The sequence below is a fragment of the Lathyrus oleraceus genome, chromosome 7 (genome assembly GCF_024323335.1).
Source record: "Lathyrus oleraceus cultivar Zhongwan6 chromosome 7, CAAS_Psat_ZW6_1.0, whole genome shotgun sequence".
Taxonomy (NCBI): domain Eukaryota; kingdom Viridiplantae; phylum Streptophyta; class Magnoliopsida; order Fabales; family Fabaceae; genus Lathyrus; species Lathyrus oleraceus.
In genome coordinates, this window is record NC_066585.1 from 265641075 (window position 1) to 265713163 (window position 72089).

Genomic DNA, 72089 nt, shown 5'->3' on the forward strand with positions numbered 1-72089 from the left:
CATTGGCCATTTATGGAAAGAAAGGGATGACGATGAAAGGGAGGGGAAAAGAATACATCAATCAAATCCAAATGATCAAATATGGATCAAACCAACATCAATCAACACCAAACAGAAAATAAATGAAGGTTACAAGTCAACAAGTCAATAATAATTTTTTGGTATTTTTGATTTAAAGTATAATGCAAATAAAAAATAAACAAAAAAAGGTCAAACCTCAGATTCAATTCAAATCAACTTCAACAAATCCAATTAAATTCTCATAGGTTCAACATAGTCAAACAAGCTTTGACTAATTTTTTCACCAATTTTGGAAATTAGAAACTATTTAAAAACAATTAAAAATACTAAAAAATAACACAATATGAATTAAAAACTCAAATAAATCTCAAATCAAATAAGAAATTGATGAGACTATTTTTCGTTGACTTATCATGATCCATAGGTGTTAGGAAAATATTTTTGGATTTTTCATAAGTCAGAAAGTATTTTAAAATGAATTAAAACTATTAAAAACCAAATAATTCACAAAAAATATTAAATGAAGTCACAAAAATAATTAAAAATCAAAATATGAAACTAGATTTTTCAAGAAATATTTTGGAGTTGGTCTCATATTTTTATGACTTCAAATAATTTTTTTTTATGAATTTTTGAAAATAAAAGGAATTAACTGAAATTAAAAGAAAATTGAATAACTAGAAAAATCCAGCGCCACATGATGGATTCATTAATTGACGTGGCAAGGCTGGATGGCTCAGATCATGGAGAACACGGTGCAACCAAGTCAAGCGCGCAACATTTTGTATTAAAATAAGTAAACACAATGGAGGATCCAAATTAGAATGTGGAAACATAATCCAAAGGCCATGAAGGTGTACACGTGGTGATGGTGGTGGAAACCACCATCTTCTCCGGTGGAACAATAACCTCCGGCCACCAGTTGCAGAGAAAAAAAACTTAACAAAAATGGAAAGTAAGGATATGAAATTGAAGCTCGTGTGATGGAGATCAACACTATATACATGGATCTTCCTCACTCTTCCTATATTGAGAGAAACGTGAAGTGGAAGATCATGGTGTACCAACTGTAAGTGCACGAAATGGAAAATTGAAACCACCATTGGCTTGCCTCAAGTGAGAGGACTTCAGAAAACCACACAAACACAAGGATACTACATTGAAATAAGAGTTCTAGATCCAAAAAGTTTGAAGGTATACCTATGAATTGAAGCTCTTTAGGCCACGAAACCTTCAAGATCTTGACTCCTCTTTACTCTAGGGATGCAGTGGAGATAATAGGCTAAGGAATTAAGCTTTGAAAATCAACTAATGATGTTGAATTTCAAGCTCGAAAGTGAGAAAAATTTATGGAAAATTCCTTTGGTATGGCTATGGTTTCAATGCTGCAGCGTTTTAGATCTCCAAAAGGTTGATGAATGAATGAGAAGGAGTGTTTATTTATAGCTGAAATTGGTTGTGCATCATGCTTCCCTCGTGTGCATGGCATTTGAAATTGGATATGCATGGGCATGTACAGACGTGCGGAAGGCCCAATGATGGGTGCAAAAGCTTGCTGAGTTCATATGGAATGGATTTGGATGTGCAATTTGGAGGGAACTGGCTTGCATACACAAATTTCATCATGAAATACCAAAATGCACATAAATGAAGAGCTCTTCGAAACTCACCAATGGTAAGTCCAAAAAAGTAATGTCAGTAATGGTTGGAAAGCCCTTGAAATAAGGAACAAAAGTCATGTTGGGTAAAAATTCATTTGGCATTTGGAAATTAATGAAAACTGGCTGTGAAAGTTTAGGTACAAAACATGTTTAAGTCACCTTTGAAAATTTTCACCAAAAGTAAGCCTAATCAAACCCCTTTTTGTTCATGATGCAAACTTCAAATGGAAAAAACTCCAACATCAACGTTGTAGGTATTTTCAAAGTGATCAATTTATACTCAAATTTTGCATCATTTGGATTTTCTATGACAAAGTTATAGGCATTTTAAGTTGGGTACTTTTTCAAATTCAATGAATTAGGTCCAAGATTACCTGTAATGTTTTGTATTATCACATGTATTTATTTTAGAATTATGAAATTTTGTACAATATAATATTTGAATTATACATCTCAAGATTTCCAATACATTTGGTCTCACCTCAAAATCATAAAAATTAAGGAAGTTATGTCCATGGTAAGTTGACCCAAAATTAGGGTTTCAGTCAAAATGACCTATAATGTTTTGAAATGAATGATGACCTTCCAAGTTTCAAATGGATTTTTGATGAACATGAAAGTTGTTCATATGGTTATTAAGAACATTTTTCTCTTGGGGTAATCTTCATTTGCAAAACACATCAAACGGTACATCTCAGTGGACCTCAATTTAGTCAGATGACTTGACTGGTCAACTTTTCAAGGCCAAACTTCCAATCTTGATGAATAAATGATTGAGGGGACTCACATAGGATAATATATGCATAAAATAATGAATTAAATAACTTCCTCTGATTAAATTTGATCATAGGTTGAGGTTGCTTCATGAGCAAGGCACAGTTAAGGCATAGTGGAATTAGGGTTTCCTTGGGAAACAATCTTCAAGCCCTTTGGGTTATCTTGATAAAATTGGAAAATTGAGATACTTGGGAGACATATATGATGATTAGTAGATTTATGGACCATTGTCATGCTTTTCCTCATCTTTATCTGGCCATTTCAACGGGCTTAGGAATCTCCTAGGAGCATTGGAGCACATGATCACTTGAGCTTCAAAACAAAAAGAGTTAGTGAAATATTTTTGTGCTTTTGGTTAGTAATAAAAATAAGAAAAGCAATAATATACAATACAAGCATGCTTGATGGTCTCAAAAAACTCACACAAGTCCCAACCCTATGGTTAAGGAGCCAAACATGCTATGATCCTTGAGGCAATGCACTTGTGCAATAACATGATGCCATGAGGGATATTAGGTTCAAAATTAGGGTCTTATAGTAAGACCTCAATTTTGATCCTAAGATCCCTCATGCAATTTCATCATAATCATTAGCATTGGGATCATACCTTGGCATCCTCCTTAACCCTCTTTCATTGGGTTTGTTTTGGGAGAGATCACCAAGCACTTTGTGATTATATCATACTTGTATTTTATCATTTCACTAACCAAAATACCAAAAATATGTCTTTGTATTTGTCTAACTCTTTTGTAGGTAGGGCATGATCTCATTGATTCATCAAGATCACATCTAGGGTTTGAGACCCTCATGAACAAAGAGCACAACCAAGAATTGATTCAAGAATGGTTATGAGCATCATCTATGAGTCCCAAAGTTCTCTACATGTTATATTGATCAAGTTTGCTTCAAGAGTTTGAGGGTGATTTGCCTTGGAAACTCTAGTTTGACTAGGTATCTTGAGTAACTTCTTCAACAAGCTATCTCACCAATTGATCAAATTTATCAAGGGACACATCAAATTTCATCATCTTATACATATATGACCTACCATGATCCAATAAAGTTAAGAGAATTGTAAATTATCAAGTTGGTTGATGGTGGTTGGCCAGATGAATTCATCTAATCAAAACTGGGTCTCCCTAGACCCTATCTCCTACAATTTTCACCATATGAAAATGATTCCAAGAGCAACCTTACACTAAATGACATTATAAACAACTTTCATGTTGAGACCTAGAGCTAGTTTTGCTTGGAAAATCATTTTCTGTGTTGAAACATTATAGGTTATTTTGTCTAAACCCTAATTTGAAAGTCAACTTCCCAAGGTCATAACTTGCTCAATTTTTAGGAGATGAAATATTTCAAAGTTGCACAATGAAATTCAATGTGTCTACTTAAACTTTGATGTTTGTAGTGGGAGCTAATTCAACTTTTTTGAACATGTGATATGAGGCTACATTATAGGTCACTTTTGACCTATACCATTGATCAAGTGATTTTTCCAAACTTCAAAAATGCATAACTCTATCATTTCAAATCCAAATGACATGAAATTAGTGACCATTTTTAAGATCTTTGAGAGAGATACAAAATTTATGAAGGCACTTTTCTCATTTGAAGCTCCCATAAAAAGTTAAGGAAGGTGGAATATTGAGACATATGGCTTGCCACTTAGAAAATGTTTGATATGTCAAATTTTTCCAAACTTCCACCTAAAATTTCTCCAAGTTCCAAGCTCCAAATTAAAAAGTGTTCAACATCAAACTTGTTCCTCTTGATCTCACCTTTCCAAAGAGCTCAAATTCATTCATTTTGAACTTGAAATGCATAGGTTGCGCATGGCTTAAACAGACTGATATCATTTGGCATGGATCCAACTTCAAGTGACAATGTTCAATTGCCTTGCATTCCAAGCTTGCTTCCACACATTTGATCATTCATTTTGGACTTCAAACTATCATTTCATGGGCCTATGTGCCCCCATGCACCATGCTATCATCATTTTCTAGATTTGGAAGGTTGAAAAGAGTGTGGAAATATCACATGGATTTGGCTATATAAACAGCTGCATTTGCACATAATTAACATACACATCGCGCCAACTTTGAATCCCCAATGAAAACCCTTCACTCTCATAGGATAACCCTGATAAATTCATTTGAACTTGAGCTTGAATCTCCACTGTTTTGGAATTCAATTCTCCAGGAATCCATTGCTTCTAAACATTTCCATTACTCTCCTGCAAGCAAGTGAAGTGAAGCCAAGCACAATTCAGATCAAGATCTAGCAAGTTCAGACCTCCATTGAAGGTAATTTGCAGAAATTTTAAACTCTTCGATTCTCCCAATTTACTACTCAATTCCATTGATTCTTGAGTTGTCTGAAGTCCTACAAATGTAGGCAAGAAGATTGAGTTGCTTTGAGGCCAAATCGAAGCAACTCAGATCATGAACCTCATTTTTCAATTCCACATATCTCTTAATATATTTGGAATTAGAGGAATTGGAGGTGATATTCGTGCTCAGTGATGTTTTTTCTTTAAGATCATGTCCCTGTTTTGAATTTTGGTGATGGTTCATGTTGACCAGTCCGGTGGAGCTCATCGGAGAAGACAACCGGAGCTCAGGCTCCGGTGATGATGTGTCTTGAGTCTGAGCCACTTGATCCAAGTCCCAAGTTCTAATCTTAATTGTTCCTTGTGATTACTCCTTTTGCCACGCAGTTGACTCAAGTGTACATGGAACACGTGTTTTGGATCATCAGATCTGCCACCTCAATTAATGAGGGAGATCTGATGGTCCACGTATTTTTGGATTTTCTGAATTTCATTTTAATTCCATTTTCTTCAATAATTAATAATAAATTTAATATTAATCAAAAAAATATGGGACTTTCACCAAAAAAAATTCAAATATTTTTCTCTTTCATATTCTGAATTAAAATTATTTTTTGGATCATTATTAATATTTTTCATGAATTAATTGATTTTGCATTTGTTTTTAACTGTTTAAAAATATTTTTAAATGTCCAAAAATTATGAAAAAAAAATTCCAAGGTCCTTTGACCTTGTTTGACTTATGATAAATCTCATGGCCATTTATTTGGTGTTTTGATGAGATTTTAAGATTTGAACAAAACATATTTGAATTTAATGCATTATTTTATTATTTTTAATTGAATAAATGTCATTTTAATTGTGTTGACCATTTGTATTGACTTAATTGAGTTTCTTATTTGTTGTTGGGCCTTAGTCAAGGTTGATTTGACTTTGTCAAGTTAATATTATTGGATTTAGAGGATTGATGGAATGTACATTCCATCTCTCAAAATGAATGAATAATATTAATTTGGTAAAAGTCTTCCTTTGACCAATTTGTGATCTTATTCATCCCTTTCCCTCTTCATCTAAATCCCCTTCTTCATCCATTCATTTCCAATTGGCCAATGACATCTCAAAGTCCTAATGCCAGTTGATTGAAAGATTAACATGAGTATGGATGAGATTAGGCCACACCTTTTGCATATTTTTTGTGTGTGGTATGTTTAATGAGCATAGTTCATAATACTATGTCTCCAACATGCATTAACACCAAAAGTCTACTGCCCGACCTCAAATAGTTGTGACTTCTATATAAGTCCAATTACGATTGCGTAACATATCGCTAAACTTGTGACATAAAAGGCATAAGCATTCTAGTTAGTGAGATTGTAAGTGTCCCCTCTTCCATGGTATTGTGTGGAAACTTGGCCTTCTTTCCTTCCTTTGGAAGATGTTTTGGTTCAAGGATCCATGCTTTTGGCAAGTGGGTTGAGTATTCTTCAAAGAATGTCTTGAAATCAAAAGCAAAATAAAACTAATTACTAACTTACTAATTATTAACTTTTACTTTCATGCTTTTACTTTTAATGCAATTTACTTTTAGTATTCTATTATCATTTGTCATTATACATATCATTCTAATTGTTTATGTTAATGTAATTTTCACTTTGTCCATTTGGACCATATTGTGGGATATACTTTGTTTTTGTGTTGCTTTGTTTGTTTGCTTGGTCTTTGGCCATTAATGTACATAATAACAACAAAAACCCTAAAATACTTTTGAGTGGACTGTTGGTTTGATCTTGCCCAATTGGACTTAGAATTTAGGGAACACTCCTTTGCTAATGGACTTGGCCAATGCCAATTTGTTGAAGAACCAAGTACTTGCCATTTGAAATTCATCTGATACTTCATTCATGATCTCTCCAGTTCATCTACAACATTGATCACTATTAAGCCGTTATGTTAAACTTGTAACTTGTGGAATTTGTCTGCTACATAGGCTATTTTGAAGAAGATCATGAAGTGGATAAGCTTGGATGAGGCCATCTTTATTTGATGCCTGTGATCTTCAAGTTTGATATAATTGTGCATTTGTGTGTTGCTTGATTCTAAAAGTCCAAGGGAAATCTGGGTTTCTATTGACATACTTGTCTATTGGATTGCTCTCATTTGGTCAAATCTTTTCAACTTTAAACTTTTAAATTTTTGTGCATGGGGTAGTCTCTTCATCTTCTCCTCAGTTCTTTAATTTAAAAAAATCCCTCCCTTCATTTTCAAAACCTTCTTTGTGTGAACTACTTTTGTTCTAAACTTTGACCACCTTTTGCAAAAAGATAGAAACTTTGGCCTCATGCAATTACATTTTCAAACTTATTCCCTTAAATCAAACTTGTAAATAAACTTAATTATACTTGACTTAAACTTTCAAAAAGCCAAAAAGAACTAACTCATTCAAATCATTTTAGGCCTTTGTGCCTTTCAAACTTAAATTTGTTAAAACCAACATACTCATTTTAAAATTTATAGCACGAACTACGAGGTTTTGATCCCTCATTTTTATGTTGGTACGTAGGCACAAGACCGAAGGTCTTGTCAAACACAAAAATATAACTAATGAATTCTTTTCTCATCCCCCCATTCTATTTGTTTGAAAACATCACTTTGTACAAAATACATATGTACACAAAAAGGGCTCCCTAGGAGTACCTCGGACACTTTGGGTGCTAACACCTTCCCTCTGTGTAACCAACCCCCTTACCTGTGATCTCTGACTTTTATTAGTTTTTATTTGAAAACTTCTTACTCTTTGGGTTTTGTTCGTACTTTTTTCCCTTTTCCCTTGGAAATAATAAAAGCGCGGTGGCGACTCTTATTAATTGATCTCTAGCTTGTCAATAGCTTGATGATCATGAATTTCCCGCTACAATAATGAAGCGAATGCAATAAGTAGTGGGAGGCAGAGGAGGCCCCAGATCAGAAGGAATCAACCATCCCGTCAACATCAATATCAAGTATCTTCAGTTATCCCTGTGTTTTCAAATCAACAATCAACACCAACTCAACAACCACAACATCAATAACAACAACCGCAACAACGAACAAACACCTACAACAACAACAATACCAACAACAATCATCATCAACAAAACTTTGAGAGGAAGAAGGTCTCTTTCGACCTGATTCATATGTATTATGTATAATTATACCCGTCTTTGGTTCTCAAGAACCTAATCCAACCCAGAAACCCGTCGCAGATTCCAAAACCACTTCCATGGTGGTACAAGCTTGAGCTCTGTTGTGCTTTTCATCAAGGAGCACCCAGACATGATATCAAGAACTGTTATCCGCTCAAGTATGAGGTTCAAAAGATGATGAAGAGTGGAATGGTGTCCTTCGAGGACCGTGCGCCGAATGTGAAAGCAAATTCATTGCCTGCTCATAGGAACTCTTCTGTGAATATGGTGGATGGTTGTCCTGGCGAGTTTAAGGTTTTTGATGTGCACTTTATTCGGAGGTCCTTAGTGCAGATGCATAAGGATATTTATTTGGTGAGTGATTGTGAACATGACCATGACAGTTGTGTTATCTGTAGTATTAACCCGAGGGGTTGTGAAATTGTGAAAAGGGACATCCAGCGACTAATGGATGAAGGCATTATTCAAATTGTTCAATCCCATCATGTAGATGACGATGTAAATGTCATAGTTCTCATTTTCAAGTAGCCAGAGAGATTGGTAATCCAGTACGGCAGCAACAACAGTAACAATGTCAGCAATAGATCAGTATCGTCGTTGGTTATACGGTTAGCAGGTCTAGTTCCGTATTCATCTGATAAAGTTGTGTCAAACCAGTATAATGCTACAATGTTGAAAGATGGTCAAGAGGTCCCGTTACCTACGACTAGCTCTGTGATGAGCATTGTCGATGTTACCAAGGTGACCCGTAGTGACCGTATGTTTGGGTTGGTGTTCCCAAAGGATAAGGAAGAATCAGTTGTGAGTAAGAAGGTGGAAGTGCCTGTTGTAGATCCAGTTGGTGTTTCAAAAGGTAAGTCTGGTGAATCCAGCGATTTGAAGGCTAATGATGATGATGAGGTACTTCGGTTAATCAAGAGAAGTGAGTTCAATATGGTGGAGCGGCTGCTCCAAACCCCCTCAAAAATCTCAGTGTTGTCTCTGCTCATGAATTCTGAAGCGCACAGAGAAGCACTGCAGAGAGTTTTGGAACAAGCATTTGTAGAACATGATGTTATAGTGGATCAATTCGATCATATCATGGATAACATCACTTCATGCAATAATCTCAGCTTATGTGATGAAGAACTCCCTAAGGAGGGTAGGAACCATAGTCTGGCTTTGCACATTTCTATGAATTGCAAAGAGGATGCTTTGTCTAATGTGCGTGTTGACACCGGGTCATCGCTGAATGTGCTGCCGAAGTCAACTCTGTCAAAGTTGTCATATCAAGGAGCGCCTATGAGGTATAGTGGAGTAACCGTCAAAGCTTTTGACGGTTCGCGCTTAATAGTGATAGGTGAAGTGGACCTTCCAGTAAAGATAGGTCCGAGTGATTTCCAAATTACTTTTCAAGTAATGGATATCCATCCGGCCTACAGTTGCTTGTTGGGAAGGCCATGGATCCATGAGGCAAGAGTTGTTACCTCCACATTGCACTAGAGACTCAAATTTGTGAAGAATGGAAAGCTTGTGATTGTTGGTGGAGAGAAGGCGATGTTAGTTAGCCACCTGTCATCTTTCTCTTATGTTGAAGCTGAGGATGAAGTTGGAACTCCGTTCCAAGCCTTATCTATTGCTGCTGAAAAGAGAGTTGGGGAACCTATGTCCTCGTTGAAAGATGCTAAGAAGATTGTGGAAGAAGGCAACGTCGATCAGTGAGGGCGCATGGTAGAGGTCTCCGACAACAAAGGCAGAACCGGTTTGGGGTTCCAGAAAGGTTCATCAACTGTAAGGACTGAAGATATGCAACTTAGCTTCCGTAGCGGAGGGTTCGTTCATGACAATGAACAACACTTAGCTGTTGTGCTAGAGGATGACGAAGGGGAAGACTGCACCAATTTTGTGACACATGGAAAGGCTTGCAACAATTGGAATGTTGTTGATATTTCTGTTATTTTGCATCGATCTAAGTAATTGCTTTTATATGTTTTTAAAATCCTTCTCCTATATCTAAGGGAGAAGTGAACATTGTTTGGGCATTTTCAAATTGATCATTAATAAAATTAATTTTATTCATCCACATTTATGATGTTCTGTTTGTACTTTTTATTTTATTTTGAAAATGGTAATCACAAAAAAACATAAGTAAACAATATAATTGTCCATCTGCATAATATTTGGTCACAAATCCACTTCTCTAAAATCAAAATATCAAATCATTATGCAGGTTGGTTCCTAACCCCATTGAATATAATGATCCTTCTCCTTCTCCAAATTTTAAATTCCATGTGTTTGAAGCCGAGGAGGAAAGTGATGTAGAAGTGAGTGATGAATTATCTCGTCTTCTTGAGCAAGATGAAAAGACCATTCACGTTCGGAGAGCAGATTGAGTTAGTCAACTTGGGTTCCGAGGATGATGTGAAGAAAGTCAAGATTGGGTCTCGACTGTGTCCAGATGTCAAGAAGAGGTTGATTGATCTTCTTTGAGAGTATTCAGATGTGTTTGCTTGGTCCTATCAAGACATGCCTGGTTTGGATTCTGATATTGTGGAGTATAGATTTCCGTTGAAGTCAGAATGCCCGCCAGTCAAGCCGAAGTTGAGAAGAACGTATCCTAATATGGTTGTAAAGATCAAAGAGGAAGTACGGAAACAAAATGATGTCGGTTTCCTTGTGACCGTTGAGTATCCGCAATAAGTGGCCAATATTGTGCATCTGCCAAAGAAATATGGAAAAGTCCGCATGTGTGTTGATTATAGAGATTTGAATAAAGCCAGTCTGAAAGATGATTTCCCTCTGCCACACATTGATATGTTGGTAGATAATACTGCTAAATTCAAAGTATTTCCGTTTATGGATGGATTTTCCGGATATAATCAGATCAAGATGGCACCCGAAGATATGGAGAAGACCATATTCATTACACCTTGGGGAACATTCTGTTATAGAGTGATGCCTTTCGGTTTAAAGAATGCTGGTGCAACTTACCAAAGAGCAATTACTACTATTTTTCATTATATGATGCATAAAGAGATTGAAGTATATGTCGATGACATGATTGCTAAATCAATTGATGAAGAGGAACATGTTGAGCATTTGTTGAAACTATTCCAGTATTTAAGGAAATATAAACTCTACTTGAATCCCAATAAGTGTACTTTTGGTGTTCGTTCTGGTAAGTTGTTGGGCTTTATTTTCAGCGAGAAGGGTATTGAAGTTGATCCTGCCAAGGTCAAAAAAATACAAGAGATGCATGCACCCAAAACTGAGAAGCAAGTCAGAGGTTTTCTCGGCCTCTTGAATTATACCACTTGGTTGATATCCAAAATGGATCCAATTAAGTATATATTTAAGAAGCCTGCTCTAACTGGGAGGATTGCCCATTGGTAGATGTTTTTATCAAAGTATGATATCAAATACCGATCTCAGAAAGCGATCAAAGGTAGTATCTTGGCTGACCATTTGGCTCACCAACCAATTGAAGATTACCAGTCAGTGCAGTATGATTTTCCTGATGAAGAGATCTTGTACTTGAAAGATTTTGATGAACCATTGCTTGAAGAAGGGCCAGAACCTGGTTCTCGTTGGGGCATGGTATTTGATCGAGCTGTTAATCAATATGGAAATGGCATTGGAGCAGTGATCATTACTCCTCAAGGCATGCATCTACCATTTACAGCTATATTGACTTTCAAATGTACGAACAACATGGCAGAATATGAAGCTTGCATTATGGGGCTTGAAGAGGCCATGAATCTCAGAATCAAGTATCTAGATGTCTTTGGAGATTCAACTTTGGTTGTAAATCAGATCAAAGGTGAATGGGAGACAAATCAACCTGGTTTAATACCATATAGAGATTATGCGAGGAGGATTTCAACTTTTTATCAAAGGTTGAGTTCCATCATATCCCTCGACATGAGAACCGGATGGCAGATGCTCTTGCAACGTTGGCGTCAATGATTGTAGTAAAGTATTGGAATGAAGTTCCCAATTTGTCTATGATGCGTCTTGATAGGCCAGCTCATGTGTTTGCTATGGAAGAGATCAAAGACGAGAAACCGTGGTATTACGACATCAAATGTTTCCTCCAAAGTCAGGTTTACCCGTCTGGGGCATCTTTGAAAGATAAGAAAACTTTAAGAAGATTAGCCGATAATTTCTACTTGAATAGTGATATACTGTACAAGAGAAACTTTGACATGGTTTTGCTCAGATGCGTGGTTAGACACGAAGCAGACATGTTGATGACTGAAGTGCATAAAGGTTCCTTTGGTACTCATTCCAATGGACATGCGATGGCGAAGAAGATGTTGCGAGTAGGTTACTATTGGTTGACAATGGAATCTGACTGTTGCAAGTTTATGAAGAAGTGCCATAAGTGTCAAATATATGCTGATAAGATTCATGTTCCTCTGACACTATTGAATGTTATTTCTTCCCCATGGCCCTTCTCCATGTGAGGAATTGATATGATTGGGATGATTGAGCCCAAAGCTTCGAATGGACATCGTTCCATTCTGGTGGCAATTGACTACTTCACCAAATGGGTTGAAGCGGCATCATATGCGAATGTAACTAAGTAATTTGTTGTAAGGTTTATCAAGAATCAAATCATATGCTGATATGGTGTGCCAAGTAAGATCATTACTAATAATGGATCGAACTTGAATAACAATATGGTGGAAGCTCTTTGCAAATACTTTAAGATTGCACATCATAATTCTTCTTCCTACAGACCCAAGATGAATGGGGCTGTTGAAGCTGCGAATAAGAACATTAACAAGATTATTCAGAAGATGGTTGTCACGTATAAGGATTGGCATGAGATGCTCCCGTTTACTTTGCATGGGTATCATACATCCTTCCGCACTTCAACAGGGGCAACCCCTTTCTCTCTTGTATATGGTATGGAAGCAGTGCTCCATGTAGAGGTTGAGATTCCTTTATTAAGCGTGCTCATGGAAACCAAGTTGACTGGGGCTGAATGGTGTCCGACTAGGTTTGACCAGTTGAATTTAATCGAAGAGAAGAGATTGACTGCCATGTGTCATGGTCAGTTATATCAGCAGAGAATGAAGAAAGCTTTTGATAAGAAGGTCAGAACTCGTGTGTTCAGAGAAGGTGACCTTGTGCTCAAAAAGATCTTGTCGTTCAAACCAGATTCTAGAGGAAAATGGACTCCTAACTTTGAAGGCCCATATGTTAAAAGAGCCTTTTCAAACGGTGATTTGATTGTTACAACTATGGATGGTGAAGAGTTCACTCGTCCTATGAACGCAGATGCAGTCAAGAAATACTTCGCCTAAAAAGAAAAGAGCAGCTCGCTAAGTTAAAACCTGAAAGGGCGGCTTATGTAAAAAGGAGCGTCTCGGTGGATTGAAAACCCGAAAGGCGATCCAGGCAAAAATTAGAGACATAAAAATAGAAAAAAAGAATCCCGATAAGTTGAGTACCCTACCTTGGGGAAACATATGCAAAAATTAGGGATTATGGCAAGTAACTGGGGTCTACTGACCGCCAAGTTTTGGAAAGACTTTGTTGAGCACAAGGGTTGACGTCGATTCATCATCCCAGCAGAGGTCAAGAGCACAGTGGATATCAAGAGTTGGTAGAAGGATTAAGGATCATTTGTATTCAATGTAACCCTTTTCCATGTAAATTACCATTTTCAACTTTGTAAAAATCTATGGAGTCTTATCATTTACATACTACCATCCCATTAAATAAAGTTGAGCTTTTGTCCAATTGTTTCTACTATTATTTACTTCAGCCAATAGTTTAAATTTTGTTATGATCATTTTGGAAATTTAAAATTTTTAATCTAAATATTTTTCTTAAAACATATAAAAACAAGAAATTTTTCAAAGCAATTAAAAGGAAGTATCAAAAGCACTTCAAATAGCAGCAAGTCCTTAAGTGTTAAGCATCAGAGGTTCTCCAAGCAGTTAACCCTTCGGGTATCCCTAGTTGTTTGTGTTGATCCGGGTCCCCTACGAAGTGTTTGTTCCCTAGCGGAGTTCCGATTCTTTTCCCCAGCTAAGTTGGTTGATTCAGTACCTTGCGGCGTGTTATTTCCCCGACAGTGTTTTTGTATTCCCCAACGGAGTTCACGTTTCTTCAGCAAGGTTGATCTTCAGCAGAGTAAGATGTTTCCCCTAGTAGATTGCATTGGTTTCCCCACCAGTCGCCATCTGACTCGCTCCTAGTCAGAGTTTCCTCCTGGTTTCTGAGCAGGTGTTTTGTGTTTATCTTCTGTATGGTTGTCTCCCATTTAATATGGCTTTGACCTAAAATTCCCTGTAGACTCAATAACTTCGCCTCTCCTCAGCAGATCTCCTCCCTCGGCTAGATTTGAGCCTTTGGTTTGATTGATTTCTCTATTCTCCAGCCGTTTGTCTCCCTTTTTTTTGTGGATTGACCGAGGATGGTACCGATGATTCAAATTCTTTGTGACACCTTTGTATCCTTTGTGATCGTTTTGTCAGCATAATCATCATATATACATATACATATACATTCATATAATTTCATAATTGCATATTTGCATCATCATATCTGATTAACTTGTTGGTTTGAGATTCTCATTCTCTGTATGGCGGTGCTTTATCCCTATACAAAGTTCGGTGTGTGTCCTCCCTCAATTGTAGAGTGTCAGCCCCTTAGGCAGAAAGACTTTAACCTTTCTCCTCTTCCCCACTGAGTTGTTTCCTCGTGGATTATTATTACTTCAGTTTCTTTTCTAGTTAATTATATGGATGGAATCACTCTCCTTGAGTTATGTCCTCAATGGGTTGAGTCTTGATTGGTTGTTTCTTTCTAGCTCCTACCTAGATATATGATTTGAGTCTCCTAAGAGCTTATTACCCAGTAACTGGTAATATTCTTCTTAGTTTGCAGTTTGTTACTTCTTGCTTAATACCCGGCAAAAGTATCCCACTTTTCCTAGCAGTGAAGTCCCCGGTGGATTCATTTTTTCTGATTCCCCAGGAAGTATATCCTTGATATGTTCACCCTAACTGGTGACGGATGTCTTTCTCTCCCCTGCCTGAGTTTATCCTTGATATGTTCATCCTAACCGATGATGGATATTCTCACCTTTGGTGTTCTACCCAGTAAAAAGGTAGTTGTAATCCCTATTATGTTCCTCAGAGAGTTAACCCTTGATATGTTCATCCTAATCGATGATGGGTTTTCGTCTCTTTGTGGTATTCTACCCAGTAACCGGTAGTTGTAAACCCTACTTTTTGTTGCAGAGTCTATCCTTGATATGTTCATCCTAATCGGTGACGGATTTTCTCTTCATTGGTATTCTATCCAGTAACTGATAGATGTAATTCCTATTCCCCCCCCCCCTCTCAGAGTCTATCCTTGATATGTTCATCTTAACTGGTGACAGATTTTCTCTTCGATGGTCGTTTATCCATCATTCGATAGGTGTAATTCCTACTTTTTGTTCATTTGGTTTATCCTTGATATGATCATCTTAACCGATGACGGGTATCCTCCTTGACAATCCCAGGAAAGTCTATCCTTGATATGTTCATCTTAACCGATGAAGGATCTTCTTCCCTGTTGAGTTTATCCTTGATATGTTCATCTTAATCGATGACGGATATTCTCACCTTTGGTCTTCTTCCCGGTAACTGGTAGTTGTAAATCCTATTTTTTCCCTGTTGTGGTATTCTTACCCAGTAACCGGTAATGAATACTCCCTCCTGGCTTTTCTCAGCGAGTCATCCTTGATATGTTCATCCTAACCGATGACGTATGTCCTCTCTGTCAAATCTATATTATCTTCTCACCCAGTAACAGGTAGTATATAATAGATTTCTGCTCCTCCTGTGTTGAAATTTATTTCTTCCCTAGTTGAGTTGAGTGTGCGTTTCCTTAGTGAAATGGCTTCCCCTGCATGATTCAAGTATTTCAGTTTTATCCTGACTTACTCGTATCCCCTACAGATGTTGTTGTTCCCCGGCTGAGTCTTTTCCATGTTTGTATGAAATTCCTCTAGTTCCCCAGCAGTTTTAAGTCGTAGCCTGGCCTATGCATAATTCCTTTTTCACTATAGTCTCTGTCTCCCCAGTGGGTTTTCCTTACGGAATACATTATACTCCTACGGACTTTCGGTCTCTCTAATTTCTTTTCTTTTGTGGCAATTTTTCCCCCACAAAGAATTTAATGTTGCATTCATATCATATGCATCATGAGGTCTCTTAGGGACCAAAATTTGTTTCTATATGTTGTTATTTAAGCCCATTCTACTGAGTCGACATGAAAATTTTAGCCTTCGCCTCCTCAGTTAGAATGTCCTTAAATAGGGGCAGCCGTAAGACCCCAATTTTGACCCTAAGATCCCTCATGCAATTTCATCATAAGCATTAGCATTGGGATCATACCTTGACATCCTCCTTACCCATTTATCTTTCATTGGGTTTGTTTGGGGAGAGATCACCAAGCACTATGTGATTATATCATACTTGTATATTATCATGTTTCACTAACCAAAATACTAAAAATATGTCTTTGCATTTGCCTAACTCTTTTCTAGGTAGGGCATGATCCCCATTGATCTACCAAGTTCATATCTAGGGTTTGAGACGCTCATGATAAAGAGAACAACCATGAATTCATCCAAGAATGGTTATGAGCACCATATATGATTTCCATTGCTTCCTACATGTTATATTGATCAATTTTTCTTCAAGAGCTTGAAGGTGATTTGCCTTGGAAACCCTAGTTTGGCTGGGTATCTTGAGTAACTTCTCCAATAAGCTATCTTACCAATTGATCAAATTTCTCAAGGGAAACTTCAAAATTTATCATATTATGCATATATGATCTACCATGAGCCAAGAAAGTCCAAATAATTGAAGGTTAGCAAGTTGTTTGATGGTGGTTGGCCAGATGAATTCATCTGATCAAAACTGGGTCTCCCTAGACCCTATCTCATACACTTTTCACCATATGACAAATTTTCTAAGAGCAACTTTACTCTAAATGACATTACAAATAACTTTCATGTTGGGACCTAGAGCTAGTTTTGCTTGTAAAATCATTTTCTATGTTGAAACATTATAGGTCATTTTGTCTAAACTCTAATTTGAAAGTCAACTTACCAAGGCCATAACTTTCTCAATTTTTATGATATGAAAAATTTCCAAGTTGCACAATCAAATTCAGGATGTCTACTTCAACTTTGATGTTTGGAGTGAGAGCTAATTCAACTCTTCTGAGCATGTGATATGAGGTTACATTATAGGTCACTTTTGACCTATACCATTGAACAAGTGATTTTTCCAAACTTCAAAAATGCATAACTTTATCATTCCAAACCCAAATTACATGAAATTGGATACCATTTTTAAGGTCTTTTAAATAGATACAACTTTGATGAAGACACTTTTCTCATTTGAAGCTTACATAAAAAGTTAAGTAAGGTGGAATATTTAGGTATATGGCTTAACACTTAGAAAAAATTTCAACATGTTGAAATTTCAAAACTTCCACCTCAAAATTCTACATGTTCCAAGCTCCAAATAAAAAGGTGTTGAACATCAAACTTGTTCCCCTTGATCCAAGCTTTTCAAAGAACCCAAATTCATGCATTTTGGATGAGGTTTGCTAGGTTTGTGTATGGCTTTAACAGGGCTGCATCATTGGAAAGAATCAATTGCACAAATTTCAGTTCATAGTGCCTTGCCATTCAAGCTTCATTCAACCTCAATTGGAATCATTTGTGACCATTTTGCATTGCATCATGGGCTTGTACATGCCCATGCACTCGTGCCATCAACATTGCTAATTTTGGACAGATTTTTGAAGTGTGCAAATATCATTCATTCATGCTATAAATACATGACCTCTGTGCTCATTTGAATCACACTTTGCGCGCCAGCTTTGCCCCCCATTGAAACCCTCTCATTCTAAAGGAAAACCTGAGAAATTTCAATTTGAAATTTGAGTTTGAATCTCAACTGTTGGAGATTCAAGAACTCCAGGATCCAAAGCCTTGCAACCTCTCTAATCACTTCCTGCTAGCTTCTCAAGTGTGATCAGATCGTGTTTGGAGCAAACAACATCAAGAACTGCATAGCATTGAAGGTAATTTTTAGAAAACTTCATCTCTTCGATTCTCACTCAATTCTACTCAATTCTCTTGGATCTTTGGTTGTCTGAAGTCCTACCAATGTAGGCAAGAAGATTGAGTTGCTTAGAGGTTAAATCGACGCAAGTCAGTTGACACACCTCAAAATTCAACTCCTCATATCTTTCTATATATGTGGAGTTAGTTAAAATTGAGGTCAGATTCGTGCTTTACGCCATTTTTTCTTTCAGATCATGTCCTCCTTTTTCATTTATGTGATCGTGATGACTGAACCAGTCCAATGAGCCTCGCCTGAGAAGGTGACCGGAGGTTCAGCGCCGGTGGTGTGCTGGACAGGCTCTGAGCCACATGATCATTTCAAAATGTTTTAATCTCACGTGTCCATTATGATTACCATCCCTGTGTCGCATTGACTTAAGTCCACGGTGGAAAGCGCGTTGAGGACCACTTGATATGCCACCTCAATTAATGAGGGAGATCAAGTGGCTCACTTTTTTTTCACATTTTCTGATTTTTGTTTTATTCCTTTTATTTTCATTAATTCATATTAATTTTAATATTGATCCAAAAAATATGAGAGTTTCACCAAAAAAGTTCAAATAAATTCCTCTTTCATATTCTGAATTAAAACTATTTGTTGGATCATTATTAATATTTTTCATGATTTAATTGATTTTGTGATTATTTTTAATTGTTTAAAAATACTTTTAAGTCTTTAAAAATTCTGAATTTTTTTCTCCAAGGTCCTTTGACCTTGATTGACCTATGATAAATCTCATGGTCATTTCTTTGGTGTTTTGATGAGGTTTTAGGAATTTGACAAACCATATTTAATGTAAATGCCTTATTTTAGTATTTTTAACTTGAATAAATGCCAATTAATTGTGTTGACCAATTGTGATGACTTGTTTGAGTTTGACTCTTGTTGTTGGGCCTTGGTCAAGGTTGATTTGACTTTGTCAAGTTAATATCATTGGATTTAGGGAATTGATGGAATGTACATTCCATCTCCCAAAATGAATGAGTGATATTAATTTGGTAAAAGTCCTCCTTTGACCAATTTGAGTTTTGATCCATTCCCCTCCCTCTTCCTCTCATTCCCCTTCTTTATGCATCCATTTCATTTGGCCTATGATATCTCAAAGTCCTAAGGCTAGTTGATTAAAAAATCAACATAAGTATGGATGAGACTAGGCCACCTCTTTTGCATATTCTTTTTGTGTGTGGTATGTTTCATGAGAATAGTCCATATATTATGTGTCAAACATGCATTAACACCAAAATTCTATTGCCCGACCTCAAATAGTTGTGACTTCTACATAAGTCCAATTATGATTGCTTAACATAACGCTAAATTTGTGACATAAAAAGGCATAACATTCTAGTTAGTGAGATTGTAAGTCTCCCCTCTTTCATGGTATTGTGTGGAAACTTTGCCTTTTTTCCTTCCTTTGGAAGATATCTTGGCTCAAGGATCCATGCTTGTGATAATTGGGTTGAGTGTTCTCCAAAGAATGACTTAAAAATGAAAAGCAAAAGAAAAACAATACTAACTTCTAACTCATTAACAACTAACTTATAATTTCAAGCCATTTACTTTAATATCATTTAATTTTAGTCCTTATTCATTTGCCATTATTCATACCATTCTAATTGTTTATGTTAATGTAATTTTCACTTTGTACACTTGGACCATATTGTGTGATATATCTTGTTTGTGTATACTTTGCTTGTTTGCGTGGTCTTTGACCATTAATGTACATAATAACAACAAAAACCCTAAAAAACTTTTGTGTGGACTGTTGGCTTGATCTTGGACTAATGGACTTAGAACTTAGGTAACATTCCTGTGCTAAAGGACTTGGCCAATGCCAACTTTCTGTGAAACCAAGTACTTGCAATTTGAACTTCATCTGATACATCATTCAAGATCCCTCTGAGTTCATCTGCAACATGATCATTGTGAAGTTGTTATTTTGAACTTGTGACTTGTGGAATTCATCTGTTACATGGGCTAATCTGAAGAAGATCATGGAGTGGCTAAGCTTGGATGTGGCTATCTTTATATGATGCCTTGCTCTCCAAGATAATATAATTGTGCATTTGCGTGTTGCTTGATTCTAAATGTCCAAGGGAATTCTGGGTTTCTATTGACTTTCTTGTCTATTGGATTGCTACCCATTGGTCAGATCTTTTCAACTCTTAACTTTTAATTTTGTGCATATGATTAGTCTCTTCATTTTCTCCCCATTTCTTTAATTTCAAAATCTCTCCTCCCTTTCCAAAATCTTCTTTGATTGAACTTATTTTGTTCTAAACTTTGACCACTTTGCAAAAAGATAGAAACTTTGGCCTTATGCCATTGCATTTTCAAACTTCTTTTCTTAGATCAAATTTGTAAATAAACTTAACTATACTTGACTTAAACTTTCAGAAAAGCCAAAAAGAACTAACTCATTCAAACCATTTCCGGGCCTTTTGTGCCTTTTAAACTTATTTTTTGTTAAAAGCAATGTATTCACTTTGAAATTTGTATCACGAACTACGAGGTTTTGATCCCTCATTTTTATGTTGGTACGTAGGCACAAGTCCGAAGGTCTTGTCAAACACAAAAATATAATTGATGAATTGTTTTCTCATCCCCACATTCTATTTGTTTGTGAACATCATTGTTGTACCAAATACATATGCACACAAAAAGGGCTCCCTAGGAGTACCTAAGATACTTTGGGTACTAACACCTTCCCTCTGTGTAACCAACCCCCTTACCTGTAATCTCTGAAATTTTATTAGTTTTGATTTGAAAACTTCTTACTTCTGGGTTTTGTTCGTACTTTTTCCATTTTCCCTTGGAAACCATAAAAGCTCGGTGGCGACTCTTGTTATTTGATCTCTAGCTTATCCATAGCTTGATGATCATGAATTTACCACTACAGTCTTGAACACATCATTTGTGACTCCCTTATTCAACAAATTAGCCACTTGGTATTCACTTCTACAATATACCAATCTTAACATTCCTTCACTAACAAGTTCCCTCAAGTATTGAAACCTCATCTCAATGTTCTTGCTCCTTCCATGTGCAATTGGGTTCTTAGCAAGATTAGTCGCGGAAACATTATCAACCAGGAGTGTAACATCCTCCCCCTCATTGTTGTCCAGCTCCTTCAATAGATTCATTAGTCACATGGCCTAGCATACACATAACGAAATGACAATGTACTCGGTCACATAAGATGAGAGTGCAACTATTGGTTCCTTCTTCGAACACCATGAGAGTGGTGTTCCATCGAACATAAATATGTATCCAACTGTAACTTTTTGAACATATTTATCTTTGCACAAATTGGAATCAGTAAAATTGAGCAAATTACATTTTCTTCCCATGTCTGTTATGGGAAAGGAAATTCCACAGCCAATGGATCCTTTGACGTATCTTAGAATCCTCTTGATTGTTGCCAAGTGAGACACCTTTGGTCTCTCCATGAATCTACTCACAATAGTGACACTAAATGCTAAGTTAGGTCGCATATTACACAAGTAATGCAAGGATCCAATCAGTATTCTATATTGAGTTGGATCAACATCTTGCTCATCCTCACTCTTTGAAAATTGTAGCCTTGGTTCAGTTGGAGTAATGGCAGCATCACAATACTCTATTTCAAACTTCTTCAATATCTCAAGCGCGTACTGTAGCACCTCAAATTTGCACCTATCATTGTACATACATTTTCATATTAGGTCATAGCATATCATGGTCCATTGCATAGCATTGCATTGCCTCTTTTGCCTCAAGTGCAAGCCGATCAAGGAATTAGGTCAAACTGATCAGGAGATCAGTCAGACAAGCAAGCAAGCACAATTCTCAAGGAGCCAAGGCCCTAGGGTTTGTCCAACAAGATCACATGACTTGGAGGTCCATTTGAAGTGTTCAAGTCAAGGGTTGAAGGCTTGGAGATCATCAGTTCATACACAGACAGTCAAAAGTCAAAGAAAGTCAACTGTCAGTCAAAGCAGTGGATGGTGGCCATTCTTGTGGAATTTGGGCACCATGATCAATAATCAAGAGTTCATACAACTTGGGACATCATTTGAAGTCAAGTTCTCAAGGAATTAGGGTTTGGAAGTCATCAGTCAATGAGCAGACAGTCAGAAACCCTAAAAGTCAACTGTTGGTCAACTGTCCATTTAATCAGTGATTTGATGATTGGAATTGGTTTGTGAGAGCTCACTCATGTCCAAATAGGCCTCATATATCATGTCAAACACCACCATGGAAGAATTTGAAGCCAGATCAAAAGTTTCCAAAAATGGAAACTGGACCTGTAACTGAAACTTACCAAAAATGGAAAGTCTTGATCCTCAAAATTACATCTTGATACAAGCTTCAAATGAATTTTTGCCCAACATGAAAGTTGAAGATCTTGTTCTCCCATTTCCAAAAAGTCCAAGAACTCTCAATTCCCATGTGTGGTTGGCAAGTTATGATCGAATCGATTTCAGAAATTCTTGAACTTCAAAGGGCCATATCTCCCAAACCGTTTGGCCAATTTTGGTGGGGTTTTTTCCTACAAGTCACATTTGATCCCCTCTTTCCAAAAATATAAATTTCATGAGCCAAAACTTCACCAATCAAAATGGCATTTTTTGACCTATCTCATTTAAATGCAAGTTTGACCAATGTTTGACTTTTTGAAATAAACATTTTTCTAACATTTGGCCAATTGGAACAGCTCGGAAAAGTCATTTAAAACATGTTTGCAAGCTCAATTATGCAGTACATGAAGCCATTCTTTAACTTGCTTGAAATTTGGATAAAAGTACAAGTTTCACTATGCTACTCCATACTCCCATGAACCTTGCCATGCTTGGTACTTCTAGCAGCATTCTTAATCATTTTTCTGTCAATTTGAAGCCTCAATTTGCAGCCAAAAAACCAGCAAAAAGAAAGCCATCCCTTGCTTGCTTGGATTGAGAAAAAGTACATGTTTTCACCATACTTCCACAACCATGCTTTTACCACAGCATAGCAGTTTGTGCATCATATTTTCTGTCAGGGGAGTACACTACTGGCTGCACAACACAGCAGAACTCCATGCTGCAAAGGCTTCACTTTGGCACTGTTGGAGGAAAGCTGTCAAAAACACCATACTTCCATGCCATGACTTGCACTGTCCAACAGCAGACTTAAGCATTTTTTCCTGTCATAACAAAACCAGCAAAACCAAGAGCTTCACTCATGGATTGACTTGGCTTTGCATTTCTATTTTTCAGTCCAAACTCACAAAAGTAAAAAACCCTGCCCTGCTTTGATAACAATATTTTCCTCATTTTTGCTGTCAAAAAAAAACCTTGCTAGCAACCTTCCAACAGCAGGCTTTTCATGATGTTTTCCATCACTTGAAACACAACTAGCATCCTTGAAACACATTGCACAACAGAACTCCACACCCTCAAAAACTCACTTCTTGCACTTTTCAAAACCTGCTCCAAAATACCAAAAGAGCCTAGCCATTGCATTCTGACCATCTTTTCACCAAAATGAAACCAGTTTGGCAGCCACAACACAGCATAAGCACCTTGTTCTGAAAACTGCACTTTGGCCATTCTTCTAAAACCTGTCAAACTCCAAAGAACCAAGCCTGGCCATTGTTGTTTCATCATCCAAGCATCATTTTAGACTCATGGCAAGCTTCATTTTACTGCTGTAACAGCATCTTCATGGTCTGTTTTACCAAGCACACATCAATGGTGGAATCCGATTTGAGCATTTCCAAGCACTCTTGAGCCAAAGTTCTTCAACTATTCTTCATTTATAAGCTTAAGGTACAACTGTTTTGAGTCAAAGCTACCAAATAACAACCGAATCAACACTGTTCTTCCAACTTGGTAAAATTTCGACTCTCACCTTTTCCAAAATCATGATACACACTTTGTAGATCACCTTTCCCTGATCATTATGAGCTTTGAATGGTTGAAAATGGTTTAGTATTTAGCAAGTTATGTTGAGTTGAAGTTTCACATCCAAACTTGTTTTTGCTTATTTCTTTTTGTTTAGTTTGATTTAGTGAATATGGAGTTTGGTTTAGGTTTGAGCATGTTTAGATGCACATATTGGTGTTTTTATTTTTTAATTTCGAAGCGAAAAAAATTCGAACTGGGTTTGGTGATGAGCGCCTGTACTGGCATTTTTTCTTCCTGCAACGTTGCTGCTACTGTTTTTTATTTCACTGTTTCCATTTGTTTTGCCACATGAATGCTGGAAATTCCTTCTTGTACTGTAGCTAAGCCATTAAATAAATGCCAAAAGGCCTGGGGCGAGGGGGATTCGAACCCCAGACCTTTGGTTCAAATACCAAGTGTTTTACCACTGGGGCGCAATGCCAATTCAATTATTTAACGCCTTCTATAAAATATATATTAAAAAGGGGCGCTGACTTTACGAATTAAATGAAACGCTGAGTTTCATACTCAGCAAAAGGGCGTTTTGGTCTTTTAGTTTTTTAAATATTCATTCCAGCAATCATTATTTAATTCATTTTTCATTTCAATATTTACTTCATTTAATTACTCAAACTTTGAAAAATCATAAGTTCCTCATTTTAATTCCAAATTCATTGGGAATTTTTGCATCATGTCCATCTTGATCTCTAGTTTTTTGTCATATATTTTCCAGAATTTTTGCATGGTCGAATTTTAAATGGTGCTAGGGTTTGTGACATGTGACCAAATATTGTACACTTTGCCAAATCATTTGTGAAATGGTGACACTTTATCCAATGGCTCCCAAATTTTTTGTGCTTAAACTAGACACATTCATGGTGATTTTGGTGTAGAGTTTGTGAATTTATCTTATGTGGTTTGAGAGTTATGATTTTTTGAATTAGGGTGTGACAATTTGTGTCACACCATTGATGTCCAACTTGCTGATTTTTGTATCCATGCTTCTTGACCTCCAATTGATCTGATTTTTTGCATGAACCTACTCGTGTATGTCTAGTTTACATGTGAATTTTATTGGAATTATTTGAGGCATTTTCCTAATTGTTTGAGATTTTCTCCCCTGCTTGGTCAAATGTTGACTTTGTGTGACACTTGTTCCCATTTCATTTGTGAAATTCTCATACTTTATTGGATGGACATGAAATTTTACATGAGATAACTAGACATCCTCATCTTTGCCATGGTTTTAGTACCATTCATTTATCATACACCATCTCTGACTTATGATTTTTCTAAGTTGATGCATGCTTGGTTGACTTCTTTGAGCATGTTCAAAATGGTTTTGACTTTCTGATTTTCATTGACTGCCTTCCACTTGTCCAGATGAGATGAAATTTGACATGCTTACCATGCTATGGGTTGTGATTGATCATGATTTATTTGGTGATTTTTGGAAATGTTTAAGATTGCTTTTGAGTTAAGTCTTGCTGTTGACTTCTATGAGCTTCTGTTTGCCATACTTTGACCTAAATTGTTCATGAAATGATGATGATGATTGATATGGATGTGAACCCAATTGGTTGTGTTTCTTAATGGTTTGAACATGATTTTGGATACTTACCCCTTGCTGTTTTGACTTTCTCATTCATTTTTGACCCTAGGCTTGTCCTAGAGGTCCTGTTACTCACCTTTGAGCTTGTGTTTTCAGGTTGACCATCAAATGGCCATTAAGACCAATTCATTTGACTGAGCTCGCTTAAATATCATTGTCTAACCTCTTTGTTTTGTAGGTGGCTTGGCTCACATGCCTTAAGCTTTGTGCCTTGCACATTCACTAGCTTGTGTTGACTGGTTGATGTCTGTTTCATCTTGATTTAACTCTGACTTGTATACTAACATCTGCTTGACTGTTTCAGGTACTTTAGTTGCTTTTAGTTCCTTGTGAACTTTTGCTTTGCTTTGCTTGTATAAGCAATCTGCATTGAGGTATGTCTCTTTTACTTCATGTAGTCTGGAAGACCTGGCCTGTTACTTGGCCAGGCAACTGTCTGAAGTCCTCCTTAAGAGGCAATGTTTGTGACTGTTTACTTTTGTCCTTGCATAGAGTCAAAGTCCTCCTAAGTGAAGAGGCAATTGGTGGAAGGTAGGGATATGCAATCTATCCCCCACTATTCAGTGTGTCATCTGCTTTGCTCACACCACTGTGTTGATGCATTGCAGATACAAACCCAAGATCTTGTACAACTGTACAGTTGAGTCAGTTCTAAATGTGTAGAAGGGTTCCCACTTTCTGAACCCACACATTCTTGTCTTGAGCTCTCCCAGGCCAGGGATAAGAGCTGTGAAGTCTTATCTTCACTCACCTTTCATCTGCTTCACCTTAGCCCCTCAGTGGCAAGGTTAAGAGCACATTCACCCCATTCCAGAGGTTTGTTTGTTGAGGTTGATATGACCCCTTGACTAAAACCTAACCCTTGTTTGAGCCACTTGCTTGTGTATAGCGTGTGCTATCTGTGCTTGTAGGATTGTTTGACTTGCTTCCTGTGCAAGTTAGGATTGTTTGACTTGCTTCCTGTGCAAGTTAGGTTTTGCTTGGCTTGCCTCCTGTGCAAGTTAAGTGTGTGTGGCTTGCTTCCTGTGTGAGCCATGCTTAGGATAGGTTGGCCCTTGTGCCAGTTAGCTAGAAACCTTAACTTAGGGTTGATTTTGCATGATAACATCTAGGCTCGAGTCGTAGTCTCCCTAGTGTTGTGTCTCCCTCTGTTATCTGGTTAGGCTAATCCTTTATCCCTCTGTAGGGGAACTACATCGCCCTGATCTTCATACTAGATGAAGTATGTAGGCAGGAGATTGAGCTGATCTCTCCGGGCGCCCTTTTTCCTTTTTGTGTGTGTTGTTTGACAGTTGCTAGGCTCGAGTGCCTGACTCCTTAGCAATACGCTGTCTGTTTGTTTGAGTGTGTGTTTGACAGTTGTAGGCTCGAGTCCCCGACTCCCTATTAACTTGTTGTGTTGTTGTGTGCTTGGAAGCTGATGTAAGTCCATCGAGTGGCATTTGGGTTCCAGTGTGTGTGTGTTTTGGTTCGGATGCTGACATAAGTCCAGTGATTGGCAGTCGGGCTCCACGTTTGCCTGTGTCTTGTTTTGTTTGTGTGCGTGTCAGCCGAGCTACGAATGCTCTGATTCTTCTCTCATCCGAGAAGATACGTATGCATAGGATGCGACATCCTAGCGAGCATGTGTCGTTTCCCCAGTCCGAACTACTTGGACTCTGATGTCTATGCCTGATAGACTAAGTAGGCCCAGGATGCGACATCCTGCCGAGTTCAGTTTCAGTCAGTCTCTTTCGTTTCTTTCAGCCAGTGTGTGTGAGTATTTGAGCAGTGTTTAGCAACCAATTTTCCTTTCTAGTGTGCGTGGATCCCGTCGAGTACGACGGATGCGTAGGGGTGCTAATACCTTCCCTTCGCATAACCGACTCCCGAACCCATTCTCTTTGGTCGCGAGACCATGTTCTTTCCTAGGTTTACTCTGAGCGTTTCCTTTCCCTCTTTTGGGATAAATAACGCACGGTGGCGGCTCTGTTGTTCTTTCTTTTCCCGCCGGTTTTTCGCGCGATGCGACAGCTGGCGACTCTGCTGGGGAAATAGAGAAGTTGACCTGTGCTGGTCCATCTTCCCTAAGCGAGTCTCTCCTAGCGCTCTCTAGGATTAGGGTTTTGGTTGCTGTTTGCTGTTGTATTTATTGCATTCATTGTATATATGTACATTTATTGTTTGCATTGATTGTGTGCATTGATGTTTGCATTCATATTCATTATTCATTACTGGCTGGCTGTCTGTTTTTCTCTGTGTGGGGGGGAGTCAGTTGAGGTAAAAGGTCCAATACCCAGACCATGAGTGAAAATCTAGGATGATTAGGAATAGAGTGATTCATGGGAAGCGGGTGGTATGGCGCCACTTAGCGGAACATTGATATCACGAGCAGTTCAGACCCTGGTGGGATACTGTCGTTACATACTTCGGGTGTGTATATGATAGTATTTCTGCGAAAGGTTATTTATGTTGCGTTTCTCTCAGCTTTACCCTAGCCTAGACTACACCCGTGAGTGGGGAAGGGTTATTTCATTACAGGTACCGTTGGTGACTCGGTTCTGTTGGTGACTTGGTTCTGATGGTGACTTTGTGTTCAGACAGTGTTCAGTTAACCTTAAGTGGGATTTATGTTCCGATTTTGACTGAAGCATCGACCTAGTATCAGAGTTTGCACAACCAGCCAGTCCAGTCTGCATCATGTGCATCATAGCATATTTATTTCTCAAAAGAAACGCATTGAAAAAAAAATCAAAAAAATCATCAAAAAAAAAAAGAAAGAAAAAGAAAAAACTAATCCCTGCATGCATATCATTTCTCAGGTACATTCCAGAGTCTGTCTACTGATAGAGATGACAACGGTCCCCGAGCCGAAGCGGAAGACCTGTTCCTACAGTTTCCACCGTGAGCCGTTGACTCCGCTAGTTGAGTTGGGTAGCCTCGTGATAGATGACCGACTGAAGAGTTTTGTTGGGCGGTACGGAGATATCTTGACAGTATTGAAGACAGTAGTTGACCCGGTGCCTCTGCAGACACTACTTCAGTTTTATGACCCAGAGCTCAGGTGCTTCACTTTCCAGGATTATCAGCTTGCACCCACTCTCGAAGAGTATTCTATCCTATTGAGTATCCCTATTCAGCATCAGACTCCCTTCTTGGACGTCCCAAAGGAGGTCGACTTCAGATTGATTGCCAGAGCTCTCCGGTTGAGTGTTGAGGAAGTTGGTGAGAATTGGAAGCCCTGTGGAGAGGTTGTAGGTCTGCCATTGAAGTTCCTGTTGAGAGTAGCCAGAGTTGAAGCAGAAAAGGGGAATTGGGAAGTTTTTCACGCGCAGCTAGCTGCCATGATCTATGGGGTCATCCTATTTCCCAGTATGCCAAATTTCATTGACTTCACTGCTATCAGCATTTTCATCAGAGGGAATCCAATCCCTACTCTTCTAGCAGATACTTACTATGCCATTCACAGCAGGCATGGTAAGGGAGGAGCCATCAGGTGCTGCCTGCCTCTTCTGTTCAAATGGTTCATGTCTCTTCTGCCAGCCAGTGGACCATTTGTGGATACCCAGAGCACTCTGAAGTGGACTCAGAGGGTCATGTCGCTTACTTCCTATGACATCAGGTGGCAGTCGTACCGGATGGATGTGAAGGATGTCATCATAAGTTGTGGTGAATTCCGGAGCGTGCCACTCATAGGGACCAAAGGTTGCATCAACTACAATCCAGTTCTTTCTCTTCGCCAGCTAGGGTTTGTTATGAGTGAAAGACCGCTCGAAGCTGAGATGGCCGAAAGTTTTTGTTTTGAGAAGAAGGATGACCCTGCTAAGTTGGAGCAGATAGGGAAAGCCTGGAGAGATGTGGGAGTGAAGGATGGATCCGTCTTAGGGAAGAAGTTTGCCATTGCAATGCCCGATTACACCGATTGGGTAAAGAAGAGAGTGGAAACTTTGCTGCTACCCTATGATAGGATGGAGCCGTTGCAAGAGCAACCACCTTTGGTCCTTGCTGATAGTGTGCCTGCAGAGCACTACAAGCAAGCCTTGATGGAGAATCGTCGTTTGAGAGAGAAGGAGCAAGATACCCAGATGGAGCTGTACAAAGCTAAAGCTGATAAGCTGCACTTGGCCCATCAACTCAGGGAAGTGCAAGGAGAGGATGCTAGCAGAGCAAGGAACAAGAAGAGATCCTACGAGGAGATGGAGAGCATGTTAGACGCAGAACATCGGGAGCGCTTGAGGCTGCAGAGGGTTGAGGCCAGTTATCAGAAGAAGATCAGAGACTTGGAGAAGCAACTCAGAGATAAAGACATCCAGTTGAAGAAGGAAGTAGACTTGAGACAGGCATCAGAGAACCACCTTGGAGGAGAAGTGGTGGAGCTGAGAAGACAGTTGAAGGAGAAGATCACTCCTTTGCCAGATTGCTCAGAATGCTCACTGTTGATAGACCAGTGCCATTACCTGAAGACCCTCATTCCAGAAGACCGTCTGTCTTAGTTTGTATCTCTGATTGTATTTTGTTGAGAATCACCTCCAGGTTTGTTGGATGGGATTCATTTGCGTGTAAGCCATCTCTTGGATCTTTTTGTTGAGAATCACCTCCAGGCTTGTTGGATGGGATTCTTTTTCTTTGTACGTTGTTTATTCAGATATTCTGTTGGCATTGGTTGTATGCCTTTTTACCCTTATGTATATATAAGGATGTCAGCATTTCCTTGTATCTGTTTGTTCTCTTGTTGCTGCAGGTTGCCATCTTTTCAGGATGGGTCAGGCTCTTTGAATGCCTGAGAAATGAGCATATCATGTGCATCATACGCATCATTAGCATCATACTCATATCATTTTGCATAACAGGTGTTCTTGGTCGTGGCTTCTCACTCTGGTTCCTGTTTTAGGCAGGATAGCTGATCAACGTCCGCACCGCTACTCAACAAGACTGAATCAACAGAGAAGTATGGATCAATTTCAAGCAGAGTTGGCTGAGATGAAGGCTAGCATGGCCCAGTTTATGAATATGATGCAAGGGGTTGCGCAAGGTCAAGAAGAACTTCGAGCTATGGTTCAGAGACAAGAGGCTGCAAATCCACCGATCAACCATGCTCCGCCAGAGGGAGGCCCGATCAATGATAACAATGTTGCTGCTACTATACCCGTCAACAACTATGTTGTAGGTGATGAGTTGGGGGGTATTCGAATCAACGGTCAACCTATTGTTCCAGATGCCGCTAATGCCAGAGTAGTCCGTGCTCCGGCCCGTAATCCTGTTCCGATTGTTGACAGACAAGAGGATATGTTCTCTCTGCTCAGTGAAGACGAAGACGTTCTGGGAAGGATTAATGAGAGAGACCGCAAAGTTGAGGCTCTTGCTGAGAAGATCCGTGCTATGGAAAGTCAGAATTCTCTCGGTTTTGATGTTACCAATATGGGGTTAGTGGAAGGTTTGAGAATCCCTCACAAGTTCAAAGCACCGTCCTTCGACAAATACAACGGTACTTCTTGCCCTCGCACCCATATGCAGGCTTATTATCGAAAGATCTCTGCTTATACCGATGATGAAAAGATGTGGATGTATTTTTTCCAAGATAGTCTATCTGGGGCTTCTTTGGACTGGTACATGGAATTGAAGAGAGATTCTATCCGCTGTTGGAGAGATCTGGGTGAGGCCTTTTTGAGGCAATACAAACACAACATGGACATGGCGCCGAGCCGGACTCAGCTGCAGAGTCTTTGTCAGAAATCCAATGAGAGCTTCAAGGAGTATGCCCAGAGGTGGCGTGAACTGGCTGCTAGAGTTCAACCCCCTATGCTGGAGAGGGAGTTGACAGACATGTTTATCGGTACTCTTCAAGGTGTGTTTATGGACCGGATGGGGAGCTGCCCATTCGGTAGTTTTTCTGATGTTGTCATTTGTGGAGAGAGGACTGAGAGTTTGATTAAAACTGGGAAGATCCAAGATGCTGGTTCCTCTTCCTCTAAGAAGCCGTTTGCTGGGGCACCTCGTCGAAGAGAGGGTGAAACTAATGCTGTTCAACACCGCCGAGATCAGAACAGAATTGAATACCGTCAAGCTGCTGCAGTAACCATTCCGGCACCTCAGCCTCGTCAACAACAACAACAAAGAGTCCAACAACCGCAACAACAACAACAACAGCAACGTCCTTTCCAGCCTAGGCAGAAGTTACAGGCTGATAGAAGATTTGATCCTCTGCCTATGTCTTACGCAGAGCTACTACCCGAACTACTCCGGTTAGGGTTTGTAGAGTTGCGTACGATGGCCACTCCAACAGTGCTGCCTCCTGGCTATGATGCTAATGTTAGATGTGACTTTCACTCTGGGGCACCAGGGCATCATACTGAGAAGTGTCGGTCTCTCCAGCACAAGGTTCAAGATTTGATCGATGCCAAGGCAATCAACTTCGCTCCAGTGCCTAACGTTGTGAACAACCCTATGCCTCAGCATGGTGGGCACAGAGTGAACAATATTGAAGGGAAAGAAGCTGAAGATCTGGTTGTTAGTGTTGATGATGTTCAGACTTCTCTGCTAGTTGTGAAGGGCCGTCTGCTGAATGGGGGTGTCTACTCAGGCTGTGATGAGAATTGTTTGGGCTGTGCAGAATCTGAGAATGGTTGCGACCAGTTAAGGGCCGGTATCCAGGGTATGATGGATGAAGGTTGTTTGCAATTCAGTAGGGCTGTAAAAGATCGTGGAACAGTGTCAACTATCACCATTTACTTTAAACCGTCTGAAGAACGCGGACAAAGGGTTGTTAGCGCACCTGCAGCAAATGGTACCCCAGTTACCATCCCCGTGCCTATAACCATCAGTGTTCCAACCACTATCGTTGCGTCTGGAAGAAGGGCTGTTGAGAATAGTAGAGCCGTGCCGTGGAAGTATGATAATGCTCACCGCAGTTACAGAAGGGCTGAGAGTCAGACAAGACCAGTGAATCAAACTCCAGTGACAATTGGTTTGCCGACTAGAGTTCCTGCAACTGTTGGTCCGGCTGTGGATAATGTAGGGGGTCCAGGAGGTTTTACCAGAAGCGGTCGTCTGTTCGCACCGCAGCCTTTGAGGGACAATAACGCTGAGGCTCTCGCCAGAGCAAAGGGTAAACAAGCTGTGGTTGAGGAAGAGCCTGTCCAGAAGGAAGCGCCTGAGGGGTCATTTGAGAAGGACGTGGAGGAGTTTATGAAGATAATCAAGAAGAGTGACTACAAGATTGTAGATCAGTTGAATCAAACTCCGTCCAAGATTTCTATACTTTCACTTTTGTTGTGCTCTGAGGCACACCGTAATGCCTTGCTGAAGATGTTGAATCTGGCTTACGTACCTCAAGAGATTTCTGTCAATCAACTGGAGGGTGTGATGGCCAATGTGAGCACCAGACATGGTGTAGGTTTCACCAACCTGGACTTACCGCCTGAAGGGCGAAACCATAACAAAGCCTTGCACATCACCATGGAGTGCAAGGGGGCAGTATTGTCTCACGTATTGGTAGACACCGGGTCGTCGCTGAATGTGTTGCCTAAGCAGATTCTGAGGAAGATTGATGCGGAAGGGTTTGTGCTTAATCCCAGTGACCTGATCGTTCGTGCTTTCGACGGATCCAAACGTTCTGTGTGTGGGGAAGTTACCTTGCCTGTGAAGATAGGTCCTGAGGTTTTTGATATCATCTTCTATGTTATGGACATCCAGCCCGCCTACAGTTGTTTATTGGGGCGTCCATGGATTCATGCAGCAGGGGCAGTCTCGTCGACTCTCCATCAAAAGCTCAAGTATGTCTGGAACGGTCAGATTGTGACTGTGTGCGGTGAAGAAGAAATTCTTGTGAGTCATCTATCCTCGTTCAAATATGTTGAGGTGGATGGCGAGATCCACGAAACATTATGCCAGGCGTTTGAGACTGTGGCTCTTGAGAAAGTGGCGTACGCTGAACAGAGGAAGCCAGGTGCTTCAATTACTTCTTACAAGCAGGCTAAGGAGGTTGTTGATTCTGGCAAAGCTGAAGGCTGGGGCAAGATGGTGGACTTGCCTGTCAAAGAAGACAAATTTGGCGTTGGTTATGAGCCTCTCCGAGCAGAGCAGAATGGTCAAGCGGGTCCGAGTACCTTTACCAGCGCTGGGCTGATGAATCATGGCGACGTCTCTGCAACCGGTAGTGAAGACTGTGACAGTGATTGTGATTTGGACAACTGGGTTCGCCCGTGTGCACCAGGGGGGTCTATCAACAACTGGACGGCTGAAGAAGTGGTTCAAGTTACTCTTCTGACAGAGTAATTTTCTGTTGTTTTGTCATTTTGCATGAAAATCCTACGATCTGCCCAAGGCGTAGTGATTCATTGTAGGGCCTCATCATGTTTTAATGATTATCATTAATGAAGGACATTTTTTGCAATCAAACTTTGTGATCCCTGTCTTTCTATTTTTTGTTTTCACCTTTTTTTCAAAACAATAAAAATGGCAATGTTTTTGTTTTTTGTGACTTTTTTGAACTCTTTTTCTAAAACAAAGCATTAAACATGCAGAAGCGATCTTATGGCATTCACTATGAACAGTTCTGTTATGGCTCAGTATGATTTCGACAATCCCATCTACCAGGCTGAAGAGGAAAGTGAGGAAGACTGTGAACTCCCTGCAGAATTGGCCAGGTTGCTGAAGCAGGAGGAAAGGGTCATCCAACCTCATCAGGAGGAGTTGGAAACTATTAATTTGGGTACTGAGGACGCCAAAAGAGAAATCAAGATTGGGGCTGCTTTAGAGGACTCTGTCAAGAGGAGGCTGATTGAGATGCTGAGAGAATATGTGGAGGTATTCGCCTGGTCATACCAAGATATGCCTGGTTTAGATACAGATATTGTGGTGCATCGATTACCTCTTAGAGAAGGATGTCCTTTGGTCAAGCAGAAGCTTCGTAGAACGAGTCCTGACATGGCAACTAAGATCAAGGAAGAGGTTCAGAAGCAGTGGGATGCAGGTTTTCTGGCTGTTACAAGTTATCCCCCATGGGTGGCCAACATCGTTCCTGTGCCGAAGAAGGATGGTAAAGTCAGAATGTGTGTCGATTACCGGGATTTGAATAGAGCGAGTCCGAAAGATGATTTCCCATTACCTCACATTGATGTATTGGTTGATAATACGGCTCAATCCTCGGTATTCTCTTTCATGGATGGTTTCTCTGGATATAATCAGATCAAGATGGCGCCAGAGGATATGGAAAAGACGACATTCATTACACCTTGGGGCACGTTCTGCTATAAGGTGATGCCATTTGGGCTAAAGAATGCTGGTGCTACCTATCAGAGGGCAATGACGACTCTCTTTCATGACATGATGCACAAAGAGATTGAAGTGTACGTAGATGATATGATTGCAAAGTCGCAGACGGAAGAGGAGCACCTGGTTAATTTGCAGAAGCTGTTTGACCGGTTGAGAAAGTTCAAGCTGAGGTTGAATCCGAACAAGTGTACGTTTGGGGTGAGATCAGGGAAGCTTTTAGGCTTCATTGTCAGTGAGAAAGGGATTGAGGTTGATCCAGCGAAAGTCAAAGCTATTCAAGAGATGCCTGAACCGAAAACGGAGAAGCAAGTCCGTGGGTTTTTAGGGAGATTGAACTACATTGCAAGGTTCATATCTCATCTAACGGCCACGTGCGAACCAATTTTCAAATTGCTAAGAAAGAATCAGGCGATCAAGTGGAATGATGATTGTCAGAAAGCATTTGACAAGATAAAAGAGTATTTACAGAAACCTCCAATCCTTATACCTCCAGTTCCAGGGAGACCTCTGATAATGTACCTGTCAGTGACTGAGAATTCGATGGGGTGTGTATTGGGACAGCATGACGAGTCTGGTCGAAAAGAGCATGCCATATACTACCTCAGCAAAAAGTTTACCGACTGTGAAACACGATATTCACTGCTCGAGAAAACTTGCTGTGCTTTGGCCTGGGCTGCTCGCCGACTGAGACAGTATATGTTGAACCATACTACTCTGTTGATTTCTAAGATGGATCCAGTAAAGTACATCTTTGAGAAACCAGCTCTCACCGGACGTGTTGCCCGTTGGCAGATGATTCTAACAGAGTATGACATTCAGTACACGTCCCAGAAGGCCATCAAAGGTAGTATTCTGTCAGACTACCTCGCCGAGCAACCGATTGAAGATTATCAGCCTATGATGTTTGAATTCCCTGATGAAGACATCATGTATCTTAAGATGAAAGATTGTGAAGAGCCTCTCGTCGAGGAAGGACCGGATCCTGATGACAAATGGACACTGATGTTTGATGGGGCTGTGAATATGAACGGTAACGGTGTTGGGGCGGTATTGATCAATCCTAAAGGTGCTCATATACCTTTTTCTGCCAGATTGACGTTTGACGTCACCAACAACGAAGCTGAGTATGAGGCTTGTATCATGGGGATAGAAGAAGCAATTGATCTGAGGATCAAAACACTTGACATATTTGGAGATTCAGCTCTAGTGATCAATCAAGTCAATGGAGATTGGAATACGAATCAGCCGCATTTGATTCCGTATAGAGATTACACCAGGAGAATACTGACGTTTTTCAAGAAAGTGAAGTTGTATCACGTCCCCCGGGATGAGAATCAAACGGTTGATGCCTTGGCTACTTTGTCGTCTATGATCAAAGTTCATTGGTGGAATCATGTGCCACATGTTGCGGTGAATCGACTTGAGAGGCCTGCGTATGTGTTTGCAGCCGAGTCTGTTGTGAATGATGAGAAGCCGTGGTATTATGACATCAAGAATTTCCTCAAGACTCAGGAGTATCCTGAAGGTGCGTCGAAGAATGACAGGAAGACCCTGAGAAGGCTAGCTGGAAGCTTCTATTTGAATCAAGATGATGTGTTGTATAAGAGAAACTTTGACATGGTCTTGCTCAGATGCGTGGACAGACCCGAGGCAGACATGTTAATGCAGGAAGTTCATGAAGGTTCCTTCGGTACTCATGCCGGCGGACATGCAATGGCTAAGAAATTGTTGAGAGCGGGTTATTATTGGATGACTATGGAATCCGATTGTTTCAAGTATGCTCGGAAGTGCCATAAGTGTCAAATTTATGCTGATAAGGTGCATGTACCACCAAGCCCTCTGAATATCATGAATTCGCCTTGGCCGTTTGCCATGTGGGGCATTGATATGATTGGGAAGATTGAGCCTACTGCTTCGAATGGGCATCGCTTCATCTTGGTTGCGATTGACTATTTCACCAAATGGGTGGAAGCAGCTTCCTATGCTAACGTTACCAAACAAGTGGTTACCCGGTTCATCAAAAAGGAAATCATATGTCGTTATGGAGTTCCTGAGAGAATCATCACTGACAATGGTTCGAATCTCAATAACAAGATGATGAAAGAGCTTTGTAAAGATTTCAAGATTGAACATCACAATTCTTCTCCTTACAGACCGAAGATGAATGGTGCTGTAGAAGCGGCAAACAAGAATATCAAGAAGATTGTGCAGAAGATGGTCGTTACGTACAAAGATTGGCATGAGATGCTGCCTTTCGCTTTGCATGGGTACCGTACCTCAGTACGTACGTCGACCGGGGCAACCCCTTACTCCCTTGTGTATGGTATGGAAGCTGTCCTACCTGTTGAAGTGGAGATTCCTTCTCTGAGAGTTTTATTGGATGTCAAGCTGGACGAAGCTGAGTGGATTCAAACAAGGTTTAACGAGTTGAGCCTTATCGAGGAGAGACGGTTAGCAGCTGTATGCCATGGACAGTTGTATCAGCGAAGGATGAAGCGAGCCTTTGATCAGAAAGTGCGTCCTCGAAGCTATCAGATCGGTGATCTAGTTTTGAAGAGGATCCTCCCTCCCGGTACAGATAACAGGGGCAAGTGGACTCCTAATTATGAAGGACCGTATGTTGTGAAGAAGGTCTTCTCCGGTGGAGCCTTGATGCTTACAACTATGGATGGTGAAGATTTTCCGTCTCCTGTTAACTCAGATGTAGTCAAAAAATACTTCGCATAAATAGACCCGCTGGACAAAAAGAAAAAAGAGTCCAGGCAAAAAATGGGCATCCCGGCGAACCAAAAACAGAAAGAAAAGGTTCGGGCAAAAATTAGGGATAAAATGAAAAGAATGTGTACACCCGGTAAGTCGAAAACCCGCAAGGGCAGCTTAGGCAAAAATGGGTATCCCGGTGGATTGAAAACCCGAAAGGGCGATCCAGGCAAAAGTTAGGGATTAAAGCGAAGACTACAGTCTGAGTTATCTGTACTTCATCGAGCTTTGTCATCTGCCGTCTCGAAAGATGCGATCCGTCCAGTCATTCTTCTCAGAAAGCAAGGAGATTGGGAGGAAAACTGATAATCTGTGAGTTATAACAGAATTGGGAAGTAGTGGATGCCGTGTTCACATTGCCATTAGGATAGATTTTTCCTTTTGTGCGCAGTTACCTCTTTCTAGGAATTGCTTCCCAATGTATTTGCCTCTTCAGGCACATTTTCAATCAATAAAAGTCGTTATTCAGATAAATGGCTCTTTTGTTTTTACTGTTTTGTTTGCAAAAATGTCCGAATTTTTTGGTAAGCATCGCATATAAAAACATGAAGGCTACACAATAGCTTGCAGGATGACAAAACATTTGAAAATCATTTTGAATGTTGAGGACATTCGAGCGTATCTTGTCCATGTATCCCCTGGGGGCGTTTTGTTGTGCTGTTTTTTTTTCAGATTGGCATCTGTGAGGACGTTTCCTCAGCAGATTTTTTCCCCAAGCAAGTTTGGAAGCTATCAGAGCTATGTTCCCCTGCAGAGACGTCTGTGGATAGTGCCTTCTATTCCCCAACAGATCTAGGGATTGCCTACCCCCAGCAGGCCTGTATTTGCCGATTTCCTCCCCAAGTGAGGCAGGTTCATTGAAATTTATCTCCAGCATTTATTCTACCTGTGGATTGAAGGATATCCCCAGCGGAGTTTACCTTTTCCTAGCAGCAGTGCTATTCTTTAACACGAGTGTGAAGTCGCTTTACCATTCCTCAAGCAGGGTTCCCCGCAGAGTATTTCCCCAAGAGGAGTCTCCCCACAGAGTTAGAGTATCTGATCGTTTCGGCTCCCCAGCCGGAGTTTTTCATCATTTTGCATTTTGCATGTAGTAATCATTGCATCCTCAAAAATCGCGTAGCATTTCCATTCAATATGGAGCATTACGCCATAGAAAAATTCAAACATATGCATTCATGTGTTAACTTCACCAGACCATATCCCCGGCAGAGGCGGATCATTTCATTAGCACAACAAGTCTGCTACAGTTGCTTCGACAGCATTCAGAATTGATTATCCCCACAGAGGTTTATTTCCTCACCCGATGGTGACAGAGGTTTATTTCCTCACCCGATGGTGACAGAAGTTTGTTTCTCCCCAGTGAGACCCTCCAGCAAGTGATCAGCCTCGCCTTGACATATCTCAGATGTCGTTCTTGTGATACCAGTAAGTGTCATGTCAACACCCGCGCGTGTTTATCATTTTTGGTGTCGGTAAACGCCATTCTTTCGATGTCTGTAAACGTCGAGTATACCCAGACATCAGTAAATGTCTGGTCTTTTTTTTTTTTTTTTTTTTTTGGTGTCGGTAAACACCATTGCTTCGGTGTCTGTAAACATCGGTATTATCTCCAGTCATCAGTAAATGTCTGGTTATTATTGTTGGTGTCTGTAAACACCATTGCTTCGGTGTCTGTAAACATCGAGTCTCACTCCAGTCATCAGTAAATGTCTGGTCATCATTTTTGGTGTCGGTAAACGCCATTCTTTCGATGTCTGTAAACGTCGAGTATACCCAGACATCAGTAAATGTCTAGTCATTTTTTTTGGTGTCGGTAAACACCATTGCTTCGGTGTCTGTAAACATCGAGTCTCACTCCAGTCATCAGTAAATGTCTGGTCATCATTTTTGGTGTCGGTAAACACCATTGTTTCGGTGTCTGTAAACATCGGTATTATCTCCAGTCATCAGTAAATGTCTGGTTATTATTGTTGGTGTCTGTAAACACCATTGCTTCGGTGTCTGTAAACATCGAGTCTCACCCCAGTCATCGGTAAATGTCTGGTCATTTTTTGATGTCGGTAAACATCATCCTTCGATGTCTGTAAACATCGAGTCTTTTCTGCGGTCATCAGTAAATGTCTGATAATCCCCAGCTAGAAATCCCCAGAAGCCGTCGGTAAATGTCTTGTCTGATTACACCACAAAGATTTTGTTCCTCCCCAAGTGGAGATGCCATCGGTAAATGGCCCCGTTTCTTCGATATCGGTAAATATCAGATTCCCAGTTGCAGTAGCCATCGGTAAATGGCCGAGTTGAAGTCGATATCGGTAAATGTCAGGTTTCTTTGAAGCCACCATCGGTAAATGGTCTTGCTTCCTTTCACATCAGATTTGTTTCCCAGCAGCCATCGGTAAATGGTCTTGCTGAAGTTGATATCGGTAAATATCAAGTTTCCAGTTTCTAATCATCGGTAAATGGTTTCGCCTTTCTGAAGTTGTCAATTGCAGGCGTCATCGGTAAATGACATGGTTCCTTTTGTATCATATCCAGTTGGTGCAAATTTCTACGGTTCTTTGGTATTCAATCCCTGTTTACCCTGAAAGTCTGACAGCCGTTGCTATCATCCGTTCGGGTTCCCAGCTGATTGAATAGGGGCAGCTGTAGCACCTCAAATTTGCACCTATCATTGTACATACATTTTCATATTAGGTCATAGCATATCATGGTCCATTGCATAGCATTGCATTGCCTCTTTTGCCTCAAGTGCAAGCCGATCAAGGAATTAGGTCAAACTGATCAGGAGATCAGTCAGACAAGCAAGCAAGCACAATTCTCAAGGAGCCAAGGCCCTAGGGTTTGTCCAACAAGATCACATGACTTGGAGGTCCATTTGAAGTGTTCAAGTCAAGGGTTGAAGGCTTGGAGATCATCAGTTCATACACAGACAGTCAAAAGTCAAAGAAAGTCAACTGTCAGTCAAAGCAGTGGATGGTGGCCATTCTTGTGGAATTTGGGCACCATGATCAATAATCAAGAGTTCATACAACTTGGGACATCATTTGAAGTCAAGTTCTCAAGGAATTAGGGTTTGGAAGTCATCAGTCAATGAGCAGACAGTCAGAAACCCTAAAAGTCAATTGTTGGTCAACTGTCCATTTAATCAGTGATTTGATGATTGGAATTGGTTTGTGAGAGCTCACTCATGTCCAAATAGGCCTCATATATCATGTCAAACACCACCATGGAAGAATTTGAAGCCAGATCAAAAGTTTCCAAAAATGGAAACTGGACCTGTAACTGAAACTTACCAAAAATGGAAAGTCTTGATCCTCAAAATTACATCTTGATACAAGCTTCAAATGAATTTTTGCCCAACATGAAAGTTGAAGATCTTGTTCTACCATTTCCAAAAAGTCCAAGAACTCTCAATTCCCATGTGTGGTTGGCAAGTTATGATCGAATCGATTTCAGAAATTCTTGAACTTCAAAGGGCCATATCTCCCAAACCGTTTGGCCAATTTTGGTGGGGTTTTTTCCTACAAGTCACATTTGATCCCCTCTTTCCAAAAATATAAATTTCATGAGCCAAAACTTCACCAATCAAAATGGCATTTTTTGACCTATCTCATTTAAATGCAAGTTTGACCAATGTTTGACTTTTTGAAATAAACATTTTTCTAACATTTGGCCAATTGGAACAGCTCGGAAAAGTCATTTAAAACATGTTTGCAAGCTCAATTATGCAGTACATGAAGCCATTCTTTAACTTGCTTGAAATTTGGATAAAAGTACAAGTTTCACTATGCTACTCCATACTCCCATGAACCTTGCCATGCTTGGTACTTCTAGCAGCATTCTTAATCATTTTTCTGTCAATTTGAAGCCTCAATTTGCAGCCAAAAAACCAGCAAAAAGAAAGCCATCCCTTGCTTGCTTGGATTGAGAAAAAGTACATGTTTTCACCATACTTCCACAACCATGCTTTTACCACAGCATAGCAGTTTGTGCATCATATTTTCTGTCAGGGGAGTACACTACTGGCTGCACAACACAGCAGAACTCCATGCTGCAAAGGCTTCACTTTGGCACTGTTGGAGGAAAGCTGTCAAAAACACCATACTTCCATGCCATGACTTGCACTGTCCAACAGCAGACTTAAGCATTTTTTCCTGTCATAACAAAACCAGCAAAACCAAGAGCTTCACTCATGGATTGACTTGGCTTTGCATTTCTATTTTTCAGTCCAAACTCACAAAAGTAAAAAACCCTGCCCTGCTTTGATAACAATATTTTCCTCATTTTTGCTGTCAAAAAAAAACCTTGCTAGCAACCTTCCAACAGCAAGCTTTTCATGATGTTTTCCATCACTTGAAACACAACTAGCATCCTTGAAACACATTGCACAACAGAACTCCACACCCTCAAAAACTCACTTCTTGCACTTTTCAAAACCTGCTCCAAAATACCAAAAGAGCCTAGCCATTGCATTCTGACCATCTTTTCACCAAAATGAAACCAGTTTGGCAGCCACAACACAGCATAAGCACCTTGTTCTGAAAACTGCACTTTGGCCATTCTTCTAAAACCTGTCAAACTCCAAAGAACCAAGCCTGGCCATTGTTGTTTCATCATCCAAGCATCATTTTAGACTCATGGCAAGCTTCATTTTACTGCTGTAACAGCATCTTCATGGTCTGTTTTACCAAGCACACATCAATGGTGGAATCCGATTTGAGCATTTCCAAGCACTCTTGAGCCAAAGTTCTTCAACTATTCTTCATTTATAAGCTTAAGGTACAACTGTTTTGAGTCAAAGCTACCAAATAACAACCGAATCAACACTGTTCTTCCAACTTGGTAAAATTTCGACTCTCACCTTTTCCAAAATCATGATACACACTTTGTAGATCACCTTTCCCTGATCATTATGAGCTTTGAATGGTTGAAAATGGTTTAGTATTTAGCAAGTTATGTTGAGTTGAAGTTTCACATCCAAACTTGTTTTTGCTTATTTCTTTTTGTTTAGTTTGATTTAGTGAATATGGAGTTTGGTTTAGGTTTGAGCATGTTTAGATGCACATATTGGTGTTTTTATTTTTTAATTTCGAAGCGAAAAAAATTCGAACTGGGTTTGGTGATGAGCGCCTGTACTGGCATTTTTTCTTCCTGCAACGTTGCTGCTACTGTTTTTTATTTCACTGTTTCCATTTGTTTTGCCACATGAATGCTGGAAATTCCTTCTTGTACTGTAGCTAAGCCATTAAATAAATGCCAAAAGGCCTGGGGCGAGGGGGATTCGAACCCCAGACCTTTGCTTCAAATACCAAGTGTTTTACCACTGGGGCGCAATGCCAATTCAATTATTTAACGCCTTCTATAAAATATATATTAAAAAGGGGCGCTGACTTTACGAATTAAATGAAACGCTGAGTTTCATACTCAGCAAAAGGGTGTTTTGGTCTTTTAGTTTTTTAAATATTCATTCCAGCAATCATTATTTAATTCATTTTTCATTTCAATATTTACTTCATTTAATTACTCAAACTTTGAAAAATCATAAGTTCCTCATTTTAATTCCAAATTCATTGGGAATTTTTGCATCATGTCCATCTTGATCTCTAGTTTTTTGTCATATATTTTCCAGAATTTTTGCATGGTCGAATTTTAAATGGTGCTAGGGTTTGTGACATGTGACCAAATATTGTACACTTTGCCAAATCATTTGTGAAATGGTGACACTTTATCCAATGGCTCCCAAATTTTTTGTTCTTAAACTAGACACATTCATGGTGATTTTGGTGTAGAGTTTGTGAATTTATCTTATGTGGTTTGAGAGTTATGATTTTTTGAATTAGGGTGTGACAATTTGTGTCACACCATTGATGTCCAACTTGCTGATTTTTGTATCCATGCTTCTTGACCTCCAATTGATCTGATTTTTTGCATGAACCTACTCGTGTATGTCTAGTTTACATGTGAATTTTCTTGGAATTATTTGAGGCATTTTCCTAATTGTTTGAGATTTTCTCCCCTGCTTGGTCAAATGTTGACTTTGTGTGACACTTGTTCCCATTTCATTTGTGAAATTCTCATACTTTATTGGATGGACATGAAATTTTACATGAGATAACTAGACATCCTCATCTTTGCCATGGTTTTAGTCCCATTCATTTATCATACACCATCTCTGACTTATGATTTTTCTAAGTTGATGCATGCTTGGTTGACTTCTTTGAGCATGTTCAAAATGGTTTTGACTTTCTGATTTTCATTGACTGCCTTCCACTTGTCCAGATGAGATGAAATTTGACATGCTTACCATGCTATGGGTTGTGATTGATCATGATTTATTTGGTGATTTTTGGAAATGTTTAAGATTGCTTTTGAGTTAAGTCTTGCTGTTGACTTCTATGAGCTTCTGTTTGCCATACTTTGACCTAAATTGTTCATGAAATGATGATGATGATTGATATGGATGTGAACCCAATTGGTTGTGTTTCTTAATGGTTTGAACATGATTTTGGATACTTACCCCTTGCTGTTTTGACTTTCTCATTCATTTTTGACCCTAGGCTTGTCCTAGAGGTCCTGTTACTCACCTTTGAGCTTGTGTTTTCAGGTTGACCATCAAATGGCCATTAAGACCAATTCATTTGACTGAGCTTGCTTAAATATCATTGTCTAACCTCTTTGTTTTGTAGGTGGCTTGGCTCACATGCCTTAAGCTTTGTGCCTTGCACATTCACTAGCTTGTGTTGACTGGTTGATGTCTGTTTCATCTTGATTTAACTCTGACTTGTATACTAACATCTGCTTGACTGTTTCAGGTACTTTAGTTGCTTTTAGTTCCTTGTGAACTTTTGCTTTGCTTTGCTTGTATAAGCAATCTGCATTGAGGTATGTCTCTTTTACTTCATGTAGTCTGGAAGACCTGGCCTGTTACTTGGCCAGGCAACTGTCTGAAGTCCTCCTTAAGAGGCAATGTTTGTGACTGTTTACTTTTGTCCTTGCATAGAGTCAAAGTCCTCCTAAGTGAAGAGGCAATTGGTGGAAGGTAGGGATATGCAATCTATCCCCCACTATTCAGTGTGTCATCTGCTTTGCTCACACCACTGTGTTGATGCATTGCAGATACAAACCCAAGATCTTGTACAACTGTACAGTTGAGTCAGTTCTAAATGTGTAGAAGGGTTCCCACTTTCTGAACCCACACATTCTTGTCTTGAGCTCTCCCAGGCCAGGGATAAGAGCTGTGAAGTCTTATCTTCACTCACCTTTCATCTGCTTCACCTTAGCCCCTCAGTGGCAAGGTTAAGAGCACATTCACCCCATTCCAGAGGTTTGTTTGTTGAGGTTGATATGACCCCTTGACTAAAACCTAACCCTTGTTTGAGCCACTTGCTTGTGTATAGCGTGTGCTATCTGTGCTTGTAGGATTGTTTGACTTGCTTCCTGTGCAAGTTAGGATTGTTTGACTTGCTTCCTGTGCAAGTTAGGTTTTGCTTGGCTTGCCTCCTGTGCAAGTTAAGTGTGTGTGGCTTGCTTCCTGTGTGAGCCATGCTTAGGATAGGTTGGCCCTTGTGCCAGTTAGCTAGAAACCTTAACTTAGGGTTGATTTTGCATGATAACATCTAGGCTCGAGTCGTAGTCTCCCTAGTGTTGTGTCTCCCTCTGTTATCTGGTTAGGCTAATCCTTTATCCCTCTGTAGGGGAACTACATCGCCCTGATCTTCATACCAGATGAAGTATGTAGGCAGGAGATTGAGCTGATCTCTCCGGGCGCCCTTTTTCCTTTTTGTGTGTGTTGTTTGACAGTTGCTAGGCTCGAGTGCCTGACTCCTTAGCAATACGCTGTCTGTTTGTTTGAGTGTGTGTTTGACAGTTGTAGGCTCGAGTCCCCGACTCCCTATTAACTTGTTGTGTTGTTGTGTGCTTGGAAGCTGATGTAAGTCCATCGAGTGGCATTTGGGTTCCAGTGTGTGTGTGTTTTGGTTCGGATGCTGACATAAGTCCAGTGATTGGCAGTCGGGCTCCACGTTTGCCTGTGTCTTGTTTTGTTTGTGTGCGTGTCAGCCGAGCTACGAATGCTCTGATTCTTCTCTCGTCCGAGAAGATACGTATGCATAGGATGCGACATCCTAGCGAGCATGTGTCGTTTCCCCAGTCCGAACTACTTGGACTCTGATGTCTATGCCTGATAGACTAAGTAGGCCCAGGATGCGACATCCTGCCGAGTTCAGTTTCAGTCAGTCTCTTTCGTTTCTTTCAGCCAGTGTGTGTGAGTATTTGAGCAGTGTTTAGCAACCAATTTTCCTTTCTAGTGTGCGTGGATCCCGTCGAGTACGACGGATGCGTAGGGGTGCTAATACCTTCCCTTCGCATAACCGACTCCCGAACCCATTCTCTTTGGTCGCGAGACCATGTTCTTTCCTAGGTTTACTCTGAGCGTTTCCTTTCCCTCTTTTGGGATAAATAACGCACGGTGGCGGCTCTGTTGTTCTTTCTTTTCCCGCCGGTTTTTCGCGCGATGCGACACGTACCTTCTTTGGTGCATGAGCAGTCCCATTTTGGACTTGTGAAACTTAATGCCAAATAAGTATGCCATGAGGCCAAGGTCAGTCATCTCAAATTCTTTCATAAGTTCACTCTTGGACTTAGAAATTCACTTTTTGTTGATGCATGTTATCAATACGTCATCTACATATAGACAAAGGATAATCACTTCTTCACTTGTATCCATCTTCACATATAAGCCATGCTCGGATACATATTTCTTGAAGCCAACATCTTTTAGGAAACCATCTATTCTCTTGTTCCAATCTCTTGGAGCTTGCTTCAAATCGTATAACGCTTTCTTCAACTTGTAGAACTTTAATCTTGGTTTTTCACAACAAAACCAGGGGATTGTTCTACATACACCTCTTCTTTAAGCGGTCCGTCAAAAAAAATGAAGTTTTGACGTCCATTTGGTAGATGGGCTAATTGTTGTTATTCACAATTCCAACAACTAGCCTTATGGTTTAAATCCTAGCAATTGGTGCAAACACCTCTTTAAAGTATAATCATTCTCTTTTCAAGAATCCATTTGCAATTAATCGAGCCTTAGGATTTATTATTTCACCCTTGGGGTTTGCCTTCACTTTGAGTACCCATCTCACACCAATTGGGTTCTTCCCGAACGATAGAAAAACCAACCCAGAAGTATTGTTCTTATCAATAGATTCTAATTCCTCCTTCATGGCACAAATCCATTTTTTATCACTTAAAGCCTCTTCCATTTTAATGGGTTTGGATTTTTCCATAACTGCAAATGGATGAAATCAACATCATCATTGATTTTGTTGTCTCGAAATAGCTCACAATGATGGATTCTTTGAGGCAAACCTCTTTTACTTGTTGATCTTCTCATGTTCTCTTCAATTTGGGCTTCAACAATGGGCATTTTTGCAATTCCCGTATCTACAAAATCTGAATTTTCAAAGTTGTAACTAATTACAGCTTTTACGTAGCCACTTACAGACTGCTACAATAGTTTCATCTTGTTGAAAACGACATCTCGACTGATCACAACCCTCATGTTTGTTGAATCAAACAACTTGTAACCACCGGTAGAGGGATATCCTACAAGTATCATCATTTCTCCCATATCATCCAGCTCCTTTCTATGTTGTCCCGGAACATGTCGATAGGCTTCGGAACCAAAAACTCTCAAATTGTTCCTATTATGTTTGAATCCCGACCATTCTTCCTCCGATTTTACCTTTTTAAGCGTCTTTCTTAGACACGTATTCAACAAATAGGCATATATGGATATCGTCTCTCCCCATAACTCTTTCGGAAAGTTCTTCCCCTTTAACACGCTCCTTACCATGCTCATGATTGATTGATTCTTCCTTTCAGCAACACCATTTTATTGTGGTGTATAAGGTGGTACAACCTCATGTACAATCCCTTCTTGATCATACAATCTCACAAATTCTTTTGAGACATATTCACCTCCATCATCTATTTTGAGCCCTTTGAGCTTGTGATCACTTTGCCTCTTAACCATGGACTTGAACTTCTTAAACACTTCAAATACCTCAGTATTTCTCTTCATTAGGTATGTCTATAATTTTCTACTATGATCATCGATGAATGTGAAAAAATATATATTTCCACCAATGAAATCTACTTGCATCTGTCCACACACATTTGAAAACACCGCCTCAAGGTGATTTTGGATTCTATAACCTACGTCCTTGTTGAATTTGCCTATATGTTTCTTCGCTTTCACACATTCTTCACAAATTTCAGACGGTATGTAGATCAATGCCAACCTCGTTACCATTCTGTTATTTTTCGAGTCTTTGAGATCTCGGAAATTTAGATGTCCAAGGCGATAGTGTCATATCCATTCTTCTTGATTTGTCATTGTAGCAAGACATCTATTCTCTATAACCTTCTGTTCAACCTTGAAAGTTCTATTAGAATCCATAAGAGCTTTAAGGATAAAAACCTTGTTTACATCCATAACACACATCCCCCTTTTTTTTGGTAAATTTTGTAACTCTTCTCATGCAATTAGTCAATATTTAGAAGGTTACATTTGAAACCTGGAATGTACAATACATCTTTGATAAAAAAAAATATGTACATCATTGGCCTGAGGATATGTACATATTTACACAATTAAATAATTATGGTTCTGTACTTTTTTCGGTTAATTAATATTGTCATATCGTTGAAATTGTCTTGGTTATATATATATATATATATATATATATATATATATATATATATATATATATATATATATATATATATATATATATATATATATATATATATATATATATATTATTGAGAATTGCTATGTTATTTTATATGGAAATGGAAGTTGTTCTATAGGTCTTTGTGAATTGCAGAAAGAAATTATGTGTGGTCATTCACTTTCACAAGTTTTTTTAATCTTTTGGTGGTTAATTTAAAAAAAAAATTACTTCATTATTTCAATTTTTTATTTATTTTGTGTTCTATCATAATTACTTATTCTTGATTACAATTAATTGTGCTTATTTTTTTTATCATTTGAGTACAATCAGTTTAATATGCTTGTCTCAACATAAATTAAACACATTTTTGTGTTTAGTTTTCTAGTTTAAATCATATGTTTATTTTCTTATATAATTAGGATATTTAAAAGTCATTTGATTATTAATGCATCAAATAAACATTCAATTTCAGAATTACATTTGCAGGTAATGTTTATGTGAATTTTAAGACTCTCTCATTTATTTATTAAAATAAATAAGTCTAATAACTCTTTTTTTTAGTTGGTTGAAACAACAAGTTACAAAAGTAACATTTATAGTGTAAATTTGATTAAATCATAATCACAAAAGATGTAGTGTGTAATTGTTCATGCAAACTATTATAGTCGGTCAAAAGGAAGACACAATTTGGTTGAATAATTGCATACATGTGATGGTAAATATATAGTAGTTATTAAGTTTATCCATGTGACTAATAATTAATATCAAAGGCATCCATTATTTGACATGACTTATTACTAATGTATTTTGATTGCGTGAAAGTACCACTTACAATTAATTCTTGCAATCAAAGATTGAGATTTGATCGTGTTTTTTGGTATCTTGTTTAGGTCTTATTTGATTTTTATATAAAGAATATTGTGCATGTTCATACCGTTATTTTACATGCCTATAAATGGTATCGTATCTTTATTTTATTTTTTTAAATGGATCTAGTTTTCGTTGCTACCGCTCCAAATTTTATTGCTCATATTAACTCTATCCATATGCTAAGTGGAATGAATTTTAAGTCTTGAAAATAATTTGAGGATATCATTCTTGAATGCATGGATTTAGACTTATCCCTGAGGGAAGAACGTCTCACTTCTACTGCTGAGAACCCAAATGAAACAAAAATAGAAAAATAGGACCGATATAAGCAGATGTTCCCCGTGATGATCAAAAGATCCATACCTGAATGATTAGGGGTTCTATTATTGATAGCAAAAGCACCAAGAGATTCCTCGAAATTGTGGAGCAATTCTTTGCTAAAAATGATTAGGATTAGATAAGTAGTACCTTATCCAAACTCATTTTAATTAGTTATAAAGGTAATGGGAACATATTATAGTACATCATGAAGATCCATACCTGAATGATTAGGGGTTCTATTATTGATAGCAAAAGCACCAAGAGGTTTCTCGAAACTGTGGAGCAATTCTTTGCTAAAACTGATAAGGCTTAGACAAGTAGTACCTTATCCAAACTCACTTTAATTAGTTATAAAGGTAAAGGGAACATAATAGAGTACATCATGGATATATCTAATCTCGCATCAAAACTCAAGGCACTAAAGTTAGAATTTCCTGAAAATTTAATTGTGCACTTGTGTTTTATCTTACTCACAACATGCTTTGGCCAATTAAAAATGAGTTACAATACTCTAAAGGGAAAATAGTCTCTCTATGAGCTTATATCTCATTGTGTGTAGGAGGAAGAAACACTAAAGAGATGGAAGACTGAAAGTGTTGACTTGGCTATTAGCTCTCAAAATAAAAGGTGTCGCTACGCGAAAAATACCTGAGTGCATCGCACGCTCAAAGACACAACTGAGTCGCCACCGAACTTTACTTATTCCAAAAGGAAATGGAAAATATTGATAAAACCCAAGGAGAAGAGAAAAAGGGTAAGGAAGTCGGTTATGCAAGGTGAAGGTGTTAGCACCCCTCACATCTGTTGTACTCAACGGGAACCATTTTGATTGTTCTTTGCTTGGGTGAGTGTTATTATCTAAAGGTTACTTGTGAAATACTAAAAAGGTATAAAAAAAATAAGTTTTAAATTAGTGTGCTTGATGCGGTGTTTTTCGCAAGTATACGAACGCGTCAGAGTAATATAAAAGATTGTCGAATCCACAGAGACCAAGTGTCAATCTATCGTTATCTATTGTTATGGTGTTTATCAAAGGCAACCAAAATAAGTGTTTTTAGGGTGTGCAAGGGAAAGTAAAGTATTGAATAAAGTTCAATTAATAAAGACATGGTCGAATGTAATTCACGTAATCAATTAATAATCCAAGTACTTGCTAATTGAGCTACTTATGGGCAATGTTTCCTACTTTAAAAAGAACTAATTTAACAGGAATTGTCGCTTTCGCGTATTCAGAACCGAGTTGTACTCCCTAATCAAACCATTTTATTGTCACTTATAAAAAGGCGTGCATTGCATTAGAGTAGTAAACCTATTTTTAAGAAATATAGTATCTTGACTAAGTTGAAAAGTATTATAACCTGGATTTCTTAACCAAAAGAGGTTCTTACGAACCAGACTCTAAACTTATAAACGCGTCCGGAAATAATTTTAAAATCTCTTTTCTTCTTAAATTAAAAACTCCTAATAAACTAAACAAAGCGCTTTCGCTGTTTTTGAAATAGTTAAAAACAATTAAGTTTAGATAGACGTTGGACGGCTTTCGATCTTACCCAACGGAATTAAAGTGCGGGAAAACTTAAGTTGAAAGTTAAAATAGCCCTTAAGTGTTTCTACGAACAATTGTACGGATTATCGGTTCAATTACGATCCTTACATTCTAACCTTGTAAATTTAGTGAGACATGGTAAAGTAAAAGTGCATTAATTTAAATAAAAGTAGTGCGAGTGCGGAAAGTAAATAAAAGTAGTGTGAGTGTGAGGAAATAAATAATTTAAAGCGAGTGCGAGGAAATAAATAATTTAAAGCGAGTGCGAGAAAATAAATAATTTAAAGCGAGCGCAAGAAAATAAATAATTTAAAGCGAGTGCGAGAAAATAAATAATTTAAAGCGAGTGCGAGAAAATAAATAATTTAAAGAGAATGCGAGGAAATAAATAATTTAAAGCGAGTGCGAGAAAATAAATAATTTAAAGACAAGTAATAAAAACCTGCTCCAATCGGAGGGTTGAGTAAATTGCAAAGAGGAAATGAAAATGGCGGCATGATTAACTTCCTTCTAAAGTGCTCCAAACTCGATTACAGACTTTATCACAGACTCGATTACACAATTGTGGTAACACCCCAATGCGAAGCGATTACCACTTAAAAATACTGAATATATGCCTAAGTGAAACAAAGTTGCTCTGAGTTTTCCTCTGTTCTAAGTTTGGATGATTGTAAAAGTGATTTCGAATTTCTATTTATAAGCAAGTAAAAAGATGGAAATGACAAGGATGCCCTTCAACTTGAAAATGGGAGGGAAAACTTTTCCTCTTGTGGCGCCCGCCACAAGGCCAATCTGAGGCGCCTTAGTGGAAGTAGTGGGGAACGTGGCAGTTGAGGGAAGTTGAGCTTGGACACGTCATGGCAGGGTCTATGGCGCCAGCCATGGGGTAGGCCACAAGTACAAAATGCTGAATTTTAGGGTTTTTAGCTCTTTTTCACTCCTTTTCTCGATCGGGACTCCGATTAAAGTAAAAACCTGAAAACAAAGGAAAACATAGCAATAACACAACAAAACAACAATAAAACAACTAGAATGCGTGTGAAATCGGAGTCGAAAATACGATAATTTTCAGTATTATCAAACTCTCCCACACTTAAACCTTTGCTTGTCCTCAAGCAAAACATTAAAAAGCTCATAAAAGAAAATTTGTGTAAACGAGTGCTTCAGGTAAAAATTCTAAGTTCAAGTTGGGATGCAGTGATAGGTATTAACTGAGTGAACTAAGGGTATCATGATGACACTAATCCGCAAATACGGACATAAACTTCATTCCTATATTAACCAACCCATATTATCCCACAATACCTAGGCCTGCCTCTTCATCTCTTTTTGTGTCCTTTTCATTCAGGTGCAATCACATTAAGCCCGTTATCCGTACATGCTTCATAATAGAGTGGTCTGTTAGTGATTATGATCTGAGCATGGGGTTTCTGGCACATAAATATTTGTAAACCCTTTTATTTGACCTAACTGTAGTTGTGGGGGATCGGATCGTAATCCGCCCTACCGAGTTCAGTGTCAGATACCTCTGAACCAATTAACAGTGGGTAAGTTTTTCTTTTCCTTTTTTTTTCTTTTTCTTTTTTTTTCTTTTTCTTTTTGTAGAAAATTTTTACAATTCTTTGGTTTAAATGACTTTGTGAGGGTCACCTATATCGGAGTTGCCTTTTTGCTTTCTTTTATTTTTTTATTTTGCTGGATCATTCACTTATTTGCATCGGTCCCCTACGTAGAGGATGTGTAGGCCGGAGCTGACTGCTGAGATAAACTACTGAGGACTTATACGGAAATGATGATTAAGGCCATGGTATATGGGGTTTCGAGAGTGGTTCCTATATTTACGAAGTCTATGGTGCTAAAATAATACTAATGTTTCGCAAAGTTCTCCCAAGTCACTGCATCCTTACTCAAAACATGTCTTTAAAACCTGAAAACTTTCGGAATAACACTATTTTCTTTTGCAAAAAAATTTTTTTCGATGGGGTTAAAGGTATGGGGAGGTAGGATTGTACTAAAGATCTACTATATTTGGTGACTCGTCAGACTCATGCATTATACTAAAAAGAAAAATAAACAACTAAAAATAAACAAACTATCTAAAAACAGCAAAAGAAAAGCGATAAAGAAAAGACGAGAAAAACAATAAAGAAAAGACGATAGATTCTCCTCCCACACTTAAATCGAACATTGTCCCTAATGTTTTGAAATAAGATAAGGGAAGAGTTACCTGACAACCTATTGCTGACCACTAGTGCCCTCGCCATCCTGAGGTGGACGACGGGATCGGGTATGACGACGGTCTCTCTGATCCATCCTCGCCTGCAGGGCATCCTGAGCGGTCCTCACCTCTCGAAGGTTACCCATAATGGAACCTTGAGTGGCTTCAATGAGTGTCATATGTATCTGGTGGTAGTGTTGCTGACGGGCTTGTGTATCTGTGATCGTTTGCAGAGACTGTAGAACAGTGTCGTAGGACCTGTCTGTCCTCCGCTGCGACTCTTGCATGAAGCTCATGTTGTCCGCCAGCTGTTGTTGGATGGTAGAGAGTAGGTCGTCACGCCTCTGCTCTCTAGCCATGTGGTCACGCCACATCTCCTCCGTAATATAAAATCCAGGAGTGGTACCTGTAGAAGAAGAAGATGGTACGGTGTGTGGTGGTGAAGGATGATGGGGGGACACATGGGGTACGGGAGATCTCTCTCTCCGATCATATTCATCATCAATGTCATGTCCCGCCTCATCAGGAATGTTAGGAGGAAGAGGACCCAAAACAGGTGGGGCATCTAAAGTGTAGGTCCAATTCCTTTCATCTCGTACATCTGTACGTCTAGTGCACGGTAAAACAACAAATGGGATGGCTACACCATGAACCATAAGCCTATAGCCTCCTCCTCTCCTCAAACGACATAATTTCATGTCTCTCAGAAATTTTAGGTTAATTGTGCGAGGAGGTAAAGGGTCTAGGGTAGCCATCACATTGTTCAGGTTAAGCGCCCGAGCATTGCCATGATTAAAAGTATGGAAAAATTGACAAAGAATTGAACAAAATAAGCATTAAGCAATTAGCAACTAAATCTGCAGGGATGCATAAACCAGGGGGTGTGTAGCTTGGAAACAGAGGCTTTGGGCCTAACAGATAAGGCTCAAACATGAAGTTTTATTGTTTAGTTTAGCAGGGGGTATACCAAGCAAAATAGTAGTGCAAAGATGTAAAGCAACATGGGCTTAAGCTAGGCCCAAACAAAATTGACAAGGGTAGCAGAAAAAATTCAGCAACAATGATTTCCTCTATACATCATGTTCATGTTATCTCTCTCTCAATAGCACCAACATTGGAATCTTTCTCGACTGCGTCGGAGGCGGAGGAGTTAGTCATAACAAATAAATAGCATCGCCAATCTACTCCTTTAAACCTATTCTTTCTTAATCTCTCACCAATTCATGTTAAAGATTAACTAGTTTTCAGAATTGCATCAATAAAGTGATGAACCCTAACCTCTAAAACAAAAAATAAATGATGGAGGATCATAATCAAGCCATCAAACCTTGGAGATTTGATTCTCCAATGCAAAAGCTACATTATGCTATCAAGAATTCAGCAAACAAAGAAGTGGAAAAATTCACCGACCTACAAGACGGGGGTTTGTCCTGGAAATTGTTGAAGACGAATGATGATGAAGATGAAGAAAACTAGAGAATCTTTAATCCACTAAGCTAATCAATTTCTTACTAAAAATGCTTAAATCATTTCTTTTTTCTTCCTTGAATGTAGGTAGAAACTGAAATTGGATTGTGGTTGTTGTTGATTATGTGTTGAATGTAGCAGTAGCAAGGTGTAATAATGGAGTGTAGAGGTCTTAGCTCAATTGGTGGCAAGCTTCAAGGTGAAGCTTGATCCAAAGATGGTGTTTTTAGAACTTTGGTGTGAGGTGAAAGAGATGAATTGACAGAAGAATTTCTGACTTTGAGTGCAATCTTCAGAGAATGAATGGTTATGGTGATGATTGTTCCAGATGGAAGAGTGTGGTGAGTTTATATAGGTGAGCTATTCTAACCGTTTCGGTCACTTTTCTGGGTAATGGAGGTTAGAAGTTACGGCAATAGTTAGTGTTAGGTATTTTCATGAGCAATTTGGTTATGAAGTTAACAATGTTAGTGAGCTATTAAATTGTTAGTTTGAGCTATTATGGAAGTGTCATAGGGACTGTTATGAGATGTTGGTGTGGTTAGGATTGAAATGAGTTAGTGTAGTTCAAGTATTGATGAATGTTAGTGATGTTTGAATTCATTAGTGTAGGATATGAAGTGTTATGTGTTGTTTCATAATTTCATTGGCTTTGAATGTGAATTGTTGTAGGAATTGGTTTGTGTTGGAATGCTTGAAAATGGCATTACAATGCTGAAAACTTGTATTTTTGGGGCTACTAGTTCAAGTGTAACTGGTTACCATATGTTGTGTCACTGGTTACTGTAGGTTAGGATGACTGACTCATTAACCCATAGTATTCTCAAGAGAAACTCATCTGAGTGTAGTATCATGTAACAATTGTTATCAAGTCCACACTTGAACATTCTCCGCACGACATCCTTAATAGGACAAGTTGGGTTAAATGTTTTACGGTCCTCAGCTTCTCGAACACCCAAATTAGAGAAAGTAATGCATATCCACAACGTACTCGTGTGACATCAATAACTCCAAAGGGGTCTCCACTGAGTGGGGGATCTCATGTCAACTCTTTCAAGACTACTCCTTCAAATGAATGAGTAAGGAATGACTATGGCATGAGTATGCATATGAATTAAGGAACAAAGGTCAGATGGAAAGTGGAAAGAAGGTAAGGCAAATTTTTGGATATGACAGATGCTCCTATTTAATCTTCTTGGACCTGAAGGTATGAGTAACAACGACTTTCAGACATTCGAGGTATAAGAAGATTAAATATAAAGACCTGATAAATTTTCAAGCTGGAGAGAGAAGTTAGGTATGAGTGTTTAGGATTTGATTTTTGTATTGCCTCCACTAACAAGCTTTGGTAGGCATTGATAGTTGAGATATTCCTACAGGTTCTACAAAGGCGAGTGAGCCTTAGCTAGGGAATAAAGACACTGTGGGGATTAGAAAGAAAAGTAGTATCAATAATATGGATGGGAGAGTAAATGGTATTACATCAGAATGGTGAATGGGAACAATAGTAATTAGTACGGTGACTGGGGGATGACTTGATTAAATCAGCATTTGGAAACCCAAATATGATATCAACTATGAGTTTGGAGAAAAAAGTATGACCAACATCGTCTATTGGGAATAGAAATATGATCAACATCAGTACTACAATTGAGGTAAAAGAATGGCATTAGTATGATCATCATCAGTTTTGCGAATGGGGAGTAAATGATTAATACAAGTACTGTGACTAGAGATAAAAGTACACCCCATTAACTCTATGGTTGGAGACAATAAATATGATAAACATCAGTTTTGCAATTGGATAGAGGAATGATTAATAACAAATCTGCGGATGGGGATAAGAACGATCAATCATAAGTTCTGCGACTGGAGTAAACTGATTAACATCAGCACTGCGACTATAAATAAGAATGATTAACATTAATTCTGAGGTCAGGAACGAAATATGTTCAACTTCAGTACTGCGACCGGAGTAACAACTGAACACCATCAACTCTGCAGTTGGGGATGAAATATGATCAACATCAGTTTTGTGATTGGGGTAACAATGAAGATCATCAACTCTACGGCTGGATATAAAGTGTGATCAACATCAGTTCTGTGACTGGGATGACAACTGATCATCATCAACTCAGTGGTTGGAGACAAAAAGGATCAACAACAGTTTTGCGACTGGGATAACAACTGACCATCATCAACTTTGTGGTTGGAGACTAAATATGATCAACATCAACTATGCGACTGGGATAATGATTGATCATCATCAACTTTGTGGTTGGAGAAAAAATATGATCAGCATCAGTATTGCAAACTGGAAATAGAATGAAGATGGATGTTAGTACTGCGACTGGGGTAACAAGTGTGATTAACATCAGTTCTACGAATGGGATGAAAATGACCATCATCAACTATGTGGTTGGGGATAAAAGTGATTGACATCAGCCCGGGGGCTAGAAAGCGAAGGAGTGTCATCAGCACGACGGTTGGGAAGGCAACTGTACAACCATATGCATGGAGGTTGGAAAGCAAATGAATGAATTGGATAAACATCAGCATGACAACTTGGAAACAAAATAATAAACTGGACAAACATCAGCACAACGGCTAGAAAGTGAATGAATAAATTGGGAAACCATCAACACGATGACTGGAAAATAATTAAACGGGGAAAACATCAGCACAACAGCTAGAAGGAAATGAATATCATCAGTACTGTAACTGGAAAGATATTAAATAACATCAGAATTGGGGATGGAAAGAAATTGAATATCATCAGCAAGGAGGCTAAGAAGAAAACTCAATGACCTCGGCACTGCGGCTAGAAGGATACTGAATAACATCAACATCGGAGCTGGAAAGAAATTGAATGACATCAGCATTGCGGCTGGAAAGTAAACTTGACCATTCCTCATGCGACGGACAAAGGGAACTTAAAAAGAGCATAATGGAGACATAAGGCCCATAATATTTGCATAAAGGAAGGAATGCTCTGAGGAACTTGCTAGGAATACCAACTTAGGAGTTTTTTGGGGATGATGCTCTCTTCGGAGAGGTAGAACTTTCTTTGTTGAGGGTTCATTTTGCTTGCGAGAAAAGGTTGAGTCTGACTTATGTTAGGCATGCATGTTTGATTTTGTGTGGCGTAATGTTCCATCTTGATGGATATGTTATGCGCTTTTAGTGATGCAATTATATGTAATGATGGCTACTATATGCAAGATGATGATGTATGCTCGAGCTTGGGTTATGAATATGGCAGGTAAAACTCGATGCTTTTTGTAAAGTGAGGATCAAAATGCTTGGCGTTGATGGTGAAGGATTGTCGATGATGACTGGATTTTAGAGGTGCTAATGGAGATTAGGCTTTGACTTTGTTTGTGGGAAGGACTTTATAGGGAGGATAAGTATGATTGGGCTTTGAAGATGCCAATAAAGATTGGGCTTTGGCCTTGTTTGTAGGAAGGGCTTGACTTTCCGACATCTTAATCTCTTGGTATTGTTGTAGTTGTGAGACGGACCTGGATCATCTAGTGCCCTAAGCAAGATTTGAGTAGACATGCTAAGCACCGATTGAGTGAACGATGACTCTTATGAAATGTTAGTTCAAGGTGACCTTTGTGATTTTGTGTCCTTGTGCACCAAATGTGCCATTTGGAAACCATGCTTACCTTTCATACATTTCAAAATCAAAATAGTTTTGTGTTTTCTTTCAACGCTTTTATTATCATCCCCAACATTTACAATGCTTTATTTATTTAAATAAATTCACATTTCACAAACTAGTAGAAAAATTAAAAATGAGGAGCACTTTTGGTAAAAGAAATTTTAGTGATGAGAAATTGACTCGTAATGGGCGATTACATGAGGAAGCAATTCCTAAAGCTCGGATTTCCATTGAGTTCCAATTCTACTATGATCCATATATCCTTGAAGATTATGGTACTTTGATTTCGAGGAGAGTAATTTGATCGATTCTTCCCGTTCGGGGTTTCCATTATTGAAGTGATAGATTCACATATTCTTGACAAACCGCAACCTCTTGTCTTTTATATCCCTAACTTTTGTCTAGACCGTCCTTTTGGGTTTTTAGTCTACAAGGATACCCTTTTTTACCTAAGTTTCCCCTTAGGGTTTTCAACTTAGCGGTTTTTTCATTTGTTTTGATTTTATCCCTATTTTTTTCTTAGACCTTTTCTTTTTTGTGATCCACCGGGATGCCCTTTTTTTTCTAAATTGCCCCTTAGGGTTTTCGACTTAGATGGTCTATTTTTTTAGGCGAGTGTAAGATCCCAATTTTGACCCTAAGATCCCTCATGCTATCTCATTATATGCATTGGCATTGGGATCACACCTTGCCATCCTTCTTACCCCTCATCCCTTGGGTTTGCATTGGGAGAGATCACGAAGCACATTTGATTGTATCATACTTCATTTTTTCTTTGTCTACTAACCAAAATTCCAAAAATATGTCAATGTATAGTTTGTTGCTTTTGTAGGTAGTGTGTATACTCACCCATGTTATATCAAGCTCATATCTAGGGTTTAAGACCCTCAATGCAAGGAGTAAAATCAAGAAATGGTTCACATTGACTCTAAGTATCATATATGGACCCCCATGATATTCACATGCTATTTTGATCAAGAAATCATCAAAAGTTTGGAGTTTGTTTGCCTTGGAAACCCTAATTCATCTAGGTATCTTGTGTGACTTCTTCAACAAGTTTATTCAATAATTGATCAAATATTTCAAGGGATACTTCATATTTCATAATATTATGCATATATTATCTTCCATTAGTCCCAAAACTCAAGAGAATGTCAAGCTAGCAAGATGGTTCATGGTGGTTGACCAGAGAGAGTCAACTGGTCAAAACTGGGGTTCCCTAGACCCTATCTCCTACAATTTTTGTCATATGAAAATGACATTACAAACAAATTTCATGTTGAAGTCAAGATCTAGTTTTTCTTGGAAAGTCATTTTTTATAATGAAAGATTATAGGTCATTTTGTCTGAACCCTAGTTAGGAGGCCAACTTCCAAGGACCGTAACTTGCTCAATTTTTATGAGATGAAAGCAATTCAAATTGCATGATGAAATTCAAGATGTATAATTCAGCTTTTATATTTGGAGTAAGTTCAAATTCAACTTGCAAATGCATGTTCCAATAGGAAGCATTATAGGTCATTTTGGGCAAATACCATTGAACAAATGATTTTCCTCAACTTCTAAAATGCATAACTCTTTCATGCTAAATCCAAATTAGGTCAAATTTATGACCGCATTGAATAAGTTTGAAATAGCTATAACTTTGATGAAAGAAAGTTTCTCATTTGAAGTCCATAGAAAAAGTTATTCAAGGTGGAAGAAGTGAACATTTGACTTGGGACTTAGAAAATTTTCAAATATGTTTGATTTCCCAAACTTCCACCTCAAAATTCATCATGATCCAAGCTTCAAATGAAAATATGTTCAACATGAAAGTTATTCCCCTTGATCTCACCCTTTCAAAAAGTCCAAGATCACCCCATTTGGCCAAAGTGTGAAGGACTTGCACATGGGTGTAAGTTAGAGGACCATTTGGATGTTTTCCACTTCCATTTTTCATGCACATTTGCATGGCCTTCGAACATGAATTCAGCATGTTGTACACTCAGTTTTGGATGAGAACACATCATCACATGGGCGTAGCACATGCCCATGCAACCATGCAAATGGAATTTTGAAATTTTTCCAAAATTGGAAGTGTGTGGAAATCAATATCCTTGGCTATAAATAAGACCCTCATTGCTCAGAATTGAGGACCTCATGCCTAAGCTTTGAACCTGGAACCCCAAATCCTCACCATTGATGGATAAACTTGAGGATTTTCTTTCAAAATCGAGTTTCAATTCTCCATCTGTTTTGAGATTGAAAGTCTAAGATTCCATACTTCTCATTGATCCATTTCACCTCCATTAAGCATCTGAAGCAAGGCCAAGAATAATTGAAAGCAAGATCTTGCCAATCTGAAGCTCCATTGGAGGTAAATTTTTAGAATTTTCATCTCTTCGATTCTCCTTCAATTCTTCACCATTCTTGTTGATTTTTGGTTGTCTGAAGTCCTATCAATGTAGGCAAGAAGATTGAGTTGCTTTGAGGTCAAATCGAAGCAACTCAGTTCATGATCCTCAAAATTCAAATCCTTGTATCTTTTTATATACTTTGAATTGGACAAAATTGAGGCCAGATTCGTGCTCCTAAGCATTTTTCCTTCAATTAAATGTATTCAATTTTCATTTTTCATAAGGTTTGAGTTGGACCAGTCTGGTGGCCCTCACCGAAAAAGATGACCGGAGCTAGGGCTCTGGTGGTGCGCGGGATCAATCCAGACCATCTGATCCATTTGAATTATTTTAATCTCATGCGCCCAAACAGATTACCATGTCTGCAGCGTGTTTGACTCGTGTGCATGTGGAACGCATGTTTCTAGCCATCTGATCTTCCACCTCAATTAATGAGGGAGATCAGATGGTTCTCTTCTTTTTTTTCTGTTTATTTCATTTAATCCTTTATTTTTGATTAATTCATATTAATTTCATTTTTAATCCAAAAAATATGGGACTTTCACCAAAAAAATTCTAATATTTTTCTCTTTCATTTTCTGAATTAAAATTATTTTTTGGGTTAATTTAGATATTTTTCATGATTTAATTGTTTTTGTGCATATTTTTAATTGTTTAAAAATACTTCTGACTTTTCAAAAATTATGAAATTTTTTGTCTAAGGTCCTTTGACCTTGTTTGACCTAGGATAAATCTCTTGGTCATTTATTTGGTGTTTTGAAGAGGTTTTAGGTTTTTGATCAAACATAATTTAATTTAAATGCATTTTAATTTGATTTTTAATTGATTAATTGTGTAGAAATTATGTTGAGCCATTTTTATTGACTTGTGAAGTTTGATTGTGTGTTTGGGCCTTGGTCAAGGTTGATTTGACTTTTGTTGGATTAAAATCATTGGATTTAGGGGATTGATGAAATGTACATTTCATCTCCCAAAATGAATGAATGATTTTAATTTGATAAAATTCCTCCCATGACCAATTTGTGTTGATCTCCTCTCTCATCCCTCTTCATCTTCAATCCCATTCTATCTCATCCCTTTTATTGACCAATTAAGTCTCAATATCCTAAGACTAATTGGTTCATCAATAACTTTATGTTAGATGAACCAATACAAGTCCCTCAGTGGTTTTAAGTTGTAGCATGGCCTACGCATAACTCCTCCTTTTATCCCCCAGAGTCTCTGTCTCCCTGGTGAGTTTTCCTTATGGAATGCATTGTGCTCCTACAGACTTTCGGGCTCTCTGATTTCCTTTCCGTTGTGGTAATATTTCCCCACAAAGCATTGGTTTTTGAATTCATATCATATGCATCATGAGGTCTCTTAGGGACCAAAATATGTTTCTCTATGTTGTTATTTAAGCCCATTCTACTGAGTTGAGCCGAAGATTTTAACCTTCACCTCCTCAGTTAGAATGTCCTTAAATAAGGGCAGCTGTAAGACCCCAATTTTGACCCTAAGATCCCTCATGCAATTTCATCATAAGCATTAGCATTGGGATCATACCTTGACATCCTCATTACCCCTCTTTCATTGGGTTTATTTTGGGAGAGATCACCAAGCACTTTGTGATTATATCATACTTGTATTTTATCCTTTCACTAACCAAAATACCATAAATATGTCTTTGTATTTTCCTACCTCTTTTGTAGGAAGGGCATGATCTCATTGATTCATCAAGATCACATCTAGGGTTTGAGACCCTCATGAACAAAGAGCACAACCAAGAATTGATTCAATAATGGTTATGAACATCATATATTAGTCCCAATGTTCTCTACATGTTATATTGATCAAGTTTGCTTCAAGAATTTGAGGGTGATTTGCCTTGGAAACCATAGTTTGGCTGGGTATCTTGAGTAACTTATCCAATAAGCTATCTCACCAATTGATCAAATTTCTAAAGGGAAGCTTCAAATTTCATCATATTATTCATATATGATCTACCATGATCCAAGAAAGTCAAGAGAATTGAAGAGTAGCAAGTTGGTTGATGGTGGTTGGCCAGATGAATTCATCTGATCAAAACTGGGTCTCCTTAGACCCTATCTCCTACAATTTTCACCATATGAAAATTATTCCAAGAGAAACCTTACTCTAAATGACATTATAAACAACTTTAATGTTGATACCTAGAGCTAGTTTTGCTTGTAAAATCATTTTCTATGTTAAAAGATTATAGGTCATTTTGTCTAAACCCTAATTTGAAAGTCAACTTTCCAAGGCCATAACTTGCTCAATTTTTATGAGATGAAATATTTCCAAGTTGAAAAATCAAATTCAATGTGTATACTTCAACTTTTATTTATGTAGTGGGAGCTAATTCAACTTCTTTGAACATGTGATATGAGGCTACATTATAGGTCACTTTTGACCTATACCATTGATCAAGTGATTTTTCCAAACTTCAAAAATGCATAACTCTATCATTTAAAATCCAAATGACATGAAATTGGTGACTATTTTGAATGTCTTTAAGAGAGCTACAACTTTTATGAATACATTGTTCTCATTGGAAGCTCCCATAAAATGTTAAGCAAGGTGGAATATTGAGACATATGGCTTGACACTTAGAAAAAATTTGATATGTCAAATTTTTCCAAACTTCCACCTCAAATATCTCCAAGTTCCAAGCTCCAAATGAAAAAGTGTTCAACATCAAACTTGTTCCTCTTGATCTCACCTTTCCAAAGAACTCAAATTCATTCATTTTGGACTTAAAATGTATAGGATGTGCATGGCTTAAACAGGTTAATATCATTTGGCAAGGATCAATCTTCAAACAACAATGCACATTTGCCTTGCAATCCAATCCATCTTCAAAGCATCTGAACTTCAAATTTGGACTATCAACTATCATTTCATGGGCCTATGCACGCCCATGCACCATGCTATCATCATTTTGCCAAAATTGGAAAGTGAAAAGAGTGTGCAAATATGACATGGATTTGGCTATATATACAGCTGCATTTGCTCAGAATTAACACACACATCGCACCAGCTTTGAATCCCCATTGAAAACCCTTCACTCTAAGAGGATAACCCTGATAAATTCATTTGAATTTGAGCTTGAATCTCCACTGTTTTGGAATTCAATTCTCCAAGAATCCATTGCTTCTAAGCCTTTCCATTCCTCTCCTGCAAGCAATTGAAGTGAAGCCAGGCACGAATCAGATCAAGATCTAGCAAGCTCAGACCTCCATTGAAGGTAATTTGCAAAAAAATTAAACTCTTTGATTCTCTCAATTTATTGCTCAATTCCATTGATTCTTCAGTTGTCTGAAGTCCTACCAATATAGGCAAGAAGATTGAGTTGATTTGAGGCCAAATCGAAGCAACTCAGATCATGAACCTCATTTTTCAATTCCACATAACTCTTAATATATTTGGAATTGGATGAATTGGAGGTGATATTCGTGCTCAGTGATGTTTTTTCTTTAAGATCATGTCCCTATTTATTATTTTGGTAATGGTTCATCTTAACCAGACTGGTGGAGCTCACCGGGAAAGATGACCGGAGCTCTGGCTCCGGCGATGAGGTGCTCACCTCTGAACCAATTGATCCAAGTCCCACGTTATAATCTGGACCATTCCTTGTGATTACTCATGTTACAGCGCGTTTGACTAGGACATTGGTGGAACGCGTGTTTTGGATCATCAGATATGCCACCTCAATTAATGAGGGAGATCCGATGGTCCACATATTTTTGGATTTTCTGAATTTTACTTTAATTCCATTTTCTTCAATAATTCATAATAAATTTAATATTGATCCAAAAAATATGGGACTTTCACCAAAAAATTTCAAATATTTTTCTCTTTCATATTCTGAATTAAAACTATTTTTTGGATCATTATTAATATTTTTCATGAATTAATTGTTTTTGCCTTTGTTTTTAATTGTTTAAAAATATTTTTAAGTGTCCAAAAATTATGAAATTTTTTCTCCAAGGTCCTTTGACCTTGTATGACCTATGATAAATCCCATGGCCATTTATTTAGTATTTTGATGAGATTTTAGGATTTGGACAAAACATATTTAAATTTAATGCATTATTTTACTATTTTTAATTGAATAAATGTCATTTTAATTGTATTGACCATTTGGATGGATTTATTGAGTTTTTTATTTGTTGTTGGGCCTTGGTCAAGGTTGATTTTACTTTGTCAAGTTAATATTATTGGATGTAGGGGATTGATGGAATGTACATTCCATCTCCCAAAATGAATGAATAATATTAATTTGGTAAAAGTCCTCCTTTAACCAATTTGTGATCTCATTCATCCCTTTCCCTCTTCATCTAATTCCCCTTCTTCATCCATTCATTTCCAATTGGCCAATGACATCTCAAAGTCTTAATGCTAGTTGATTGAAAGATTAACATGAGTATGGATGAGATTAGGCCACACCTTTTGCATATTTTTGTGTGTGGTATGTTAAATGAGCATAGTTCATAATACTATATCTCAAACATGCATTAACACCAAAAGTCTATTGCCCGACCTCAAATAGTTGTGACTTCTACATAAGTCCAATTACGATTGCTTAACATAGTGTTAAATTTGTGATACAAAAGGCATAAGCATTCTAGTTAGTGAGATTGTAAGTCTCCCCTCTTCCATGGTATTGTGTGGAAACTTGGCCTTCTTTCCTTCCTTTGGAAGTTGTTTTGGTTCAAGGATCCATGCTTATGACAAGTGGGTTGAGTGGTCTCCAAAGAATGTCTTAAAATCAAAAGCAAAACAAAACTAACTTTTAATATTCTATTATCAAAAGCGAAACAAAACAAAACAAAACTTTTAATATTCTATTATCATTTTCCATTATACATATCATTCTAATTGTTTATGTTAATGTAATCTTCACTTTGTCCATTTGGAGCATATTGTGTGATATTATTTTGTTTGCTTTGTTTGCTTGTTTGGTCTTTAACAATTAATGCATATAATAATCACAAAAACCCTAAAAGACTTTTGAGTGGACTATTGGTTTGATCTTGCCCAATTGGACTTAGAATCTTGGCAACATTCCTTTTCTAATGGACTTGGCCAATGCCAATTTATAGAAGAACCAAGTACTTACAATTTGAAATTCATCTGATACATCATTCAAGATCTCTCCAGTTCATCTGCAACATTGATCATTGTCAAGCTGTTATTTTAAACCTGTTATTTCTGAAATTCATCTGCTACATGGGCTATTTTGAAGAAGATCATGAAGTGGATAAGCTTGGATGAGGCCATCTTTATTTGATGCCTTTGCTCTTCAAGATTGATATAATTGTGAATTTATGTGTTACTTGATTCTAAAAGTCCAAGAGAATTTTGGGTTTCTATTGACATACTTGTCTATTTGGATTGCTCCCATGTGGTCAGATCTTTTCAACTTTAAACTTTTAAATTTTTGTGCATAGGATAGTCTCTTCATCTTCTCCCCATTTCTTTAATTTCAAAATATCTCCCTCCATTTTCAAAAACTTCTTTGTGTGAACTACTTTTGTTCTAAACTTAGACCACTTTTGCAAAAGATAGAAACTTTGGCCTTATGCCATTGCATTTTCAAATTTCTTTTCTTAAATCAAACTTGTAAATAAACTTAACTATACTTGACTTAAACTTTCAAAAAGCCAAAAAGAACTAACTCATTCAAATCCATTTTCAGGCCTTTGTGCCTTTCAAACTTAAATTTTTCTAAAACCAACACACTCATTTTTGAAATTTATAGCACGAACTACGAGGTTTTGATCCCTCATTTTTATGTTGGTACGTAGGCACAAGACCGAAGGTATTGTCAAACACAAAAATATAATTAATGAATTCTTTTCTCATCCCCTCACTCTATTTGTTTGTAAACATCACTTTGTACAAAATACATATGCACACAAAAAGGGCTCCCTAGGAGTACCTAGGACACTTTGGGTGCTAACACCTTCCCTCTGTCTAACCAACCCCCTCACCTGTGATCTCTGTTTTTTTTATTAGTTTTTATTTGAAAACTTCTTACTATTTGGGTTTTGTTTGTACTTTTTCCCTTTTCCCTTGGAAACAATAAAAGCACGGTGGAGACTCTTATTAATTGATCTCTAGCTCATCAATAGCTTGATGATCATGAATTTCCCGCTACACTAAGTCAGGAGCCAAAACAGGAAGGTAAAAAAATCAGAATATCACAACATCAATATCAGTATAGCAGACACAGTTTACACCCAAAATGTTAAAGGTTTCTGTCTTATCAGAACATTGTTGAAGATTCATTCTTTTTGCATCAATTATACCCTAAAAGTTCTAACATAAACAGGTACATTAGAAGAACCACAAGAGGAGGCCGATGCACATTTGAAACTCTGGAAAAAAACATCCTGAGTAAAAAAAAGAGAACCATCAACCACCAAAAAATTTCCAACAAATCCCTAACAGTTCATACATACCAAAATCAATAGCAGTGATATTAAAAAAAATCACATGTTCCAACAATTTGATCATAATAACATCACTGATAGTAGAACAAAGAGGAGGAAGGAAGAAGATTCACAACAAAAGAGGAGACAAAAATTATTTTTCTAACCTGTCGATTTCGAACTCGAGTTCCGATTCACTTCTTCCAACTTAGATACTTTGCATTGTTGTTTCTTCACATGACATCCAAGACGTTTATTTATCACTATTTTTTATTAATTTTCGCTTGCTTTAACGTATTGGTGTTTCAAATGAATTCGACTTGACCATTTTCCAAAGTTGTCGATTCATCACCCCAATTTGTTTTCACCTTTGCTTGGAAATGTTGATTCACGATTCAAAGAATTCAGGGATGTTCATGAGAGTTGGTGAGTTAATTTATTTGTTCCCAGAAAGGTTAGATCTGGCCTCCGTGTGATTGTTGGTCGGCCGAATTTGGGGTCGAGGAAGGAGGATAAGACTGAGGTTGCTTGAACGGTCATGGCGGAAAGGGTCTCGTTGTTGGACGGAGAGGATTGGACTAGGTGGCGGCCGTGGTGTTTGGTCTTGGTTTCTTTTTAACAAAGGAAGAAGAAGTGTTCATACGTGGCCGCTAGGGTTTCTTCCAAGTGACAAACCCTTTTGTTTTTGTTGTTTAGTTTGGCTGGGTCAGTTGAGGTCCGACTCGGATCTCCTGACCCACGCCCGAAGTCCAAGCTTGGCCTCTCCTTTGGTCTTTTTTTTTTGTTCATGGCTCGTTTTCCCTTTGTTTTCATTTTTTAAAAAAACTTCCATTTAAGTTTCATGTCTTATATCACTTGGTGCGTTTGGTTTCCAGTTGACTATTCTTGGTCTGGTGGTTGAGGCAACAGTTGTTTTCCACCAGGTGATAGGTTTGATCCTTAACATTGACAATTTTGAATTCTATTGTTTTATTTTATATAATTATCATTTTATTTTATTTTATTTTCCTAACTTCTTGATTTAGCTTAACCATTGTGTACCCTATATTTAATTTAAATTATCTTAAAATACTTGTTGATTTTATTTTATTTTTAATTTAAATTTTTAAGTGCGTCAAAAAATAAAAACTTAGTTATTTATTTATTCATTTATACTCGACTTATTTTGGGGTCTTTTTACATCAAGTCTTTTTTAGGGTATCCATTCAACTTTCATTGATTTCAAACTTCCATGCTTTGATCATTTTAATTTAATTTCAAACATTTACATTAACCTTTTATTTTAAGTCTTTCTTAATAAAATCAGAAGAAAAAGATTACCTGGGTGAAAGGTCTAGCTGTGATCCCGGATACTAGGCCCAAGTTGTAAGAGCTTGAAAGCCCTAAGTGTTCGTTTTCCCTTCAAAACATTTGTAAATATTCAAGCCCTTTTTCTTAATAAAATTTAAAGAAAAAGATTACCTGGGTGAAAGGTCCAGACGTAATCCCAGGTATTAGACCCAAATTGTAAGAGCTTGCAAGTCATAAATACTCATTTTTCCTACCCAAATAAGTCTAACCAATCAAACTTTTTTCTTCGCCGCTGTGCGGTCTTTAAAACCTTTTCATAAACAAAAGACATCTTATCTTAAGATGTAAAGCAACGTTTCTTCCATAATTGTTGAGTGGAGATAAGTGATATTTTTCCGAATGTTGATTTGTAAATCCATTCGATGTGTGGTATACATTCGCTCCTCATTTGTTTTGGGTAAATCAATGTTTCTCGTTTGTTAATACAAGATAGCTCTCGCTAAAAGCGACCAACCAACAAACATTTTTATACCTAGAACAATGTGTGCCTTGAGTTCTCTATTGAGATACATAGGAGCATGATTGTGAAATTTTGTTAGGCCCATTAATAAAATAACTTAGGTTTAGTCCCTTCATTGCAAAAAAAATCCAAAAACATCTTATCTTTTATTTTAATCCTATTAGTCTTTCCCTTATAATAATTTGAGAAGTCTAACATTTCAAGCTAACACTAACGCGCACTATTAACCTAATGGTTCCCGTTGAGCACAATAGACGTGGGGGTGCTAATACCTTCCCCTTACGTAATCAACTCCCGAACCCTGATTTGGTTGCGACGACCATAATCATTGTCATTCTTTCTTGGGTTTTATCGATATTTCCCCTTTCCTTTTTAGGAATAAATAAAGTTCGATGGCGACTCGGTTTAGTCCATCATGCGAGCGTGCGATTGTGCTTCGCTAAGTCGTGTTCTCATTTTTTCGAGGTGTGACATCCCCGAAGTTGATTTCTCTCATCGTCTTCTTCATTCGAGTACTAAAGATACTTCTTCTTATTATTTGTCGTTCATTGAACAAGAGTGTTCTTTATTTAATATTGAATCTTCTAAGGATCGTTCAACTACTGAGTATGTTCTTTCGAAGGATTCTACTAGAGTTGTATGATAGGTGTAAGATGAAATTGATGATTTTTCGATTTATATTTATTCATTTTTGAGTGATTGAACTAGTTCTTCAACTTCTCTATAATTTCCTTCTTTCTTGAGTTTTCCTGAAATTTATGAAGGTTGCTATCTTTTGATTTAAGAGTTAGATTAACTTCCAATTCTTTACTCTTATATATTTGTTAGTAATACAATTTCCAATATAATTTTCAATTTTTCTAAACATTGAAAAACATTAAGGATTGATATCTTCATCTTTTTCATCTCGTGTGTTCATCTTCTCTTATTCGATATTTAGAAGAGCTCTATATACCATTTCAAGAGTATCCCATATTTCATTGGTGGTTTTATAACAATGAACATAATAAAGTTTAATATCATCTGGAGACATTATTATAAAGTTATTGGTTTTAAAATCTATTTCATATTTTCTTCTCTTTTCATGTTGAGTACAAAGGGAATCGGGTTTATCTACTACTTCATCATTAACTTGATGAGTAGGGATAATTGGACCAACAAATATTGTTTCTTATAATTTACGAGTTATTTTTGTAAAAATAAAATTAAACCTAGGTTTCCAAATATCAAATCTACTATCATTTAAAAGTGGTGGTATGTTTATAAAAGATATCTTGTCATGAGTCGTTTTCCTTCTTAGATGATTAGTTATTAAACATGATTTAGGCTCTGATGTCACTTGTTGGACATGTGACTTCCCACACAAAGGGGGGGGGGGGGGGGGGGGGGGGGGGGGGATTGTGTGATCCTAAAACATGGTTTTGATAAACTTTATGGATTAAAATCAGAGTTTAAAAGAATTTTGAAAATGTTTGAGTATTAAGCATCAAAAAATTAATTTGGGAAAGTAAAGAGTTAAGGGAAAGAGATGAACACCAAGAGTTATAAAGGTTCGCTCAAACAAGAAAATGACTTACTTCTCTCCCCATTAATTGATCTTGAGACTATCCAATAATGGGGGGGGGGGGGGGATTGTGTGGTCCTAAAACATGGTTTTGATAAACTTTATGGATTAAAATCAAAGTTTAAAAGAATTTTGAAAATGCTTGAGTATTAAGCATAAAAAAATTAATTTGGGAAAGTAAAGAGTTAAGGGAAAGAGATGAACACCAAGAGTTATAAAGGTTCGCTCAAACAAGAAAATGACCTACTCCTCTCCCCATTAATTGATCTTGAGAGTATCCAATAAACTTTGAGAGCTTTTAGTAGGTAAAACTCACAAACACTCTTTTACAAGGAAAACTGGTTGACTTCCAATCTAAATCGTAAGACTTGGAATTTCTCAATTGTGTCTTGTCTTTCAAACAGTGGATTGAAGCAGTTAGTATTTTTTTCCATAAACGGTAGATTGAAAGTCTTTTTTCGATGTACGGTAGATTGAAAGTCTTCTTTTTATGAAACATACATTGAAGTAGTTAGTCTTCAAGCTTCTAAAAAAATTGTAAGCTTTTTCCACAGGCTATGCTCACGAACCTTGGTTTTGTTTGACATGTGACTTCCCACGCCAGTGGCCCGGGGGTGAATTGTATGGTCCAAAAAAATATAGTTTTGAAAAACTTTACAGATCAGAGTTTAAAAACATTTTGAAAAGCGTTTTGAGTATTAAGTAGCGGAAAATAAAATGTTGAACATAATTTTCGGAAAGTAAAGACTTAAGGGAAAGAGATGAACACCAAGATGTATAGAGAGTTTGGTCAAACAAGAAAAATTTGAGAGCATTTAGTAGGTAATACTCACGAACCCCCTTATACAAGGAAAACTGGTTGACTTACAATCTAAACCGTAAGACTTGGGATATATCAGTTGAGTCTTCTCTTCCAAATGGTGGATTGAAGCGGTTAGTCCTCCTTCCACAAACAGTAGATCAAAATGGTTAGTCTTCCTTCCACAAATGGCAGATCGAAGCAGTTAGTATTCTTTCCACATGAATCTTGGAAGGGTTAATATTCAAGCTTATGAACAAACTTTGTAAGCTTTTAACACCCATTATTCTCACGAACCTTAAACATTGGTTTTACATAGTCTAACCAATAACCTAGGAGATTTTAATATCGGGTTAATCTCAAACCTTTTCCAAACTTTTATCACATGCTGAGATTTAACTTATTCTTGGTTTTACCATAGGATAACCAGGGACCTTGGATATTTTACCATAGGATAATCTCAAACCTATCAAGCTTTTATCACAAGCTGAGCTTGAACCTAAACTAGGGTTTGATCACACAGTCTCCAAACCAAAGCTTTTACAGGTTTAGCTTATAACCCAAACAAATAATCCCTAAATGGATAATATTCAACCATGGTGTATACAAAAGTTTCCCT